The following is a 72,089-nucleotide window of genomic DNA, read 5'->3' on the forward strand; positions in this document are numbered from 1 at the left end:
ATAGGCAAGTTCTGAGATTTAATACTGAATATAAGCAGACACTTATGCATTTCTGGTCTTACCCAAATTCTATTTTCCTCAAATAATTCTATAAAGCCATAGTAAGATTTTAGAGTCACAGAGAGTTAGGGTTCTTGCAGGAATAGAGAGTCAATGGTCACAAGCAGCAGCCGCTCTGAGCAGGGCTTTCTCTTTCTTTCTGGGATGATGTGGGTGACCACGGGAGAGTTAGCCTGGAGTATGTCAGTGTTATCCATGTCATTGTCCTGTCGGCTGCTGTGAGTTCCCGTTGATCACCTCACTAAGTGCAGAGCGCCGACTCTGGAAAGGCTCGAGCTCTGACTGCAGACGTAAGGGTGAAATCCAGCGATGTGAGCACCCACTTTGTGCCTAGTCACCGATGGTTCAGTAGATTCAGCTCATGCTTATTTTTATAATGTGAAAGTGAGCTCTGATGGGGGATTGAAAGGAAGAAAAGATTATGCTGAAGTGTTTTTGACTTTCACAAAATTTGAGTTTTGCAGAACTTTTGCTAACTGAGCATTTGGGTGTCTTAGAGAGCATTTGTCATTTGTGCATCTGGGTGAGATAAACCAAAGGTGAACTCTTTTTTTTTTTTTAATTTATTTATTTTATTTTTGACTCTGTTGGGTCTTTGTTGTTGCGCGCGAGCCTTCTCTAGTTGTGGCGAGCGGGGGGCTACTCTTCGTTGCGGTGTGCGGGCTTCTCACCGCGGTGGCTTTTCTTGTTGCGGAGCACGGGCTCTAGGTGCACGGGCCTCAGTAGTTGTGGCTCACGGGCTCTATAGCGCAGGCTCAGTAGTTGTGGCTCACAGGCTTAGAAGGTGAACTCTTTCTGGAAACGTGTAAGCATTTTGTGCCTGTGCCCTTTGCGAGGTCTCCAAGCTCACACCCCTGGTTCTTCTGGCCTCCAGGCTTTTCCTCAACTTTTCTTATTGCCCAGAGAGAGCTGTTTGTCCTCATGATAAGGGGAGGAGACCTGCTGGGGACAGAGAGTGATGACTGCTTTTCTTTTGTGTTCATCCTAAAGATCGATAATCTGCATATAATTTCCACATTGGACGTAAGGAGCAGTAATTATGAAATAATTAAATGTGCTAAGGGTGGCCAGGACTGTTAAAAGAGCAATTATGTAGCTAACTCCTCTGGGTTGCCTTCACTCCGAGTCAAAATGAAATAATTTGAAACATAACATCAGGTTTCAGAGTGAACATTTCAGAGTCCTCTTCTGTTACACACTGTTTACTTGTGTGTTTATCTGTTCATTTACTTAATGAACAGATACCAGTCTTAGGATGTGAAACCAGGGCAGAGACAAAAGGGAATTCAAGACTGTGCCAAGGTAGGGCCATCCCTACTGCATTTGTTCATGCTGCTAGTAGCAGCCTGCCAGCCTTTCAACATCTAGTTCAAATACCACTTTGTCTTGAAAAACTTCTGTGATTTGAATTATCTTGATTCCCTCCCTGACCATAGTACCTCCACTTCTATAGTAGAACTCTGTAAAATCTGTCTTATTTTATGGCTTTTTGATAATAAACATAATGAAAACCTTTCTAAAGTGCTTTGTAATTTATAAAGCATTTTCACATATCTTATCTCATTTTTATCCTCATAATAACCTGTTAACTATACAGAGTATTGCAAATTTATAGCTGAAGAAACTAAAGCTGACATGACTTAAAACTTTTAAACTCAAATGCCCGTAGGAGCTAAGCAAATACAAACACAAAATAATCTCTTCAGGTATGTATCAGTCAGCATAAGCTAAAATATGGGCAGTAACAAAGTGATCCCCCAATCTTGGTGGCTTTTATCAACAAAGAGTTACTTCTCAATCAGGTTTTATGTTCATCGCAGGTTGACTGTGGTCCTGCTCCATATATCTTCACTCTGGGATCCAGGCTGAGCAGCAGGGACATTGCTGGGAGTGAGACAAGAGGTAATATGGTACAGCCGTGTGATGGCGTCTAAAGATCCTACATGGAAGTGGTACACATCTCTTCTGCTCACTAATTAAAACGTGTCCTTTTCCTCAGGCTTCTCTAGTAGATCTGTATGAACCAGACATTCATCCTGCATTGGGGTTGGCCAACTGATTAATGCTCATGGGCCGGATCTGGCCCACTACTTGTTTTTGTATGGCTTGTGAGAGAAGAATGGTGTTTAGATTTGTAAAAGGTTGAAAAATATCAAAAGAAGAATAATATTTTGTGAGATGTGAAACTTTTACATGAAGTTGAGATTGTAGTGTTTTTGTAAATAAAGTTTTACTTAGACAAAACTACTCATTTGTGTATTGTCTATGGCTGCTGTCATGCTGCAATGGCAGAGATGAGTAGTGGTGGCAGACTGTATGGCTCACAAAGCCTAAACTATTTGCTGTCTGGCCCTTTATAGGAAAAGTTTGTTGCATCCTGTCCTGTATCATTGGTCAGAAATCAACTTGGCCAGGTAGGAGCTCAGACTAAGTCTCAGCTGCTTTTTTTTCTTTACAATCTCTATGGACAATGTGTTTGGAATCCAGGACCACTGCATAGCTGGTGGGTGCTGTTCAAATCACTTCCAACCTAACTAGAGCCCCTGAACTTGTGTGATGTGGTGCCTTGCTCCCATCAGTGGATGTTAGGGTCTATATGTAGAAAGTTTCTTACTTCTTACTTGGAGCACTTTCAAAATGGCATATAAATTATAACTAAGTAAATATCCTAAGTGATATTAAAAAGCAAATGTTAGCCTGTGGGAAATCCTGGCAACAAATATGGTAGACCAAAGATGGTTATTTTTAATGCATAAAGAGCTCTTAAAAATAAATAGGAAAAGATAAATACCATAATATAAGCAATGGATAAAAGTTATAAATATTTAAGCAAATATCCAAACAGCATATGGTAAAATGTTCAAGCTCACTACTAAACAAAGAAATGCCAATTAAAACAGTGTGCTCTCAATTTCACCTATTAAATTGGCAAAAAAGTGGAAATGCCCCCTATTGGCAAAGGTACAAGGAATAGAGCATAGTCTACAAATATGTACAATTTTTGACGGGCAACTTGTTAGTATAAACCAAAATCTTAAAAACATTCATACTCTCTGACTTTGTCTACTTCAAGGGATTTATCATAAGGAACTAATAAGTAGAGATGCACAGAAAGATTTATGCACGAGAACTTTTACTACTGATGTTATTTCTAATAGAGAAAATTAGAAACTACTTAAATATCCATTAAAATTATGTTGTAGAAGAAAAATTAATGTCATGGGAAATTGTTTGAGATATTAAGTAAAATAAACAGAATACACATAGTCTATACAAAATGTTTCCATTTTTGTAAAAAACAAAAAACTAGGTGAGACAAATGTACATACACAGAAAAAACACTGGGATATATTCACTAAAATGTTAATAGCAGTTATCTCTGAGTTAGTGCATAACGATTTAAAGTTTTACCTTTGTGGTTTTCTGTACTTTTCTAATTTTCTACCATAAATATATACTTGGTAATCAGAAAAAAAAATAAGCATGTTTAGACTGAGGAAACTTATAGGATTCTCATGACTATATTGAGGACCATATAATCCTCTTCATTATTTCCTTCAACTTGGAAGAAATCATTTTGGAACCACTTTTTAGGTGAATCATGAGCTTTGTCTTCCTTGATACTAGAAAATTTGTGAGTCCTGATCACACTGGAAAAGGAACATCCTGATTCAGTCTCTCTTACCTGGGTATTAAGATGTATTAAAGAGGAAATGTTTTGTTTGGATGCTCTGAGGTATTTAGAGAATTGCTTCAGCTCAACAGACTACTTTATTAAAACAGCTATGGCTTAAGACAGTTGGAAGCCAGGGTGCTTTCTGAGATGCAGTGATCCAGCTTTCAACAGAAATGCTCTTCTAAATTGGGGTAGGACCTTGAAGCCTGTGGTTTTCATTGAGAGTCAGCATGCTTCCCCACCTCCCGAGATGAGTGGGCGCCTGCTTGCCCAGCCCAGGCACGCCTGAGCATCAGGGGGAGCAGCCTGATGGGGCCTCCCTTTGGAAAGGTTGCTGACTATTACTCAAGAAAATTGCTTTTGTTCTCCAGCTCTTGTTACTGCTAGTCTGGCCCTGGGTGTCTGCGGTAAATGAAATTCTACGTAAAGTTTGAAGAAAGTTGAATACTTTTCTTGGGTCTGAGGCTAGAAATCTAGAAAGTTCTGGGCAAAAGCCTGTTCATTTTTATTTTGGAAGTCAGCTTTTGCTCGACCTTTGCACATGGTGCCATCGCAGCGTCGATTACCTGCCATCTCTGGTGTCCTGATGTTTCCTGTCCTTTTTTGGGGATTCACACTGCCCTGGTTCAGGGGCTCACAGGCAGATGGGGCAGATTGAGGGACACTGGGAAGAGCCCAGGAATGAGTCTTGGTCTGCTTGCAGCAGCCGAGGGAGGCTTGGTTTGGCCAGAGCAGGAGAGATTCCAAGGAGCAGGGAAATAGCCTGGCAGAGTCAGCCATGCAGCCAGCAATGGGAATCCAAGACAGGGTAGCTGGGGGCCCCAGCAGAGAGGCAAATCCCAGCAGAAGGAGTTAGTCAGTGATCTGAATACCCAGTAAGCAGCCAGTCAGTGGGTAGCAGGGCACCAGACACCAGGTGAGGGTTCAGAGACGCTGGACACTTAGCACAAGAGAGTGATATGGTCCAGCATTGGCCATGTGGTACGGCTGAAGGGGCATGGGCTTTGGGGTCAGACAGACCTGGATTTAATCCTGGCTTCACCACTGACTCACCATTGGTAAAGACCTCAGGTGTCTTACCTTTGAGCTAATGCCAACCTAGCTCTGGGGAGTGTTGGGAGAATTAAGTAAGTTGGTATATATTGTATAATGCATTCAGAGCAGACACACAAAGGGACCTTTTTAAGTTCTATTGCCCCAGCTCAGGATTAGAACTGGGAGGGCCCCTGGGCTTGCAAGTGGAGGACCAGTTGTCCCAGGCAGGAGACCTGTTGTGCTGAGGCTGAAAGCCAGCCTGGGTCTCACACTTTTGATGGGAATTTTAGGAAAATATTCCCGCTGGATTTTTCTACTTTCTTTTCTAATGGCTTCTCTTTGGAAAGCCAAGGACTTTGATTTTATTTGATCATCATCTGAGATGATTAGAAGAAATGGGGGTGGTCTGAACAGCAACTGAAGTTGGACTTGTGGAGAGAATTTCAAGATGCAGCGAGAAATTCCTGCAAAAAAATAAAATTATGAATGTCTGTGGAAAGGGACAATGAAAATGTAAAGATTATTGTTTATATGACATATTGCTTTCCAATTTCAGTGAAAGAAAATGAGTATGGACCTATTCTTATGGTTTTAAACTGTTTGCAAATAATCTAAGGAGAGTTATTGAGGTCAATTTTTTTTATTAGTCTGTAAAATTACTACCATTGTCACCCTTTCAGCACTGCATTAAGAAACTCCAGCTTTTCTATAGTCATGACATAAGGCCCACTATGACATTCAGTGAGAATAAAATAAGGATGTTAACTCCTTGAACCTACAGGAATGTGCCACATTCACCTCTGCCTCACTGACTCATTAGCATAGTGCTTCTTGCTTCCTTGCAGGCTCTCAATAAAGGGTTGAAATGAATGAAAAATGACATTTTATTTTATAGCTTTATTGAGGTATAATTGATTTACAAGAAGCTGCATCTATGTAATGTATATAATTTGAAGAGTTTGGACATATGTATATACCTGTGATGCCTTCACCACAATCAAGGTAATACACATACTCCTCACCTTCAGAAGTTACCCAATAAACATCACTTTTAATTGAATGCTCCATTTATGCTCCATTCTAAGAAAACCCAAAGAACATTGAGATTACCAAACAGATATATAAGATGATGGTGGTTTGGATGTGAGGAAGGTTAAAATTCATACTACAAATGGTTTCTTATTTTACACAGTAAAAACAACTTTAAAGAGAAGGTTCCTGTGCTGAGTTAAAAATAAATTCAGCTTTGGGAAATTAATCTTTGCATCCCATTTTGGGGACGTGTTTAGTTTCATGAACCAAGGAACATAGATATTTATTTTTCTATTAAAGTCATTTTTTAAAAAAGCTTGATTTGGACTTCCCTGGTGATCCAGTGGTTAGGACTCCACACTTTCACTGCACAGGGCATGGTTTCGATCCCTGGCTGGGGAACTAAGATCCGGCATGCTGCATGGCCAAAAAAAAAAAAAAAAAAGAAAAGAAAAAGCTTGGGACTTCCCTGGTGGTGCAGTGGTTAAGAATCTGCCTGCCAATGCAGGCCTGGTTTAGGAAGATCCCACATGCCACAGAGCAACTAAGCCCGTGCACCACAGCTACTGAGCCTGTACTCTAGAGCCCATGAGCCGCAACTACTGAGCCTGTGTGCCACAGCTACTGAAGCCCACGCACCTAGAGCCCATGCTCCGCAACAAGAGAAGCCACGACAATGAGAAGCCCATGCACCACAATGGAGAGTAGCCCCCGCTCACCACAACTAGAGAAAGCCCATGCACATCAACAAAGACCCAATGCAGCCAAAAAAAAAAAAAGGTTGATTTCCCTTGAGGTGTCAGAGAATATGTAGTCTCTGACCCTGATGAGAAAAGGAACTTTCCCAATTCTGCTATGGACCTAAAACCTGAATTCCTAAGACTGAGATTCTAAACCCTTCTCTAATTCACCTGCTGAAGCCTCTACACCAACTCTGTGTCCTTACACATGTGGTGGAACAACAGTCCTGGAAACAGAAAGTCCCTGGACAGGAGGTGTCGGTGTGTCAGAGTCTCTTGGCCTCCCAGCACTGGTCATTCTTGGCGTGGGAATTCTCTGTAAAGAGCTGAATGACCCTGTGGGTGCTGGGCTGTGGGGAGAGATTCTAGTTCCAGAGTAGCCAAGTGGCAGAGGCAAGACCTCAGTATAATGGTGATACACTCAGAGAAGACGATTCCCAAACTATAAGGGAGGAAGTGGGTTATTTATGGTTCGGCTGTCAGATTCAGCCTTGTTTACATTGCCCTGAAGTGTTTGTTTACCAATGCTGAGAGCCATGCCCCTGACATACTTTGAAGCATCTCCTGTGTGTCATAAAGATTAACTGTAGTTCACCAGCAAGAGCACTTCATAATCAATATTGGAGGCCACTCAAAGACACAATTTTAGCCACAAAGACAAGGTAGATTCAATCTGAGCCTGCCTCTTGGTCAAGTCAAATAGTTTGCCATTGAGATAGAGTAAGGTTTTTTATGCAGGGATGGAATTTTTTAAATATCTATATTTCTACAATTATTTCAAACTATCCACATTCCATATCGATCCTGCAGCACGTTGATGTCTAATCCAGCTCTCTCATACCTACCCTACTGCATTTCTCCCAGCCCCACTACGTGTTATCCCGAGGTCCAGATTTGCTGAATTATTCACTGTTCCCTTGGTACAGCCTGTGGTTATTTGCCTCTGTGTCTTTGTTGAGGCTGTTCCTTCACCTGAAATATCCCTGCCCTCCGCAAGCCAAATACTGTCTTTCCTTTAAGACCCTGCAATGGCACTGAATATTTGTGTCTCCCCAAAATTTGTATGTTGAAACCTAATGCCCAACGTGACGGCATTAAGAGGTGGGGCCTTTGGGAGGTGATTAGGTCATAGGGGTAGAGCCCTCATGGATGGAATTAGTGCCCTTATAAAAGAGGTCTGACAGAGCTCCCTAGTCATTCCTGTGTGTGGTTGCAGTGAGAAGATGGCTGTTTATGAGCCAGGAAGTGGGTTCTCACCAGATAACAAGTCTGCTGAGAACCAGCCTTGATACTGGACTTGCCAGCCTCCAGATCTGTGAGAAAAAATGTTTGTTGTTTATAAGCCACCCAGTTTATGGTATTTTTGTTACAGCAGCCCAAATGGACTAAGACAGACCCTGCTCAAGTACTGATTCTCCATGAAGACTTCTGGAGCGCAGGCTAGTTGCCCCACCCCGTTCCCTTACCCCATCCAGAGGACCCGCAGATGGGTCCTGTGAACACTGGAACTTCCTCTGGAGAGTATCCTCCGGCCACAGGCTGGGGTTTGAGCTGCCAGGCAAAGACAGTGAATGTCCTAGGAGCTACCTTCAACCCTGAGCGATGAGAGTTGAGGGGAAAACACTCCAGCTTCTTCCTCCCTCACTGTGATTTCTGAGGCGTGTTCAGGGCTCTTCCAGTGGCTCCCCATGGAGGTGAGCCCCAGCTGCTCATAATGGTAACCTACTCATTACAATATCTTGTTTTGGTCTTCCTCATTTTGCTGCCTTCTACTCCCTGTGCTTCCTGAGAGCCTCTCCCCCACCAATAAACTACTTGCACTCAGATCTTTGTCTCAGGGTCTGCTTTTGGGGAAATAAACTCCCAGACAACTTCCCCGATACTCCAAATGCCAGCAATGTCTTTCCATTCCCAGGACACATGCCACTCTACTTCTTCTATCATTGCAACAATTATATTTTACCTTATCTTCGAGAAACTATATCTGTGACTTATTTCCTCTATTAAACTTTTTTTTTTTTTTTTTTTTTTTGCTGTACACGGGCCTCTCACTGTTGCGACCCCTCCCATTGCGGAGCACAGGCCCCGGACGCACAGGCCCAGCGGCCACGGCTCACGGGCCCAGCTGCTCCGCGGCATGTGGGACCTTCCCGGACCGGGGCACGAACCCGTGTCCCCTGCATCGGCAGGCGGACTCTTAACCACTGCGCCCCCAGGGAAGCCCTCCTCTATTAACCTTTTTGAGGGTAGGATCCTCTGGTGAGCTCTCCTTTCATTTTCCACATGGCCTAACACAGTACTTTTCACGGGATAGATATTCAATATCTATCTGTTGAATAAGTGAATAAGTGACTGATGAATGGATGAACGAATGAATGACAAAGCTCCTTGTGCTTTGTCCGTATCGGTGGAGACAGAACACATTCCAGAGGCTCTGCCTCCCCACTCTTTGCACATGGGAAGAACTCAGAAGGTGTTAGTGGCGGGAAAGAAAAGCATATTTAGTGGAAACAAAGCGATCCTCAGGAGCGGCCAGAGTCTTTTACCAGGCCCATGCCCAGCTCGTGGTAACTTGATCCAATGGTATTCGAGAAGCCTGCATGTTCTGCAGACTCTAGAGGTCATTGGCAGCCAAACCCAGTTTGCTGGGGCCTCACAGAAACAGCCAGAACGGTCTGTCTGGGCTCTGTCCCTGTCTCTGTGAATGAGCCTCAGGACTGGCCATTGGCAAGAGGGAAGCTTGCTCCCTGACAGCTGTCAGCTGCCCATGGATGGTAGGAAACCAACTCAAGTGGCAGCCTATAAAATTCAGACTACTCTGAACCACTGAAGGGAAGCCTTAAAACCCCTCACATAGTGCCCTAGGGCTCGATCTCAGCCTGGAGAAGCCCCTGTGGGGCTGGAGCTTGGCCGGACTCCCCTGGGATGCATGGGAGAGGGAGCCCAGAAAATTCTTTGGCTTTTGGGAGTGTTGAGGAGACACTGAGGCCCCAATTCAGACTCTCAGCTGCTGAAGTTTTTCATGCTGGTGGACTGTGTTGATACCCAGGGTCCAGGGTGGTAGAGAGGTGACACCTACTTCCAGTGTGAAGGGAATTGCTTAGTGTGTTAGGACAAGACCTCACCAAGGGCACTGAGTGACCATCCAACGTCACCTCTTGGCAAGGAGCGGACTTTGGGAGTTGAAATCATGGAGGGACGGTAGAAAAAGGCAGACCTCGCTCTGATGCTCGTAAGCCCCGGGCCACGTGCAAGTCTCATAAATACACTCAGCCACAGTTGCCTTCCCTGTTACTGGGAACAGTAATGATGACCTAGGACAATTAGGAGGATTGTGGGGGACAGGTATGTAGAGCCCCTGGTCCACAGTAGCTGCTCAAAGCCTATGTCCTTTCTTTTCAAGCTCTCCTCTCCTCTCCCCTTTCCCCCATCTCTTTCTCATTTCTGTTGCACCTTGAAAGGATAATAAACTAGAAAGTATTCTTGACGTATCTAGTATTTTATCCTTATCACTAACAAACTGTCAGTTGACTTGTGTGTTTTTTGAACACTGCAGAGACTCATGCAGGAACACATACATTCCAGTCACTTGTCAAGAGCAGCCCCAGGCAGGGAGCCCCTTGTTTGAATTCTTCTCCCGGCCAGTCTAGATCCAGGGCTTTGGGTGCCACCCACTCCTCCCACCCCCTGTGCCTTGGCTGGGCCGGTTCTGACCTGAGACCCCAAGCATCTACCTGAGAGATCTCCCGGGAAGCTGATGCTCCCAGGTACATCTGAGTCACCTGAGGCAGGAAGCTTCTGAAAGTGGAAGAATTCAGAAGCACTCTGGTTGATGGAGATGGTCTTGCATATTCCTGCCTCCTGAAAGGAAGCAGAGAGATATACTTAGTTTAAAAAAAAAAATAGAGACAGAATCCCCTGCGAGCATCCCACACAACTTCGAAAAGACCTTAAAGGCGTCACAATTTCCCATGTTAAAAAAACTTATAATTTAAATACCTACTTGATAACAGAGAAACAGAAATGTTACATTGATCATAAACTTTAACACTTTTATCTTTGTTGGGAGATTGGGAACAATGAGGGGAAAGTGAAAGTTTGTAAGCCAAACCTGTTTTGTTATGGAGAGAAAACAAGTTTTGAAAAATCTCATGTTACAGTACTTCCCTGGTGGCGCAGTGGTTAAGAATCCGCCTGCCAATCAGGGCACACGGGTTCGAGCCCTGGTCCGGGAAGATCCCACACGCTGCGGAGCAGCGAAACCCGTGTGCCACAACTACTGAGCCTGCGCTCTAGAGCCTGTGAGCCACAGCTACTGAGCCTGCGTGCCAGAGCTACTGAAGCCCGCAACCTGGAGCCCGTGCTCCACAACAAGAGAAGCCACCACAATGAGAAGCACGTGCGGTACAACGAAGAGTAGCTCCTGCTCGCCACAAATAAAGCCCGCGTGCAGCAACGAAGATCCAACGCAGCCAAAAATAATAAATAAATAAATAAAAATCTCTTATTACAGGTAAGTGAGAACTCTCCTGTGTCACAGCTTTTGCGGTATGCGGGGCTCTCACTGTTGTGGCCTCTCCCGTTGCGGAGCACAGGCTCCAGATGCGCAGGCTCAGCGGCCATGGCTCACGGGCCCAGCCGCTCTGCGGCATGTGGGATCTTCCTAGACCGGGGCACGAACCCGTGTCCCCTGCATCGATAGGGGGACTCTCAACCACTACGCCACCAGGGAAGCCCTGTATCCACCTTTAAATACCACGGTTATGCCTCCTCAATGCCGAGCAATTGGATTAATTAATTTCAGCTTTCCCTGAGTTGGCCCGTTGTGTGCCGTTCACGTGGAGAGAGCCGCAGAGAGCTCCTTTTTGTCTTCAGTGACAGTGTAACCGAGCAGGACCCTATGGGGGCCTTCAGGGACAGACCCCTCCCCCATATCCTCTGTTGTAGCTCCTGTCTGAAGTACCTAGATAATAGTATCTCACGTATCTTGCCTGAGTTTTTCAGATGCTGAAAACCACCACCAAATGGAAGAAATTAACTGCTTGATGATTACGAGCGTGTGGCCCCCAGACCTTCTGGCGCCTAAGGGTTGATTGTGTTAACCTCCCTGTTACCTCACCATCAGCCAATCAGAGATTTGCGCACGAGCTGATCGCATATCCTGTAACCTCCCTCCCTCACCTGGCCTTTACAAAAGCTTTGCTGAAACCTTTTGGGCAGTTGGGGGTTTTGAGGGCAGGAGCCCCCCGTTCTCCTGGCGTGGCCCTGCAGTAAACCTTTCTCTGCTCCGAACTCTGACATTTCGGTATTGTTTGGCCTCACTGCGTGTCGGGCACACAAGCTTGCATTTGGTAACAGAAATGGAGGCCTGAGCCGCTTTCCAGAAGACTTCCCAGCTGAGTTGATTCAACACATCGCATGAGTGTATTTAACCAAGTGCCCTTTCCACGCAGAAGCACCAAACCTGGAGTCACTTACAGCCAAGGCATGGACACGGGCGTCTCTAACGGAGCGCCGAGCTCTCTCAGAGCCAAATCCCACCTCCGGAGACTGACGCCGCTCCGAAGCCACCAGGAGCTGGAGCCCATCTCCACGCACGTCAATCTGCGTTTTGATTCCAGTCATGTTCTCCACCAGCCGAGGAAAGCGTCCAAGGTGAGCAGAAGCTCTGGGGGGCTGAACTTCTCCTTATTTCCTTATGAGAAGACCTAGGGTTTCTCATAAAATAACACCCAGCATTTGTTTTACTGGATGAAGAGGGAGAAAGAAAGCAAAGCCAAGTCAAACAGAATACATTTAAAATAGAATATCTCTGTAGTTGAAAACCTGAGATCAGACTCCTGCCCTGGGTGTCTTTCTCCTCCTTTGTGTGAGAAATAGCAACTCACGGTTGATCAGATGACCACCATAGCCATTATTAGTATGTGTCAGTCACACAGCCCCAGAAACGTGCAAAGTGACTTACTCTCATGCTTTACAATTTTTTTTTTTTTTTTTTGCGGTACGCGGGCTTCTCACTACTGCGGCCTCTCCCGTTGCGGAGCACAGGCTCCGGACGCGCAGGCTCAGCGGCCATGGCTCACGGGCCCAGCCGCTCCGCGGCATGTGGGATCTTCCCAGACTGGGGCACTAACCCGTGTCCCCTGCATCGGCAGGCGGACTCCCAACCACCGCGCCACCAGGGAAGCCCCATGCTTTACAATTTATTAAAGAGAAAAGAATTCTTTGAAGTGAATTGACTTTTCATCTGGGAAGTGTCTACTGATCTCTGGTTCACTTAACTCAAGCAGCCAAAATACATGGCTCATTTTTCACTCCTGAATCTGAGCACCTTTGTACACAACCTCCAAGTTTCAGAATTTAACACTTTGGTGAAAAGTAAAAGCCAGATACAGTTTTTGTGAAAAATTTTTAGCCTTTTATAAATACATCCCTTTGGCAGGACTTGTAATATTGGTAGTTAGAGTGAATTAAAATTAAAAAGAGAGAAAATAGGTTAGAAGGAAAAAGTGAATGAATTGAGTTGGAAGCAAATGTTGTCACCTGCACTACCGCGATCCTAATGCAGCGCTTAGATTACCTTGTGCTGTCTCTACAGCGACGGGCTCATAGAGGTGAGCATGTCTTGCTTGAACTTGTTGATGGCTTTGCATTGCTACCCAGTGTCTGACACACAGCAGACAGAAAGCAAACACAAGTTGAATTTGTTTGTTGAGATTCCCATTTATGATACCCCTAGGCCTTAGTGAAGGAGGAGGGAAAGAGAGATTTTTGACTGATTACTAATAAGGTGGGATGTTTCCCTGTGCTTGTTGAACTTTTGTATATGTGTGTGTGTGTGTGTGTGTGTGTGTGTGTGTGAATTTCCTGTATATTCCCTCATCTACTTTTCTGATGTGGTGCATATACTTTTCTTTCTTGATCTCAGCATGTACTGTTTAAACAGTTTCTGGTAAAAATGTGATAGGCCAGCTCTTAGCTCTCTTGGCCATGAATGTGCACTCACGAGTACATACACACACACATACACACACACACAGCTGTTCTGTGACCTCTGGTTTGCACTATCATTTGGTAAACTGTGCTTAAACTGCTTCACTAAACAAGTCCTAGCCTCATATTCTTTACTTTAAAACCTTGCCTTTTTTCCGTGTCCCAGACCTAAAGCACACATTAGCAGTACTAATATTGTCTAGGTATTTAAGTCTCACCAACGTAGTCTTTTTTATTTTATTTTTAAAATTTATTTTATTGAAGTATAGTTGATTTACAATGTGTTAATTTCTGCTGTACAGCAAAGTGATTCAATTATACATATATATACATTCTCTTTCATGTTATTTTCCATTATGGTTTATCACAGGATATTGAATATAGCTCTCTGTGCTAGACAGTAGGACCTTATTATTTATCCATCCTATATATAACAGTTTGCCTCTGCTAATTTAAACTCCCAATCCATCCCTCTCTCACTCCACCCTCCTCTTGGCAACCACAAGTCTGTTCTCTGATAGAGAACATAGTCTTAAGTATAGCGTTTAAATAAATTCCTTCACTAGGGAGGCCTAAGCTGTGTTCTGGAGTGAGCACTCTCCCCTTTGCTGGGAATCCTTTCCCAGGTCCCCGCTCTGCCCATTGGCCCTATCTGCAGTCTTTTCCTTTTCCCATCAGCCCTGAATGCAGCTGGGAATGAAAGATTAGGAAAGGAATTGATGTTCAATGAATGCACGAAGGAGCACTTCCTGCACTCTCATCATTGGGCAACTGGTGCAGAAAACGCGTTCCCTTCACATGCCCCCACCTCCACCCGTGAACTTGACCAAGTTGGGTGGTTGCGCCATAGAGACAACATACACTTCAGTTGTGAAAAAATATGAGGCCATAAGTGGTTAAGAATTTGAGGAACTGGTTTAGATAATAAGTGCCATAGGAATCAAAGAAAGGTGAGATCCATGGGAACTAAAAGGATGGGGAAATTTTGCTAGAGAAAATGGGACTTGACTTGGAATTTGAAGAGTGGCTAGTTTGGATTGCAAAGATGCTCCAAGTGAGAAGAGAGAGTCTGAAATGGGGTTCTATTGCAGAGAATGGGGAGGTAGGTGAATTCATTGAGTGGGTCTGGTTATCATGTGGCCTGGGGGACAGGTAAAGCCTGAGCTCTGGGCTGAGGACCTGCTGGGGACTTCCAAGCAGGGCCGGTGGGATCAGAGTTTCAGGAGGATGACTGCTGGCGACAGTGGGTTAGCAACGAAGAGGAAAGAGACTGGATGGTGGAAAACCTTCTCCTGGGCCCAGTAGTCCAGCTGTGCTGTTGGAGGAGGGTTTCATCTGAGGAGGGCAGCCAGAGCGGACAGGCTTGACCAGATACGGGGTCTGAGAACTGATTGCACATAGGTCAGAAGTTTAAAATGTGACTGTGTGGTGGGGTCCCTGACAATGGCTTGCAGAATAGGAGGGAACTCTGTGTCTGGTCTTTGGTGAAAGAACCAAAGAGCTGGTTCAATTCTAAAGCTTTGAGGGAGAGTGTGCACTGGTCCTCCGAGGGCCAGGGCCTCTGTCTCTCAGTCACTTCCCTGCTTTCACGATCACCCAGGATTGCTTGGCTGTTTTGGTGCCACCCTGGGCTGGAGGAGATTTCATGAGGCCATCAAAGGGCCTGTGACTTCCATGCCAACCCTGACACTGATTTGTCCTGCTGCTCCCATGCTTTCCTGGGAACTGGATGTGTGTGATGAGGTATGTATCAGCCTAGACACAGCGTGTGGCTCTTTCCTCCTTGGGCATAGGGAACTCTGCATCACTCTGCTGTTTCCCTGAGCTCTGTTCAGGACGAGCCTAGGTTCCCTTTGCTCTCCATTTTTTCCAGCCTATCATCATACTTCATGCTCTTCCCCAGCACACACACACTCACACACACACACGCACACACACACGCACACACACACACACACACACACACACACGATATGAATACGCTCTTTACTTTTCTGCGTCTCCTTCAGCTCTTCCTTGATCCAGGCAAGAAGGTCTTTATCTAACCCTGGGGTAGGGTATGTGGGGGGCTTTGCTCTTCTTCACATTGCATCTTTCCAATTATTTTGCCTAAGCCAGGGCAGAGCATTTGAATCAAGAACTGACTCCTGTGTTTTCCACTTTTTGCTGTGTCATCTCTTCCCTGTGGTAATTAATAACACATCAGGAAGAGTAGGAGCAATAAGAAATATTATGGAAAAATCCTGACTAATAATTGAATATATGAAGCAAATTTGGGGATGGGAGTGTATCCTGCTATTTTACTTAAAATTATATTTTCATTATTTTCCTGTCTTATCAAATATTTTTCTAAGACATATTTTTTTTCATTCATAATTTGTTTTTAATTTGGCTTTTCAGCATTTACCCATACCCCCATGCCATTGTTTTCTTTTTCTTTTTTCTCTATTTTTTTAACATCTTTCTTTTTCTTTATACAGCAGGTTCTTATTAATCATCAATTTTATACACATCAGTGTGTACATGTCAATCCCAATCGCCCAGTTCATCACACCACCACCCCCACCCGCCCGCCGATTTCCCCCCTTGGTGTCCATACATTTGTTCTCTACATCTGTGTCTCAATTTCTGCCCTGCAAACCAGTTCACCTGTACCATTTTTCTATGTTCCACATATATGCGTTAATATGAAATAGTTGTTTTTCTCTTTCTGACTTATTTCACTCTGTTTGACAGTGTCTAGATCCATCCACATCTCAACAAATGACCCAATTTGGTTCCTTTTTATGCCTGAGTAATATTCCATTGTATATATGTAGCACATCTTCTTTATCCATTTGTCTGTCGATGGGCATTTACGTTGACCTGGCTACTGTAAATAGTGCTGCAGTGAACACTGGGGTGCATGTGTCTTTTTGAATTGTGGTTTTCTCTGGGTATATGCCCAGTAGTGGGATTGCTGGGTCATATGCTAATTCTATTTTTAGTTTTTTAAGGAACCTCCATACTGTTCTCCGTAGTGGCTGTATCAGTTTACATTCCCACCACAGTGCAAGAGGGTTCCCTTTTCTCCACACCCTCTCTAGCATTTGTTGTTTGTAGATTTTCTGAAGAAGCCCATTCTAACTGGTGTGAGGTGATACCTCATTGTAGTTTTGATTTTCATTTCTCTAATAATTAGTGATGTTGAGCAGCTTTTCATGTGCTTCTTGGCCATCTGTATGTCTTCTTTGGAGAAATGTCTATTTAGGTCTTCTGCCCATTTTTGGATTGGGTTGTTTGTTCTTTTAATATTGAGCTGCATGAGCTGTTTATATATTTTGGAGATTAATCCTTTGTCCGTTGATTTGTTTGCAAATATTTTCTCCCATTTTGAGGGTTGTCTTTTCATTTTGTTTAGGGTTTCCTTTGCTGTGCAAAAGCTTTTAAGTTTCATTAGGTCCCATTTGTTTATTTTTGTTTTTATTTCCATTACTCTAGGAGGTGGATCAAAAAAGATCTTGCTGTGATTTATGTCAAAGAGTGTTCTTCCTATGTTTTCCTCTAAGAGTTTTATAGTGTCGAGTCTTATATTTAGGTCTCTAATCCATTTTGAGTTTATTTTTGTATATGGTGTTATGGAGTGTTCTAATTTCATTCTTTTACATGTCGCTGTCCAGTTTTCCCAGCACCACTTATTGAAGAGACTGTCTTTTCTCCATTGTATATCCTTGCCTCCTTTGTCATAGATTATTTGACCATAGGTGCGTGGGTTTATCTCTGGGCTTTCTATCTTGTTCCATTGATCTATGTTTCTGTTTTTGTGCCAGTACCATATTGTCTTGATTACTGTAGCTTTGTAGTATAATCTGAAGTCAGGGAGTCTGATTCCTCCAGCTCCGTTTTCTTCCCTCAAGACTGCTTTGGCTATTTGGGGTCTTTTGTGTCTCCATAGAAATTTTAAGATTTTTTGTTCTAGTTCTGTAAAAAATGCCATTGGTAATTTGATAGGGATTGCATTGAATCTGTAGATTGCTTTGGGTAGTATAGTCATTTTCACAATATTGATTCTTCCAATCCAAGAACATGATATATCTCTCCATCTGTTGGTATCATCTTTAATTTCCTTCATCAGTGTCTTATAGTTTTCTGCATACAGGTCTTTTGTCTCCCTAGGTAGGTTTATTCCTAGGTATTTTATTCTTTTTGTTGCAATGGTAAATGGGAGTGTTTCCTTAATTTCTCTTTCAGAGTTTTCATCATTAGTGTATAGGAATGTAAGAGATTTCTGTGCATTAATTTTGTATCCTGCAACTTTACCAAATTCATTGTTTAGCTCTAGTAGTTTTCTGGTGGCATCTTTAGGATTCTCTGTGTATAGTATCATGTCATCTGCAAACAGTGACAGTTTTACTTCTTTTCCAATTTGTATTCCTTTTATTTCTTTTTCTTCTCTGATTGCTGAGGCTAGGACTTCCAACACTATGTTGAATAATAACAGTGAGAGTGGACATCCTTGTCTTTTTCCTGATCTTAGAGAAAATGCTTTCAGTTTTTCACCATTGAGAATGATGATGTTTGCTGGGGGTTTGTCATATATGGCCTTTATTATGTTGAGGTAGGTTCCCTCTATGCCCACTTTCTGGAGAGTTTTTATCATAAATGGGTGTTGAATTTTGTCAAAAACGTTTTCTGCATCTATTGAGATGATCATATGGTTTTTATTCTTCAATTTGTTAATATGCTGTACCACATTGATTGATTTGCATATATTGAAGAATCCTTGCATCCCTGGGACAAATCCCACTTGATCATGGTCTATGATCCTTTTAATGTGTTGTTGGATTCTGTTTTCTAGTATTTTGTTAAGGATTTTTGCATCTATATTCATCAGTGATATTGGTCTGTAATTTTCTTTTTTTGTAGTATCTTTGTCTGGTTTTGGTATCAGGATGATGGTGGCCTCATAGAATGAGTTTGGGAGTGTTCCTTCATCTGCAATTTTTTGGAAGAGTTTCAGAAGGATGGGTGTTAGCTCTTCTCTAAATGTTTGATAGAATTCCCCTGTGAAGCCATCTGGTCCTGGACTTTTGTTTGTTGGAAGATTTTTAATCACAGTTTCAATATCTTTACTTGTGATTGGTCTGTTCATATTTTCTATTTCTTCCTGGTTCAGTCTTGGAAGGTTATACTTTTCTAAGAATTTGTCCATTTCTTCCAGGTTGTCCATTTTATTGGCATAGAGTTGCCTGTAGTAGTCTCTTAGGATGCTTTGTATTTCTTTGGTGTTTGTTGTAACTTCTCCTTTTTCATTTCTAATTTTATTGATTTGAGGCCTCTCCCTCTTTTTCTTGATGAGTCTGGCTAATGGTTTATGAATTTTGTTTATCTTCTCAAAGAACCAGCTTTTAGTTTTATTGATCTTTGCTATTGTTTTCTTTGTTTCTATTTCATTTATTTCTGCTCTGATCTTTATGATTTCTTTCCTTCTGCTAACTTTGGGTTTTATTTGTTCTTCTTTCTCTAGTTCCTTTAGGTGTAAGGTTAGATTGTTTATTTGAGATTTTTCTTGTTTCTTGAGGTAGGCTTGTATAGCTATAAACTTCCCTCTTAGAACTGCTTTTCCTGCATCCCATAGGTTGTGGATTGTTGTGTTTTCATTGTCATTTGTATCTAGGTATTTTTTTATTTCCTCTTTGATTTCTTCAGTGATCTCTTGGTTATTTAGTAACGTATTGTTTCGCCTCCATGTGTTTGTGTTTTTTACTTTTTTCCCTGTAATTGATTTCTAATCTCATAGCATTGTGGTCAGAAAAGATGCTTGATATGATTTCAATTTTCTTAAATTTACTGAGTCTTGATTTGTGACCCAAGATGTGATCTATCCTGGAGAATGTTCCGTGTGCACTTGAGAAGAAAGTGTCATCTGCTGTTTTTGGGTGGAATGTATCAGTTAAACCTATCTGGTCTATTGTGTTATTTAAAGCTTCTGTTTCCTTATTTATTTTCATTTTTGGATGATCTGTCCATTGGTGTAAGTGAGGTGTTAAAGTCCCCCACTATTATTGTGTTACTGTCAATTTCCTCTTTTATAGCTGTTAGCAGTTGCCTTATGTATTGAGGTGCTCCTATGTTGGGTGCATATATATTTATAATTGCTGTATCTTCCTCTTGGATTGATCCCTTAATCATTATGTAGTGTCCTTCCTTGCCTCTTGTAACATTCTTTATTTTAATGTCTATTTTATCTGATCTGAGTATTGTTACTCCAGCTTTGTTTTTATTTCCATTTGCATGGAATATCTTTTGCCATCCCCTCACTTTCAGTCTGAATGTGTCCCTAGGTCTGAAGTGGGTCTCTTGTAGACACCATATATATGGGTCTTGTTTTTGTATCCATTCAGCAAGCCTGTGTCTTTTGGTTGGAGCATTTAATCCATTCACGTTTAAGGTAATTATCGATATGTATGCTCCTATGACCATTTTCTGAATTGTTTTGGGTTTGTTTTTGTAGGTCCTTTTCTTCTCTTGTGTTTCCCACTTAGAGAAAAGTTCCTTTAGCATTTCTTGTAGAGCTGGTTTGGTGGTGCTGAATTCTCTTAGCTTTTGCTTGTCTGTAAAGCTTTTTTGATTTCTCCATCGAATCTGAATGAGATCCTTGCCAGGTAGAGTAATCTTGGTTTTAGGCTCTTCCCTTTCATCACTTTAAGTGTATCATGCCACTCCCTTCTGGCTTGTAGGGTTTCTGCTGAGAAATCAGCTGTTAACCTTATGGGAGTTCCCTAGTATGTTATTTGTCATTTTTCCCTTGCTGCTTTCAATAATTTTTCTCTGTCTTTAATTTTTGCCAATTTAATTACGATGTGTCTCGCCGTGTTTCTCCTTGTGTTTATCATGTATGGGGCCTGCTGTGCTTCCTGGACTTGGGTGGCTATTTCCTTTCCCATGTTAGGGAAGTTTTCGACTATAATCTCTTTAAGTATTTTCTCTGGTCCTTTCTCTCTCTGTTCTTCTCCCTGGACCCCTATAATGTGAATGTTGTTGCATTTCATGTTGTCCCAGAGGTCTCTTAGGCTGTCTTCATTTCTTTTCATTCTTTTTTCTTTATTCTATTCCACAGCAGTGAATTCCACCATTCTCTCTTCCAGTGCACTTATCTGTTCTTCTGCCTCACTTATTCTGCTGTTGATTCCTTCTAGTGTAGTTTTCATTTCAGTTATTGTATTGTTCATCTCTGTTTGTTTGTTCTTTAATTCTTCTAGGTCTTTGTTAAGCATTTCTTGCATCTTCTCAATCTTTGCCTCCATTGTTTTTCCAAGGTCCTGGATCATCTTCACTATCATTATTCTGAATTCTTTTTGTCGAAGGTTGCCTATCTTCACTTCATTTGGTTGTTTTTCTGGGGTTTTATCTTGTTCCTTCATCTGGTACATAGCCCTCTGCCTTTTCATCTTGTCTATCTTTCTGTGAATGTGGTTTTTGTTCCACAGGCTGCAGGATTGTAGTTCTTCTTGATTCTGCTGTCTGCTCTCTGGTGGATGAAGCTATCTAAGAGGCTTGTGCAGTTTTCCTGATGGGAGGAACTGGTGGTGGGTAGAGCTGGGTGTTGCTCTGGTGGGCAGAGCTCAGTAAAACTTTAATCTGCTTGACTGCTGATGCGTGGGGCTGGGTTCCCTCCCTGTTGGTTGTTTGGCCTGAGGCAACTCAACACTGGAGCCTACCTGGGCTCTTTGGTGGGGCTAATGGCAGACTCTGGGAGGGCTCACACCAAGGAGTACTTCCCAGAACTTCTGCTGCCAGTGTCCTTGTACCCATGGTGAGCCACAGCCACCCCTGCCTCTGCAGGAGACCCTCCAACACTAGCAGGTGGGTCTGGTTCATTCTCCCCTGGGTTCACTGCTCCTTCCCTTGGGTCCGATGTGCACACTACTTTGTGTGTGCCCTCCAAGAGTGGAGTCTCTGTTTCCCCCAGTCCTGTCGAAGTCCTGCAGTCAAATCCCACTAGCCTTCAAAGTCTGATTCTCTAGGAATTCCTCCTCCCATTGCTGGACCCCCAGGTTGGGAAGCCTGACGTGGGACTCAGAACCTTCACTCTAGTGGGTGGGCTTCTGTGGTATAAGTGTTCTCCAGTCTGTGAGTCACCCACCCAGCAGTTATGGGATTTGATTTTGTTGTGATTGTGCCCCTCCTACCATCTCAATGTGGCTTCTCCTTTGTCTTTGGATGTGGGGTATCGTTTTGGGTGAGTTTCAGTGTCTTCCTGTCAATTATTGTCCAGCAGCTAATTGTGATTCTGGTGTTCTCACAAGAGGGAGTGAGAGCAAGTCCTTCTACTCCGCCATCTTGGTTCCAATCCTTTTTAAGGTCTTTATTGGAGTATAATTGCTTTACAATGGTGTGTTAGTTTCTGCTTTATAACAAAGTGAATCAGCTACACATATACATATATCCCCATGTCTCCTCCCTCTTGCGTCTCCCTCCCACCCTCCCTATCCCACCCCTCTAGGTGGTCACAAAGCACCACGAGCTGATCTCCCTGTACTATGCGGCTGCTTCCCACTAGCCATCTATTTTACGTTTGGTAGTGTATATATGTCCATGCCACTCTCTCACTTTGTCCCAGCTTCCCCTTCCCCCTCCCCATGTCCTCAAGCCCATTCTCTTCGTCTGTGTCTTTATTCCTGTAAGACAATTTTTAATCGCTGCATTATTTATTTAACTACCTTTCTGTTGTTAGGATTCATTGTGTCTTAGTCTGTTAAGGCTCCTGTAACAAAATACCCCGGAATGGATGCCTTATATAGCAGAAATTTATTGTTCACAGTTCTGGAGGCTGGAGGTCTGAGGTCATGGTGCCAGCATGGTCAAGGAAGAGCCCTTTTCCAGATTGCAAACTTCTCTTTGTATCCTGACCTGGTGGAAGGAGGCTAGGGATCTCTCTGGGGCCTCTTTTATAAGAGCACTAATCCCATTCATGAGGGCTCCACCCTCACGACCTAATCACCTCCCAGAGGCCCCACCTTCTAATACCATCACATTTAGGGGTTAGGATTTCAGTATATGAATTTTAGGGAGACACAAACATTCAGATGATAGTACTTTTGTTTCCAAGTTTTTTTTTTCTTTTTTTCGATTTCAAGTAACTGAGTGATGAAAAACATTGCACATTAAGTCTTTGACTACATTTCTCTTTGTTTTCTTAACATGGATTCCTACAGAGGAATTGCAGAGTCAGAGCACATAAACATTTGAAGGACTCTTGATAATTGTGTCTAAATTGCCTTCCAGCTAAGTGGTTCCAAACCCTCCAAACCAAAGCACCTATTTATTCACACTGTCAGCAGCCTTATTATACTGAGTGTCATCAGTTCTTAGAATCTTCTCTATTTTGAGATTCCATCTTTCTGTGTAGTTTTAAGTGGAATGTCTTTATTTGTAGTCAGGTTGGATATTCAAAAAGTATTGGGAAGCTCTCTGGAGAAGTGTGGGTTTGGGTTTGTAGGGGAAGAGGGCAAGTGCCTTGATAGACTCGGGAATGGATTACCGTGGGTACCCAGGAAGACAGGTGAGGAATGTGGGGTGAGAAATGGGAAAATGAGACCTCAGGCATGGTGGTAGGGTGGGAGGTCTTCCTGGGATGAGGGGATGGAATCAGGACACCCAGGTGCCACCCAAACCTTCAATTACTTGAGAATCTCAGCGTAGTCACACTCACTTTTATTTTGCAGCCACCGTATTAAAAAAAAATGAAACCTCCCTTTTTTTTTCTAAGTAAACTAGAAGACGGGAAAACTGTGGGGCTGACGTACAGCACATTCCAAGTGGGACCCATTTGCTGGGTAAACAGTAGATCAGCACAAATGATGAGCATTTAGACGTGTTAACCTGCTAATTGAGGGTAGGGTGAGCACTAGACGATGCATTCTCCTTGGGTGCCCTTGATCTTCCCCCTCTTGATGCCTGAAACACCAATTAACACTCTCAGTCAATAACAGAAAACATATGGTGAGGATAAACACTACCCCATAAAGAATCTCACCCCTGCTCTTCACAGGACATTAACTGACCCATACTGGCACCCCTAGGGGGCAGGCAACAGCAAATTGTAATGGAAAAGTTACTATCTTCCTATTTAACTTTCTGTATGAGAAAAAGATCCTTTGGATGTCTAAGAACAATAAGAAAGTGGTGTGTGTGTGTGCGTGTGTGTGTGTGTGTGTGTGTGTGTGTGTTGGGTCTTTGTGTTCTATCCCTTTCTCATTCTCATGCACACGTGATGCTCTGACCGTTGTTGCTTTGGTATAAGGGCAGCCTAATTGCAAAGGTGGGGAGAGGAGTGAGTGCATGGTGTATTTTGAGAATCATCCGAATAATTTTCCAAATGAAGTCTGAAATTTCATCATTGGTCCATCATCTCCCTGGGTCAAGTGGTGCCCCTTCCTCAGGGAGTGCCTGTGTCACGGGAAAACTTGGGGAGTCTCTTAGCATGGATTAGTTCTTCACTTCACACTCTTTCCTCAAAGAAGAAGCCACCTTAGAAGCAGGGGTGCTCTGATGACCTGCCGGGGATGGATGGCAGCACTGGCCCTTTGGCCGAGGGCTCTGTGTAGACAGTGTTCTCTAGAGCAGGCCTTCCATTCTCCATCCTGAGCCGGTGGTTCCTTTGCTATCCTGTTCTACCTACCTGTGGTGGGCAGAATGGTGGCTGCGAAGCTGTCCATGTCCTGAGCCCTGGAACCCATGAGTGTGTTAGATTACATGGCAAAGAAAATTAAGGTTGCAGATGGAATGAAGTTTGCTAATTAGCTGACCTTGAGTTGGGAAGAGGACACTCGATGATCCAGGCTCAATATAATCATAAGAGCTCTTACTAGTGGAAGAGGGAGACGGAAGAGAGAGGACCAGAGAGAAGGCTGAGTGAGAAGGGCTTGGCCTGATGTTGTTGGCTTTTTTTTTTTTTTTTTTTTTTGTGCGGTATGTGGGCCTCTCACTGTTGTGGCCTCTCCCGTTGCGAAGCACAGGCTCTGGACGCGCAGGCTCAGCGGCCATGGCTCACGGGCCCAGCCGCTCCGTGGCATGTGGGATCTTCCCGGACCAGGGCACGAACCCGTGTCCCCTGCATCGGCAGGCGAACCCTCAACCACTGTGCCACCAGGGAAGCCTGATGTTGTTGGCTTTGAAGTTGCAGAAGTGGGACCATGAGCCAAGGGATGCAGGTGGCCTCTGGGAACTGGGAAAATCAAGGAAGTGAATTCTCCCTTAGAATCTCCAGAAGGAACATACCCCGTGATGATACCTTGATTTTAGCCTAGTAAGACCCATTTTAAACCTCTGAGATCCAAAACTTTAAGACAATAAACTTGTGATAATTTGTTACAGCAGCAAAAGGAAATGGATACAATGCCCAAGATATCTGTTCTCAGCCTGGGACCCCAGTAGGGACATTGACTGAGTTCCCAATGTCACAGCCCATCTAAGGTTGTCCTTAGTCTCTTGGCTGGTATATGCTGGTTATTTGGTAGAAGCTTATAATTGCCAGGGATGGGGCACCTGGGAAGATGCTGCAGAATATCTCTAAACTGTACGAGCTGGGTTAGTGAGGAGATGGGAAAGATACAGGATGATACTTTGAGACCCGATGCACTTTAAAACTCATAAATAGTATTTTTGTGGTCCCTGTTTAAATCATTCAGATCTACTGTCCACTTGAAATCCTCCTTGTGTTCTATCCAGCCTAGGCAGTTACTCCAGGAGGTCTGTGCTATTCAGAATGTGAAGAATCATGAAAAGAAGGTTTTTGTCTTCAAAGCATTGGGCTGACTGGAAACATGTATTCATTTATTTATTCAATGCAAATTAACTTAAAGTTTTTGATGTTTAAGCTGGCATGAGAATACATATGTCTTGCTCAGGAAAGGCGAACTTGTGGGAAGGTTCAGCTCAAGGACATGGGATCTGCCCTTGAAGTACTTACCCTCTAGTTGAGGAACTGAGACAGATTAAAAAAAAAAACAAAAACCCTGCTGCTGTTATAAGGAAGATTGTGACAACTCCCCAGGAAAGGTATTAGCAGGGGGCAATGTGAGTTCAGACGATCAAAGACAAATGGATATGTTGGGACATTGGAACCAGTCTTTAAAGTGGGACAGATCATTTATTGCAAAGGTTCATCTTTCTTTGAAAGGAATTTAGTATTCGGGGCAAGTTCAGTTTGAGAGACAAAAGTGTCAGTGCAGCCACAGGAGCAAACCAGCATTTACCCTGGGGGCCAGAGAGCTAAACACATTTTTAAAATGGGTTTACTTTTTTCAGGTTTCCTGATAATGATACAAGTGTACAATAGCAACGTACTGTTCTTGAACAAAGGATCCGGGCTCTAAATACAAATGGCCAGAGTGTAACAGTGTCCTAAGGATGTGGATCATAGGAGGGCAATTCCAGAACACTTACAACTGAGTTGCTTTGTTGTCTAAGCTCAAGGAATGAGCCAAGCAAGTATCTGTGAGTCATCCTACTTCTGTTTCCAAAACAGACTCACTGACCTAATTTAAGAGGCATTAAAAGGGACGAAGTTGACATTTGCAAATATATTTAACTTATTTGTCTTGCAGGCAGAGAACATGTTGGGACAACTTTCAACTGCATTATGTGTGGTCCAGGAGCTTTGATCTCTTTATGCTTGCTTTATGTTGAAAAAAAGCTTTGAACTATTCTGCAATAATGAATATAATAGACGCTTGTTGTAATGGGTTGGTATGAAATTGATTTGACTCTACCAAGGGTCAACTCTTGTCTCCTGATGAATCCCTCACGTGCTGTAAAAGCCTTTTGCCTCCCAGTAACCTAAGAGAAGAGTGTTAGTCATTCTTCCTATTTTCAGCTCACGGAGGGATATTTTCCATTTGTTTCTCCTTCAAGTCTTTGATTAGATAGGGTATCTGTGCCAGAATGGCTGTTGCATTGGCCAATACAAGTGGAGGTGATGTGATTCCCATGCATGTACCTCTCCGTGATGTTTTTCAGTTGTAAATGAGCTTTTTGAGCGACGCTGGTGATTTTGACATGATGCTTTTGCTTATGACTGTTCCATTGATCAGGGAAACTAAAGCGAAACCTAAAAATAACAGTCTCTTGGATTTGTAGTATCCATGGATCACAGATAGGTTTAGTTTGATTTTACTTGCCACTTCAGAGCACATAAAAAGTAAACCTTGTGTTTGATCAGCTGAGCATCCCTTTCTGAGCTCTTTGCCCAGGCTTTCCAAATTGGCTCAAAGAATTGGGAGCTCTACAGCCCCTGAGATCCCACCTTTGCTGGGCCTTGGGGCTCAGAGCCAAGAGTTCCTGAAGGGGGGTGGCATGCACCAGGGGTCACTGTGATCCCTTGCCATTCTTCAGGAGACTGAACAAGCCTGGAGAGCATATGTGTGCTTCCACTAAGCAGGGAGAACTTTCCTTTTTCTCCTTCTTCCTTTCCAGCCTCCCTCCTCATCGTGGTCCTTTCATATTCCCAGGCTTCTGGCCGTGTGGCATCACCCTCTCAGAAGTAGAGAGGGGTACTTGGGAACAGAGCGCCTGTGGTTCCAGGTTCCTGTCCCCATCTACACTGAGACGGCCCTGTGTGGCATACAAGACTCTGTCTTGGTTTTGCCAAACACTTGTCTCTCTTTTGAGAAACGCTTATCCCATGGGATGGGTCATGTGCACCCACTGGATTTTACATCTTCTGAGTGAGGCTAACCCTCCTCAGTTGGTGCTGTGTTGAGAAGGAGGTGAGAGCAAAGTGATGCGCCTAGGTAATAAGTGTCTCCCCTGTGCTGGGTGGGAATGTGTTTTTATGATTTAGGGAGTGTGGCTGTAGACATAAATGGTGAAGACTGGAATTCCAACAATGAGACACTGGTCTTCAATAAACTCCAAACAATCTCCTCTCACTGGATTGACTTTCACATCAGGAAGATCTGTTTGGGGCCTGAAATCCATTCACAGTGCTCCTTTAATGAGAAAAATAGTGACCTGGGATGAGGGAGGCCTGTTTCGAGCACAAATAGCTATTATTACAATTTTAGATAACCCAGTCTAACAGAAGGCCATGTGATTGAAAGGAAAGATGATAAAATCTAAATATGAGCAGAGCCTGAGAATGCCCTCTTTCTTCTAGTACTGACTGTCTAGTTGTGCTTGTTATCTAACCCTGTAATTAGGATGGCATTCAGAAAATATGAGGAAAGTTGGTATTCTTTTCATAACCCCCAAATCTTTGCATTGCTGCATGAAACTTTTGGCTTCAGTTTTTCCCTGTTCATTAACCATGCCAAAATTTTTAATCTAACACCACTGTTAAAGAGTGGCAGGCTTCCAGGGAAATATATCAGCCAGGCTTATTAATTTCATGCCAAGTGCTGGAGGCGTGAATGTAGAGAACGCTGTTTGACTTTGGATAATAGGAATCAGGCAGCTTAAAGGCAAGGGATAAAGATCAGGAGCCCTGGTCTCAAGAGGAGGAGCAGGTGCAGGCTTCAAGCAAGGCCTTCAGGCCCAAAGGGGCAGCCCATGCTTAAAACAATCTGCAGTGCTTTTTTTTTTTTTTAATTTGGCGTGTGCCTCTCACAGCTTAACAGACCGCTGCTCCACAAAGAGGGGTAAACAGAGAAAGGGAAATTAAAAAGGGAAGTCCCAAGGTAGACAAAAACAAATTAGGGCAAACAAATTACACAGAGTCAACAAATAAACAAGGGAACATCTGTGAATATATTTCTTGGATTTTCTGATTCTGAATGCAACCTGAGAGATGGTAGCGGGAGGTGAGGATTTTAATCTGGAGCAAAGTCCTTTTTGGAGGGAACGAGCGAGCTGATCACAAAAAGAGGGAGAGGTACTTGATTCTTGGCAGGATGCTGCTGGGGGAGATCAGAGATTCTCCAGGGGTGCCGGGCAACCTAGAGCAGGACCCCAGGTGAGCTGGTCTCCTGTCTCCCTGCCGACCCTCTCTCTCCCTTAGAGGACAGCTGATGCTGTCGTTTCTGCTGAGCTTCACGTAGGAAAGGGCTGTAGAAGTAGAAAGAGGCTGCAGTCTACTCACATCAGCAAGAAAAAGTGAAGCAAGCCTCATTCCAATAGTGGATGTGTGCTCACCTAATCCATTTTCCACCTCTATTCCACAGTTACCTCTACCAACCACTAGACACCTGCCAGGTGTTGGCTGGATAGTGGGACGTATTTGAGCTGCTCCTTCTGGCAGTTTGGTTGCTACCGACACAATTTCCCTTTTACCCCAAGGCTGGTGAGATGGGCTCAAGGTTATAAAGGAAGTTCAGCATATTGCATGCTGTTAACCAAAAGTGGAAACAGCGTTACTGAATTTAGAGACTATGTCTTTATCTAAAAAGTGGAAATTAGTTTACAACATTGACCATGGATCTTCTCACTGTGGAGAGCAGGCAATTATAATACAGGAGTCAAGAAGTGATGAATATTTAATTTATTCATTGCATAAACTCAAATTATACTCGTATAATTTCTAAAACTTCTCCGTTTAGATTTTTTTTTTTTTTTGCGGTACGCGGGCCTCTCACTGTTGTGGCCTCACCCGCTGCGGAGCACAGGCTCCAGACTCACAGGCTCAGTGGCCATGACTCACGGGCCCAGCTGCTCCGCGGCATGTGGGATCTTCCCGGACCGGGGCACGAACCCGCGTCCCCCGCATCGGCAGGTGGACCCCCAACTACTGTGCCACCAGGGAAGCCCCGTTTAGATTTTTTAAGCTTCGTGAAGTTTGAGGGTGCATAGGATCTGAACTACTCTTTTTTAATCTTAAAGTTCTAAAAGCCCTATTTACTTATCCCATCTTTTATCTTCATCATGCAGGTGATAGTAACCTACTAGAAACGTTCAACAAGGTGGAAACTTTTTTTGGTAAATGCAAGAAGGAAATGAGAGCCCAATTCTCTCACTATTCCTCACTTATATAATTTTGCTATATTGCTTTTTCATAAATGGGACAAAATAGGTGTGAGCTGTGCATTAGAAGAATTATACCAGACGTTGTTAATTTGCAGACATAAGAACAGTACCGCTATATTAGAAACAGTCTAGCAGTTAGGATTTTGTCTATGAAGCAAGCAGTGTAGGGAGTAACAGTAAGCAGAAATCAATAACTCATTCGATGGGTAGTGGGGACACCCAGGCACTTGACCTAGCTGAGGTGGGCCTGTGATATGACCTTTGTTGAAATATTTGATTTCTGTGCTGTAGAATGGGCAGAGGCGTATTTGTTTCTTCCTAGTCTTTCAAGAAAAGGTAAGAAGTCCAGCCAGTCTCTATGAGACACTTTCAATTCTGGTCAGAAATTGGCTATAAAAATGCCAGCCTCCATTTATTATTAATTCTCAAGTCACAGGGCTGCAAGGGGCCTTATGAGGGCAACCTATTCTCACCCAGCTTGTGGTGCTTGTTATTTAGAATCTTGGAGAAGCGTGATGATGGATTATTCCAAATTCCTTTGTGTCAAGGAATTAAGATGAGGTACCCAATTACTATCAAAGCCCCACTAAAAACTCATCCTAGGATGTAAGAAATCAATATCATCAAATATTTATTGTGTGTCTATTGGGTGCTTTGTGTTTCATTTGTAACTATTTACTATGATTTAGAGCTCAGGTCTACAAGCTCTTACTAGCTTATTTAGTAACTTTTCTCCCCATGCAGGTTTTGGGTTATTTTTAATCTTTAGATTTTTTCTATAAGCTGAATATGCTTCTCTGGAAGGAATTTGTAAGAAATCCAGGTTTAATGCCAATTCTGGAGAGAAGTCATGCAAAAAACTGCAACTTCATAGGAAAAATTATCACTCAAAGGCTACTGCTACAGTAAACCTGAAAGGATAAACAGAATATGGTTTGTAATATTGTCATGGCATCACTTACATGAGAAACCTGATTCTGAATTAAACTCCAGTATTTGTTGTCCTATAAATCTTATAGAAAATTATTTCTCTGTAATAGACATACCTCGTTTCATTTTGCTTTGCTTTATCGTGCTTCACTGATATTGCGTTTTTTTACAGATTGGAGGTTTGTGGCCACCCTACATTGTCAGAGGGTGGTTAGAATTTTTTAACAGTAAAGTATTTTTTAAGTTAAGTTGTAAAAGACATAATGCTATTGCACATAATAGACTACAGTGTATTGTAAACACAACATTTATATGTACTGGGAAACCAAAAAAAATTGTGTGATTCACTTTATTGTGATATTCCCTTTATTGTGATGGTCTGGAACCATACCAGCAATGTCTCTCAGGTTTGCCTGTAATTATATTTTTAAAAATATAATTTGAGTAGCCTTGATGCAACCTATATTTACTCTGCTTGATGAAGTATCCAAACCAGCACTTAGTACATGCTACATAAATTCCATATCCCTTTAGGTCACTAGAGGTTATGGGGAGTGACATGCTTAATATGAACCATGGTGTACTTGAGGGGAATCTATTTCCTAGGATTCAAAGCACTTCAATGATTTTGCCAATCAGCATGTTAGTACTCTTTTTATCTAATTTCTCTGAATGGCTATGTACCTGGGAACTTGTTATTTTATCCATTATTCCATTTTAAAATTACAAATTAGAGCTGGAGGGAACTAGTAATGGTCCTTTTTTAATGTGTAGAAGTGCTTTGAAATCCTTGGAAGAATGGTGCTGTGGAAATTCAAGATGGTTATTAGTCTAATTAGCCAAATAATTGAATGAATCCAATTAGTTCTTAACTTTGTATTGCTTATAGCCTATTAAAAAGTAATTACCACTCCTGCTTTCCATTAAGATTGAGTAGCTAGTATCAGACTAACCTTCCTGCTAAAAGCAACTATAAAACAGTTGTTTGAAGGCAACAAAGGGAAATCAAGGCAGCCAGGACTTGACAGGTCAAATTTCCAAAGAGAAGGAAAACTCACTGAAGTGAGTCCTACATTCACTATCAATTTTTCCTTATAGAGCAATTGCCAATTGTAGGGCAGGGCACAGAGTCTGGACAGAAACTTTGCAGCAAGTGTGCTCATTAGGCTGGGAGTCAAATATTAGAGTTCAAGATTCCTGGGGCAGCCAGGACTTGAGGATCTTAGAGATCTTAGAGGAAAGAGTGCTATAGGATATTGAGCCCAGTATCCTGCCTGTAATTTCTCCTTGAGTCATTTGTCACATCTTAAGAAGTACACGCTTGGAATGGGATGCTGATAAACTAAGTAGAAAGTAGATGCAAGAGGCTAAAAAGCTAAGCAGAGAGGGTGGTGTCACAGTGCTAAGGAGACTGAAATTGGACTTCAGGATGAGGGGGGCTGGTAATGAGCTGTAGCTTTCAGTTGGGACTCCAGGAGGGCCAAGCCCTGGGACAAGGGGAAATCAGAAATAGGCTCACCTTACCTGGATCAGGATGATCTCCCATCTCTCTGTCTTCCAGGAAAAAAAAATTAAATCCTCTCTGTGGAGTTATACACAGACAGGATTTCTCACACATTAAAATAAGAGATTACCAGGCATAATACGAAACAGGACCAAAGGACCGAAAAAAAACCCCAAAAAACAAAAAAACAAGGAAAAACTATAAAAGAAGCAGACCCACAGGTGATTCAGATATTGGGTCTCTCAGACACAGGCATAGTTTAAAATAACTATGATTAATGTGCTCAACAAAATGGAGGAAACAATGGAAAATTTTACCAGAGAACAAGAACCTATACAAATGAATCAAATAGAAATTCTATAACTACAATTACAATTAACTGAATTTAATAATTCAAAGGTGGGTTTAATAGCAGATTAGAACACATGTAAAAGAGGATTATTGAACTGGAAGATAGGTCAGTAGAAAATATCCAGATTGGTGCACAGAGGGAGAAAAAGGATGAAAAATATGCAATATGAGATATATATGGAAATGATGAAAAACTCTAAATGTATGTAATTGGAGTCCTAGAAAACAAAAAGAGGGAAAATGGGTCTGAAGTAATATTTGAAAATATATTGGCTGACAATTTTCATAAATCCATGGGACATCAAACCACAGATACAGAAGTTCTATGTATTATAATTAGGATAAATGCAAAGAAAACCATACGTAGACACATCACAATAAACTGAAGAAAAGACAAAATCAGAAACAAAAATTTAAAAGGAGTCAGAAAGAAAAGAAACATGCCCACGAGCAAAATATGACTAACACCTGACTTTTATGAGAACTAATGGAAGCTAGATAAAAATAGAATGGCATCTGTTAAGTGGCAAAAGAAAGTAACTGTCAGCCTAGAATTTTCTACCAAGGAAACATTCTTTAAGATGAAGGTAAAATAAAAATGACATTTTGAAATAAACAAAAGCTGATGAAATTCATCTCTAGCATTTGAACATCAAAAGAAATAATAACAGGAGTTCTTCAGGCATAAGAAAAATGATCCCATGTGAATATTAATGAAATTAATATCAGGTAAAGTAGATTTTAAGGCAAGAAGTGTTACTATAGAACGGGGCTACTCAATTCAGCACTACTGGAATTTTGGACTGGATAACGCTTTGTTGGTGATGAGGGGTGGTGGGAGGACTGTCCTGTGCACTGTAGGATACTTATCAGCATCCCTGGTTCCTACTCACTAGACACAACAGCACCTGCCACCCCAAATTGTGACAACAAAAGTTGTCTCCAGACATTACCAAATGTCCCCAGCTGAGAAGCACTGTTACAGATAAAAAGAGACACTTGATAATGGTAAAAGAGTCAACTTACAAGGAAGACAAAACAATCATAAATTTAAGCTGTACTCTTCTTCCAACATAAGCATTAAGGTTATACATTTTTCTTTAAGCACACTTTTACTTAGGTTTTATTGTGAATGTTTCTTTGATTTGTGGATTAATTAGTATTATATTGCTTAATTTCCAAACTTTGGTGATTTTCTAATTATTTTTCTGCTATGGATTTTCAGACAACAAAATTTAGTCAGCACATTAAAAAATGGAAACAGCATGATCCACAAAATTTACCTAATTTCATATAGGGACTATTGTATTGAACGACTGCAGATATACACTTTCTTTTCAAGTAAATGTTTAACATTTACCAAAATAGAGTATATGCAGGGCCATAAAATGTCTTGACAAATTTGAAAAAATAAAAATCATACAGAGTATATTCTCTGACCATAGTGGAATTAAGCAGAAATTTTAACAGAGTGAAGGAGAAAAAAAAAGATCACCTCAATGAATTAAGAAACTACATTTGATAAAATTTAATACCAACTTATGAAAAAGTCCTTAGCAAGCTAGGAATAAAAAGTAACCTTTTTTTTTTTTTTTTTGGCGGTACATGGGCCTCTCACTGTTGTGGCCTTTCCTGTTGTGGAGCACAGGCTCTGGACGCGCAGGCTCAGCGGCCATGGCTCACGGGCCCAGCCACTCCGTGGCATGTGGGATCTTCCCGGACCGGGGCACGAACCCGTGTCCTCTGCATTGGCAGGCGGACTCTCAACCACTGTGCCACCAGGGAAGCCCAAAGTAACCTTCTTAATTATAAAAGGAATCAAACTCCCCTCCCTGCCAAATCAACAACAAACATCACTCTTAATGATTAAAGAGTGAAAATATTTCCCCAGATATCAGGGATGAGGCAAGGATGTCTACTACCACTACTTTTATTCATTATTGTACTGGAATTCCTAACCAATGCAATGAGACAAAACAAAATATGTAAGTATTATATAGGAAGAAATAAAACTTTTTGTTTGCAGATGACAGATTGTGTACACAGAGGTTTCAAAATATCTACAAATGAACTATTAGAATCAATAATAGTTAATTTAGTAAGGCCACTGTATACAGTAAAGTCAACATATAGATATTAATTATATTTACATTTATCAGCCACACCAAATTGGAAAGTAAAGTTTTAAAAAGATGCCATTTATACGAACAACAAAAAATATTAAGTAGTCAGGGAATATGTAATAAATGCAAGACCTCTACACAGAAAACTATAAAATATTATTGACAGAAATGAAAGAACTAAATAAATGGAAGACTATAACATGCTCATGGATCTGAAGTTCAATATGGAAAAAATGTCTGTTCTCCCCAGATTGATCTATAAATCTAATGACATGTTAATAAAAATTCCAGCAGTTTTTAAAAAATGGAAAATGACAAATTGATTCTAAAATTTGTATGTAAATGCAAGAGTTAAGAATAGTGAAGACAATCTTGAAGGACAAAGTTGGAGGCTGTAGACTTTCAGATACCAAGACTTCTTATAAAGACACAGTAATTAACACTATTGGACCAAGGACAGACAAATTGACTAAAGGAATAGAATAGAAAGTCCAAAAACAGACCCCACATATATCCCTGGCCACTGGATTTATGACAAATGTGCCACAGCTGTACAGGGCCAAAGGCTGTTTTCTTTCTTAAATAAATGGTGCTAGATCAATTGCATATAAATATGGGAAAAAAAGGACTTTGGCCCCTATCTCATACTGTACACAAATATCAATTCTTGGTGGATCATAGACCTTAATGTGAAATAAATATTCTAGAAGACAACATTGGAGAATGTACTTAAGACCTGGGAATATGCAAAGATTCCTTAAATAGGACACAAAAAGAACTAAATATAAAGTGAAAGTTTGATAAACAGACTTCATTAAAATCAAAAATCTCTTTTCTTACCATTAAGGAGAGTGAAATGAGAAGCAACAGAAGAAGATATTTACATTAGACAGGAGAGGATATTTACATCACAAATATCAAGGATTAGCACCTAGACTTTATTTTTAAAATTCTACAAATCAATAAGAAAAGAAGAAAATCCAATTAAAAGTGGACAAAAGGCTCGAATCAGCCCTCTTCAAAAGGGAATATCTCACTAGCCAATATGCATACAAAAAGATCCTCATCATCAATAGCCATTAGAGAAATGCAAAATAATACCCTAATGAGTTATTCCCAACCACCATGAGAATGTTTAAAATTTTACAAACTAACAATGCTAAGTGTTGTAGAGAAAGTGGAGGACTGGAACTCATATATATTGTTGGTGGGAGTATGAATTGTTAAAATCAGTTCAGGAAACTGTTTGGCGATATCTTCTAAAGCTGAGCATATGCATACCCTATGTTGCAGCAGTTTTACTCTTAGGTATAAATCCAACAGAAATTCGTAAATGTGTGTACCAAAGGGCATGTACAAGAATTGTCATAGCAGCATTATTCATAATTGCCCAAAGTAGAAACAACCATATGTCCATCAACAGTGGAATGGATAAATAAATTGTGGTATATTCATAAAAGGGAATACTATACAGCAATGAAAAAGAATGACTTAACGATATCCACCACAACATAGATTCACCTCATGGACATAATATCTGAGCAAAAGAAGGCAGACATAAAAGAGCACATGTGGTATGATTGCATTTATATAAAGTTCAAAAAAACAGGCAAAGCTCATCTATGGTGATAGAAGTCAGAACTGCAGTCACACTTGAATGAGTTAATGTCTGGGAGGAGCTACATGGGAGGCTTCTGGGACACTAGTGACATATTTTGCTCTGGGTGCTAGTAACACAGGCTGTTCAGTTTGTAAAACCTCACTAGGTGTACCCTTAAAATTTCTGCATGCTGATGTATATCAATTGAAAATTTACAAAAATAATTACCATCCAATAATCTGGATAGACCATGGGCTGCTTCTCCAGGGTAGTGGAAAAGTACCTTCAGAAGACTGAATCATGTCAGGTTTTTAACTGCAGCCTTCTAAGAGGGAAGATTGTCCTCAAGTCCCTCTGATCCCTTATTTAGTGAAATTTACCTGGTGATTAGATAGTTATGCTAAATACAAGGGAAGATTTTTGTTCTTTTAACCGTTCAGACTGATCAGTTGAGTCTGGTTGTTCAAAGTGTTGCTTACTGCTTTTTGAGACAAAAAACACACTTGGAAATAACAAACTCTTTTTACTACCTTCTCTCCAGAACTGGAGGCTGAGACTGAATTGATAAAGCTTTTCTCATGCTTGGATTTTAAATCAAAGGAAAATTATTTCCAGTCTGGCATCTTTCAGGGCAAACAAAAGGAGACATGTGGGCAAGGCTAAGGGTGGTAAGCGTGGGACTGTGGATTGGGGACTGAGAAGGTCCAGAGAGCAGGATTCAGAGCAGGTAGGAGAGAGAGAAAGGGAATGTTAGAGGCCGAGAGTTAAGAGGCAGCGAAGGAGCCTGGAGTGAATTGGCATTTGTTCATTTGGATATGTAAAGCACCTAAGGGAGAGGAAAACAGGTGCAATATGAATGCATTAATGAAATGAAAAATGAGGCTTGACCTATGAATAAATATTCAGAATAAAAGCATTTAAAAATGTATCTTAGTTTTAGGGCACTTACTCTGTCTGGCAGCTAATTCAAAGTTTTCATGGTCACACACACTCACATACATGGTTTGTTAGCTTCTTGTCTGCCTGAGACAAACTCACTGTGGTTCCCCGTGTCTGTGTGCCTCCTTCTCCCCGCTTTGCTGCTCAGTCTTGTTTCTCTTATGAACAGAGTCTGTCTAAATTGTGTAAAACAAGATTCCTTATTATATAGACTCAGGTGGTCAAATTATGTCACCAAAAATCATGAGCTAGACCTAAAACCCAACAGCAATCCTAATGGCTGGTTGGTTGGTCCATTTTCTCCGGAAGAGCCTTCAATGTCAGCTGCATCAAAATCTCACCAGAAACCAATGAAAGAAAAGGGTATTATAAGTTATTTCCCCCTTAGAAATGTGGCTGGTGGCAGGTTGGGTGGAGACTCCCATAGTTCGTATCTGTGGGGAGTATCTCTGAAACACAAGGAAATAGGCTTTCAAAATGCTTTCCTCATCCTAGAGATGTGCAGGGACACTAGGAAATTGAATTCCACCCACAGCTGTCCCTCTGGCCTGAGACGTGAGCACAGAAATGGGCCTTTCCACAGTTTAAAGGGCTCTACCCCTCAGCCCAAACATTGAAAAGTTTTCTTCTGACTCAGCGGGGACCCTTCTGTTAGGGACCAACTAAAATCCCTTAGGGCAGCTAGGCTTGCATCTTCCCACCTGGAGGCAGTACTCAGCCTTCTCCATCTGCAGGGATGCCCATAGCTGCCTCCCCTGTGCTTTGTCCCATCTTATCCTACCTTCTCTGTGCTGGCCTTGAAGATGCTAGCCAGCCTCAGCCTCTTTAGAAGTTCAATATGCTGAAGATTATAATAATTTTGATTTTTTCCTGCTGTTATTAGGTAATATCTTTTTTTTTTTTTTTTTTTTTTTTTTGTTCTGCACCACATGGCTTGCAGGATCTCAGTTCCCTGACCAGGGATTGAACCTGGGCCACGGCAGTGAAAGCCCGGAATCCTAACCACTAGGCCACCAGGGAACTCACTCTTTTCTTAATAACAGTAATAGTGATAGCCAACACATGTATTAAGTCATTTATACTTACAACAGTTCTATGAAGTAGGAACTGTTATTAGCCCCATCTCATAAAAGAGGAAGCTGAATTACAGAGGTAAGTGACTTGCCCAGGGTCACCAGTTGGAAAGTGATGGAGCTGGCATTTGAACCGTTGCTCTTAACCCCTATACTGCTTCTTTAAGAAGAGTCCTGAGCTTATCTTGATAAACTACAGGCCATGGAATCAGATAGGGCATAGATAATCTAGCCATAGAATTTGGAAAGCTTAACTGTCTCACTCCTATATTGTTTGTTTGGTTGATTAATTAAGTCATTCACTTAAATAATGAGAATCCACTATGTGCCAGACATTGTGTTGGGTGTGGGGAATTCAGAGATGAATGAAACAGGGAACCCATCTTGTAGGAGAAGATGTATGTTTACAATTATTTACTAAATAATAGTACATATATGAATGTGGAGAAAAGTACAGCAGGCTTTTGAATCATCCAGGAAAAGGCAAAGGAAATCAGGGGAAGATTACAGAGTTGACATTTGAGTAATGCGTAGTAAGAAAACAAAACAGAACAAAGACAATTATTCAAGGGATACATTTGCTGTATAAGAATGCAAACTGTACAGAGTGTATAGAATAAGAAGGGAAAAACTACCCCCCTTCCAGAGGAATCTATTAAAAGTTTAATATGACATTTTTCTATATATTTACATAAATGTACACATATGCTAATACAGTTAGGACTAAAACAAAATGGGTGCATATTATACATACTGTCTGTATATTTTCCCCCCACTCCAACTTAGAGATTTTTCCATGTCATATCACATAGGTTCATCTCATTCTTTTAATTGTTGGCTAATAATTGATTAAATGGTTATAGCACAATTTATTTCCCATCATACTGCTAATGGGCATTTAGATTACAGTAGTACCCCCTTATCCGTGGTTTTACTTTCTGCAGTTTCAGTTACCTGCGGGCAACTGTGGTCCAAAAATATTAAATGTGAAATTCCAGAAATATACAGTCATAAGTTCTGAATTGTGTGCTGTTCTAAGTAGCGTGATGAAATCTCATTCCGTCTCATTGGGTCCTGCCTGGGACCCCCAGCCATGGACGTTGTCTGCTCCTAACATCAACCATTGACATCATCGTGACTCAGGGATCCAGGATCACTGGAGCCAGATGATCCTCCTTCTGACATATGGTCAGAAGATCGATAGTAGCTTAATGCTACATCTCGAGGCCTCCATCATTCATCTCACTTCATCTCATCAGGTAGGAATTTTATCACCTCATATTATTACAAGAGGAAGGGTGGGTCTAGTACAACAAGATGTTTAGAGAGAGAGACCACATTCACATCACTTTTATTACAGTATATTGTTACAATTTTTCTACTTTATTCTTAGTTCTTTTTGTTAATCTTTTACCATGCCTAATTTATAAATTAAACTTTATCGTAGGTGTGTATGTATAGAAAAAAACACATAGTATATATAGGGTTCTGTGCTATCTGCGGTTTCAGGCATCCACTGGGGGTCTTGGAATGTATCCCCTGCAGATAAGGGGGGACTACTGTAGTATTCGAGACATCTACCTGCCACACAGATCTCGGCAATAAGCTATCTGTAAGTTAAGTGATGGGTGACATTATGTGTTTTGTCCTCTCCTCTCCTCTCTCCTCCCCTCCTCTCATCTCCTCTTCCATTCCCCTTCCCTCCCCTCTAGTTCTCTTTCTCTCTCTCCCTGTCTTTGTCACTTTCATGTTAGCTAATTTAATGGTAGCTTCAGAAGGGATAGTTAGTCAGACCCCATTTTAACAAATATATTTTGACTGCTTCAACTGTAAGACACCTTAGCTGTTTCCTTTGTGCCTTGGCATTTGGATAAAACAATTTTTTGGTTTATATTTATTTATTTATTTATTTGCTGGTAAAGCCTCATGGCCCCAGATAAGCACTGATCCCAGTGTTACTGGACTCTCAGTGGACTGCTCACTGGACACTCTTGAGCCTCTCAGTTTCTCTTGCCTCCCAGTTTAGATTACCATTGAACTAGGTACTTAGAGTAGCAGCATGAGAAGGGTGGAGTGATGTGGTACTGGGGTCAGTGGTGATGTGGCATTTTAAATAGAGGAAGAAAAAGTGTGCAACGGGGTAAAGACAGGAGGAACACAGTGCATGTGGAGAGTGTTGAATTGATGAGACTATCTTAGTCCTAAGAGTTTGGGTTTTATTATTAGACCAGCTCCATTACTTATGCTATGTGTGAACTTTTACAGGTCACTGAGACACACTTCCTTTTCCTCATCTGTAAAATGGGGACGCTAAGAATAGCTAGTTCATATGATTGTTGTACAGATTAAATGATATAATACATGCATGCTAAGGACTTAGCACGGAGTAAATGTCAATACTGTAACTGTTAGGTTCTGTTACTGCTGTTATTACCATTCATGTTTAATTGTGAACTAAAATGCAGTTGGAGCCATAGGTGTGGTCAGAGGTGTGGTCAGAGGATGACCCATGGTCAGAGCCGTAGGTATGAGAAAGCACCAAAAAGAGCAGGGACAGTGACATGACTGGAGTTGTGTTGAAATGTCTGTCTGCTGTGCTTTGAAGAACAACTTGAGTGCAAGAGACAAGGGACCCGGCTGTGGTGTGTTGGACAGGGTATGTATCAGATGTGAGAGCCAATTGTTAGGTTTTCAGGAATTTTCTGCGTGGGTTATTGAACATGGATGTTATTAAATATTAAATTATATAAAGTCACTATTAAGTTATATTGAAAACAAAGACAATACATGCGCAAAGCGTATCACTTCCTAATTATCTTACCGCATTTTACCATTACCTATGCTCTTGAGGTTATCTATGTGCACTGTATCTGTATGGTGGAAACACTATATAATGGTGTGCTGCTGGGCTTCTCTCCCCAGCACTGTCATTGTGGTGTCACACTGGTAGCTAGAAATGAGCCAGGGTGGGAGTATTTATACTATAGAAATCAGCAAATTCTACAAATCAGGGCCTTTACTAACCTCCCACTGGGCCAGAGAGACCCATTTGAAAGCTATGGAGACAGTTCTGTAGAGAGATGTTGAGTGTTTGAATCTTAGCATTTGAAGTGGAGAGGAGACAGATTTGAGAGACACTTCAGTGTTAGAATGAGTTGGACCTACTGACTGACTTACTGAATGTGTGGGAAGAGAAGATGAAGACTGAAGCCTGAGTGTGTGGCTTGAGCGACTCTTCCTTGAAGTCTGATGAATCGAGCTGCCCTATTGTGATCAGACTTATGGAAAGGCCCACATGGAACTGAAGGAGGCTCCTGGCAGATAAGCCAGCAAGGACTGAGGCTCTCAGTCCAACAGCCTGCAAGGTGCTAAATCTTGCCAACAACCACGTGAGCTTGGAAGTGGATCCTTCCCCAGTTTAGCCTTCAGATAAGCTTTGGCTGACATCTGATTGCAGCCTCTTGAGGTAGAGGACCCAGCTAAGCTGTGCCCAAATTCCTGACACATCAAAACTATGTGATAATAAATGTGCGGTGCTTTGAGCTGCTAAGTTTGTGGTAATTTTGTTCTGTGGTGGTAGATAACAAATTCAAGGTCTTTAACTACTTACCTCCGGGGAGCACCTTTCTGCCCTGGGAGTTGAATTGACTGGAGCCTGGCCTTCAAGTCCACTGAGCAGAGTTCCACAGTGGAACCTGCAGTGGGGTTTGTTCTGGGTGACAGGTGATTTGGCTCAGACCTGGTCATACTGGATTCTGCTTTTCCTGTGTGCACCGAGTGAAGGCTTCAGGCTCTGGAAAGTGGTCAGCGGTACCCTGTTGGGCAAATCTGGGTAAGAGTGATAGCTGACGTGAGTCCTGCACTGGCAGGCAGAGCTGCTCACCGATCCAGCATCAGCCGTGAAGAATTCCTCTCTGGTGATGAAGCCATGATCCTCCCTGTGTGGATGACCTCTGGGCTGGCCAGAATTCATGCTGGAAGATCTGCTCAATTTCCAGAGGTGGGAAGGGCCCTTAAGAGAAACATGGGTAATTTTTAACATTAATTGTTTGACTTGAGAAAGACCACATGCTACCAGAAACTCTTTTTTTTTTTTTGCTCTTCAGCAGAGAGGACTTAAAAAACTTTCATGAAGGGCTTCCCTGACGGCGCAGTGGTCGAAAGTCCGCCTGCTGATGCGTGGGACACGAGCTCGTGCCCTGGTCCAGGAAGATCCCACATGCCGCGGAGCGGCTGGGCCCGTGAGCCATGGCCGCTGAGCCTGCGCGTCCGGAGCCTGTGCTCTGCAACGGGAGAGGCCACAACAGTGAGAGGCCCGCGTACCGCCCCCCGCCAAAAAAAAACTTTCATGAAGATTTTGTTTATTTAAATTGTGCAGCATAGAGGAAAACCAAGGGTATACATTTTGAGATGATGCTAGTCATAAAGGGATCTTTGAATGGGATTTGGAAACTAACTGGCAAAAGTGTGGGTCAGCATCTTGCTCCTGATCCCTGAGGCTGAAGAGAAGTTGTGTTTTGACTTTGTGCCCCAGACATGAGGTTTAAGAAGGACCATGGTCAAAACAGCAGTCTACTAAAGAGACATCTTCCCAGACTCTCATTTCTAAAACAGCAGTCTAATTGCCTGTGGGAATTTAAATAGCAAAAAATGTAATTTATTTTAAAAACTAATTACCATCGTTTCAAAGGCTCCTTCTGTAGGATGTCAAACTGAACCCCTCATTTAAACGGACCTCTTAATAACACACCCATTGAATTTTTTTTTGCCTGAAACAGACTAATTTTAAATAAGTATTTTTTAAAGTAAGATTCATTTATTTATTCACGAAATATTTACTCTACGGCTACTTGGTGCCAGGCACTGTTCTAAGCACTGTCTTTATTTCAGTGAGAAAGAAAAACAATAAGTAGACAACATATTATATAGTATGATAATATAATGATATATTATCAATAAAATGTAAGTAACATATACAATATGATATTAATTTTGAGTAAAATATGTTTATGACATATAGTAAAATTAATCAATATATTGGCAACAACTTTAATGGATTAATTAACAATAAATATAATTATAGTAATTAAATAACATAATGTCAGGTAGTGATAGATACCACTAAATTCGTAAGCACACAAACTCTAAAAAAATGTATTCCTTGGGCTTCCCTGGTGGCGCAGTGGTTGAGAGTCTGCCTGCCGATGCAGGGGATATGGGTTTGTGCCCCGGTCTGGGAGGATCCCACGTGCCGCGGAGCAGCTGGACCTGTGAGCCATGACCGCTGAGCCTGCGTGTCTGGAGCCTGTGCTCCGCAACGGGAGAGGCCACAACAGTGAGAGGCCCGCGTACCACAAAAAAAAAAAAAAAAAAAAAAAAAAAAAAAAATTCCTTTGTGGTATCATGTTGAAATGGAAAAAAAAATAATTTACTCTTCAGGAAAATAAAGACTATTAAATAGAGCCTCTTTCTCTAAGTGGGAAAAGGATGAAGAAAATTTTAAAGGTAGCTCTGGCAAGATATTTGGTGGCCCTGTATGTTAAGTAGGAATGCTTTGGCCTGCATGTGACAGGAAATTTAGTGTATAGTGGCTCACGTAACAAAGGGTCAGGGAAGCAGGCAGCTGCTAGAGTTGGTTCAGCAGCTTGACAATGTCACGGTCAGCTTTCCCTTGTACTTGTTGCCTCCTAGCCACAAAATGGCTGCTCCAACATCAGATATTGCACTTACCTTCAAAGCAGAAAGATGGGGGATTGGGCAAGGCCAGCTGTATTTGCCTCTCTTATCAGGAAACCAAAAGTTTTCCCAGGACCACCCTCACCTCGGCAGACTTCTACTACATCTTACTGGACAGATCTATGTTACATGGTTAACCCTACTTGTAGAAAAGCCTGGAAAAGTGCATACTTACTCATTCCATGTTCTATAGTAGAAAGGACCAAAGGAGCAAGAAATTGGGTATGGATGTTGCATCAGCCAATCAGCAGGGTTTGCCACAGGAATCTCTGAGTTGGGGCCAAAAAATGCATTGACTTGTTCTCAAAGCTTTCCCTGCATCCCATCCTTATCTTTTTTCTTTTTTCTACTAATCTTTTTTTTTTTTTTTAACGTTTTTACCATCCTTACCTTTTGATGTGGAGAAACACAGGAGCAGTTGGGTAGCATCAGCCTCAGGATGAACTATATACTTATAACTATATACTTATTTTGGTGAAGGGGTTTTGGAGAATCATAACAATGGCATAAAATGAGAGGTTTTGGTTTAAAATGATAAACGTAGTGGGGAACTGACAATAATGGCCTGCTAGGGGTGAGAAAGACCGTGAATTAATGGGATTGTAAGAAACAAAACAAACTGCTACTCCTTGTCAGGAAAAGTGGAGGGAGGGATCATCTACTTTTAAGTCCGTATGATATGATACAGCAGAGGTAGTTCAAAGAAAACAACCGGTTGTGGGCGATACAGAAAAATGTGATTTGGATAAGAGAACCCAGTGCGGGGGGGAAACCAGGTTGAAAGAGTTTTAATGTTGGGTTGAAGCTGGGACTATATGGATACTGAGGGCTGGTGGAAGTAAAGCAGGAGAGATGCCACCCTTTTTTAGGTCATGGGCAGAACGCCTGCTTGAGTACCAGGCTAGGAAACAAATACAGAAAGACAAAAAGCAAAAGGCATCAGAGGATGTGTGGGTCACACCCTATATGCCTTTAGAAACAAAGAAAGTGGAACAAATACTATTATTCTTAGTAGAGTTAGATTTATATTGGTTCACTACATGCTCATTGAACTAGTTTGAAACAAACTTGGGTCACTGGCAAGGTCTGGCATGTGGGGATGATTCCCTAGTGTTTGCCTGTAGGATGATCTTTGTTATTCAGAGATAATCTTTACCAATTAGCCGAGAAAGTGTTTGTCATGTTGAAGGAACCCCATCCAAACTCTAGAGAGAGGTCTACTGACTGACATATAAGAGTGGTGACCATCAATCCCTGACTGGTGGGCACAGATACCTTCGTTGGAAAGTAGGCTCTTTCTTTGGAGGGATTATAAGTGTTTCGGCTCAGTTGATGAAGGTTAAATATGATCACCATTAGGAAAGTTAATCTCCTAGGTTCAGAAGTAGAATTTTAGGGCACTTTTGTAGGGTTATTGAAAGAATAAGCATTTTGAAGTATTAGAACAACTAATATGACGGGAACCCATGTGGCTTGCCTCATACTTTAAGAAACAGTCCAGCAACCATAAGAAAAAGTAATTTCAATCTTCACTTGTATCTCTTCAAGGATTAAAGAGAGATTACATTTATAATTTAGAGTACTCCTTATTAAGATCTCCTTGAAATTTTCTAAATCTCTAAGTTTCTAAATCTCTCTTTTTTAAAAAATTTACTTTATTTATTTATTTATTTTTGGCTGTGTTGGGTCTTTGTTGCTGCGTGCAGGCTTTCTCTAGTTGTGTTGAGTGGGGGCTATTCTTCATTGCGGTGTGCGGGCTTCTCATTGCAGTGGCTTCTCTTGTTGGGAGCATGGGCTCTAGGTACGCAGGCTTCAGTAGTTGTGGCGCATGGGCTCTAGAGTGCAGGCTCAGTAGTTGTGGCGCACGGGCTTAGTTGCTCTGCGGCATGTGGGATCTTCCCGGACCAGGGCTCGAACCCATGTCCCCTGCATTGGCAGGTGGATTGTCAACCACTGCGCCACCAGGGAAGCCCTCTCTCTCTCTCTCTCTCTCTCTCTCTCTCTCTCTCTCTCTCTCTCTCTCTCTTTAACGATAAAGACTTTCTCCAACATTCAGGACGCTTTGTTCTTCTGTCTTCCTCATTTCTTGAGTTCTTCAGCATATATCAGGCAGATAAACTTAGGCTTCTTGTTTCATTTTGTTTTCCTACCTCATGGACTATTTCCCTAGCTTTTCTACAACCTAGGAAAGACCAAGAACTGATCTAGCAAGTGAGTTTACATCCTCACCCCTTGAAATTTGGGATATTTGAATTTCTTTCAGCTTATAAGCCATGAGGAAAGTAAGACAGTCAGAAATATTGCCTTGAGGCAGTGCCTTTGGTGATTTTATATGTCAAGAAACTGTACAAGGGCCTTAAAACTAGATATTCTGGCTTTGTCTAAATCTCTTGGCAGAAGAAATAACATCTTATGCTGGTGGGGTAGGGAACCGGAGCAGGGGGAGGGGAGAAGAGTTCGGTAACTTATCAAGTTTAAGACAATAAAAAAGTGCTTTATTTACTTAATTTGAACAGGAAAAGCTTAATATAAAGAATTATTGATTTCAATAGGGGGTTGGAGCAATGAGGGATTAGCTAACAAGTGTAAAGAGAATCTGAAGAAATAGGAGTAGCAGATACCAGGAGCAGCTATCACCCCTCTTCTAGGGCCCAGAGAGAGCATCTCAGGAAGAACCCCGCCCCCCAACTCACCCCTCCGCGGGGGCCCTGAGTTCAAGACTTGTTGGCGAGGGCTCTGCAGATGGGGGGCAGTTGCTGAGATGCTCTGTCGTCAGAGTGTGTTGGAAATCCTTCTTTCGGAATTCAGAAGAAAGCATCCACAGCGAGGTACAGCGTCTCAAAACTCACTGTGAAGCCACCTGAGGGGCTGCTGGGGGACTGGGCAGGAGCTCAGCACTGGAGAAGCCACATGCACTGACCCTCGTTTTATTTTTCTGCCAAGAAAGTACACTAGGTCTGAACTTGATGGTTTGTAAATCTCAACTTCTCCCTTGTTGAATAATCAAGCAGCTGCTTTCTGCCAGGTAACTTTTGAGTCTGTGGAGAAACAGCAAAAGAACTCATTGCAAACTGTTTTCATACGTTCACATTCATAGGGGTTTCCCTTTGGCTTGAGGTTTTAGACTCTGTTAAAATGCAAATACCCTAAAGAAGAAGTGGCATTTTAAAGCTGTCATTTATACCTTAGTGTTCATGAAGGTACTGTCTCCTTTCCAGAGAGCAAGGTTTGATGTGATAGTTGGGGGTGGAAGGGAGGTGAGATGATCCTGGACTTTGGAAAGGGATGCTCCCAACTGGAATGGACCCTGGGGTACCAGCCATGACTGAGTCCACTTCACAGTGTTTGGGGCTTCTGTCCTGAGTTCCATCCACACATCAAATGCAAAATCCACTTCCTTTGTAGAACATTTCCCTTATGTTTCTTCTCTTTTCTTACTTGCTTCGGGGAGGTTTATGGTTTGAAAAATTAAAGTGCGGATCTATTTTCATTACCAAAGGATTTGCAAAACTGAGCTGGGCCTGTCTGAGCTCACATTTGCATTTGCCATCCCGTAAGCTGATTTTCAATGCTGAGCAGCTATTTTAAATGTTTTCAAGAGCCTCCTTTTTAACTCTTTTCCTTACTTATGTTATCTAGTTCTGCAGTTAAAAAAATTCCATTGCATGGGGATATATGTATACATGTAGCTGATTCACTTTGTTATACAGCAGAAACTAACACAACAATGTAAAGCAATTATACTCCAATAAAGATGTTAAAAAAAAATTCCATTGCTGATTCCTGGTGGAAAATCCCCATACGAGATGCCAAGGAAATGACTGGGCAGTTGGAGCAAACATCCCAGGGGTGGCTTAGCCCAAAAGCCCTGCTGGGGGTGTGGCTGGCAGCAGATCTGGAGTCTCAGAGGATTTAGATGACTTCAAAGTTTCTTTATGGCTGGAGCAGTGATTGGCCCAGAGCTGGGACTCAAAAAATATTTGCTGACATGAATGGGATAAAGGAGGAAAAAAAAACTGCTGGGGAAATGAGGAAATTATCCATTGTTCAATAATGCTATGTGAATGGCTTATTGGCTTCCCATTTCCTACAGGATAGACCATGTGAAGTCCTCCATATGTCATGACGCTTCCTAACATTGCTCTTGCTTGCCTATCCAGCCAAATCTTCCCCCTCCCTGCTTCATATTTTGTGCTTTCACCTGAAATGCTGCTGAGGCTTCTTTGTGAGGCCTTCCCTGACTCTTCTAGGGCGTGGTTCTTCTCAGCTTTCACCACACCTTGTACATCCCCCATTAAAATAATGGTCATCCTGCTTTTATATTCCATAATTTAATTATAAATTTTGCTTATCTGTCTCCCCATTAGACTAAAAATTTGTTGCTTCTGGGCATCATGTCTTTGTCTTTGAGCCCTTCACTATGTGTTTGTTGAATGAATACGTGAACTTGCAACCATAAACTACAAGCAGATTAGCAGAGCTGTATCTAAGTAGCCACGATGCCTATGGCTATGGAGTTGGCCCCTGGGGCAGTTGGTGGTGAGCCCTCATGCTTGGTAGTGAAGAGCCAGTCAAGGAGAATTATACAGCAGAAGGCCAACCCAATGCTGATTCCAGGACCAATTGCTAGTCCCAGTCTAACTGTGAGAGAATGATTATGGTTGACTTTTTGTATTTTTTTTGTGTACCATTACTTGTGTTAAGTTCATTTCCTTTTCAAATTTATTTTTCCTTTCTGGGTAGTAGCAGAAAACTTTATTTGTATGAACTTGTACTTGATAACCTAACCCTAAGAGAGAAAAAGGGGAAAGTCTCTGGTCAAAGCAGGGACAGAGCATGTAGAGCCTCCAGAACTGGTCCCCCTTCACTTCTGTGTGTGATAGACCCTCGGACTCCAAAGGGGCACAATTTGAAAATCACTGATTTGGATTAAGGAATAAAGTGAACACATGGGAATAAATCATTTCCTGGTATATTAAGTAGAAACCCTTTGGCAACCAGGTTATATATTTACCAAGCCTTTCATATGTCTCAAAACTCTAACTCCAAATCAGTTTTTACAGCTTAAAAATTGGTATTGAAATTGTTACTTGGGTTTAATTTTAGAAAACTCAGGTCAATCAATATGTATGACTTTTAAGTTTAATCCTTCCTTTGGGGATCACGGAAGCTCCTTCCGGCTCCAGTGCTCTTTGATTTTCTGATTGTGAAGGGCAAGGTGGGAAAGGAATAAACAAGGTGACGAGGTTTCAAGGGCTGGCTTTCTTGGCATGAATGAGTAATTGGAAAGCCAGCATAATCAAAGTAATTTCATCCATCATGTACGGAAAGGGAAATAGAATTCAGGTTATTAAGGTTGCATGAAACTGCTTTTTAAATGTATGTACATATTTCTTCCTAGGGGCTAGGTAACATTTCCCATTTTTATTTCTAAAAGGAGTTATGGAAAAAGACAACTGAAAATAAAACAGGAGCTGCGGTCTCAGAGCAAAACTAGAATCATTCATTAAAGAAAAGAAAAGGGTTTTAAGTTTCTCTTTTGAAAGAACAACCTCGCAAACCAGAATACCTGGTTTTAGTTCCTGAATGTCCCCTAGGCCATGATTCAGCAATGTCATTTGTGACTCCTGCCCAGGGTGGGAACCGGTCTTGAGAGGCTAACAAGAAGCTTAGTTCTTAGTTCCTCAGACCCTTGGTCTGGAGGAAGGAATCACGTAACTGAATTTTGGCTTTCACAATTGCCTAGGTGTATGACCTTTTGGGGTTTGAGGAAAACAAACAAAATGGGGGAATCGGGGAAAAGAAAACCTCTATTGCAGGTAAGAGAGATGGAGAAGGGGCCAAGGAAGGCCAGATCCAGAAAGCAGAAGAGTGATTGCTAACTAGAAAGACAAGGAGGGGTCTTCCTGAAAAAGAACCAGCAGGCAAAGGCTCCAAGATCTAGACTCAGTGTCAGAGAGGTGGTGTAGGATAGACTTAAAAAAAAAATCTAGATTGACTTTCACTAAACCATGGGGAATTGGACCTAAGTTATATTTGAAGCTTTGTTTATCTCATTCTTTTTAAAAATCATAAGATGGAGAATTGTTTCTCCCATTGGCACAAAAGCTCAAAACTGTAAGAAATTTGTTTCTTTTGTTCACAGCTGTGTCTCTACTACTTAAAGCAGTTGTAGTTGCTCAATAAAAAAATTCTTATGTAAACAAATAAATGAACTTTTCCCCTGTATTTCCCCCTCTTTCGATTTTTCTTCCTTTTCTTTCTTTTTTAAAAAAGAGATTGGTATCGGTAGAGAAAGTGCATTCCAGGAGCTATGATGGTTGCCTTCTGGGGCAATTCGGGGTGGGTGGATGAGAAGAGTATGGTTGTATTTTCTCAGTGTTAAATGGGCCCAGATTGTTGAGCCTTCAGGGTTCTGCTTCATCCGTTATTATTCATAGTTGCTACTCTCTGGTATCAGCTGGTCTAATTAGAGCAGCCTCCCCATTTTTCTCCTACTTACTGTTTCAAGTTTGCTGCTTCTCCAAATCTAGGAAGAACTGAAGATTGTCTAAGAACATGTCACTAAAGCTGTTAAATCGTCAACCTCATTTTATATACATTTCTAAGTCATGGCTAAGGGCAAAAGGTCTCCATCTTTTTTTAAAGTAATAAAGAAAAATAAAAAGAGGGAAAAAGAAAACCATAAAGTTTTTTACATACACATAATTCCATGTATGAGTACCAATTCTTTCCCCTGCATATCCACTTGAGACTAGTTCTGGTAGCATCCTTCAAAGCCCAAGTGCGTTAATTCCATGAAGTCTTTCCCAATTAGTCTCATTTTAGTTTGCCTTCTCTGAACAGCTATGACATTAATTTTTTACTTAATCATGAATTATGGCATACAATTCCCTAATTGATGTTTGTGGATTTTTTTTCCCCCAGCTATATTTTAATTTCCTTGAGGACAGAATCCTGTCTTATACAGTGTTAAGATATCTATCTCCCTCGGCTCCCAAAATAATGCTGTGTGTATAGAGGGTACACGTTGGTTTGCCAATTTGTTCAGCACACCAAATGCCCAGGGAGAGCTTCTACAAAAGTTTTACCAAACCAGGAAAGGACAGGCTAGATTCTCTGGCCTGCCAAAACCCAGCATATACACTGGTCACCACAGCTTCCTAGTCTGTTAAGTCTTTTAATTTGTTCCTGATACGAAAGGAGGGTAGGGGAAACTTATCTTCTCCTTGAGAGAGGCAAAAATCATGTGTGGACCATCTGACCCTCTAGCTTAGAAGTTAATGTTTGGTCCTAAGTCAAGTAACTTTCCCTTTACTCAACTTGTTCTTGGAGTTTTCCAAATAATAGTAACTTATCCTTAAAAAAAAACAACCCCCAAAACAAAAACAAACAAAAACCCCACCCAACTCTGGGATCTAACAATACAAGAAGAACTTGTATTATTGTTATTTAACCATTGCTATTAATAGTTATATATTTTGCATCTGTCCCCTGGGGACTGAAATGAACCCTAGACATCTTAATTATATATAATGTCACTCTCTCTAACCTGTTACGTTCCACAGGGTCCCTAAATTCTATGTAATGAGACTATTTCTGGCTTCTACATGTTTCTTCTTTCATCCTCATATTATATCTGGGCTTGCAAAAGCAGGAAATTTAAAGAGGACCAAAGTGAGAGAGAGAGAAAGAGAGACTTGGCATTCTTCCTAAAGACTGACAAGCTTTTTTTGAAATTCTATTTTTCCAGCAAAAGTTTCAGGTTCCCTTTGACTTTATTATTAATACCCTGAGGGTTCATGCATGATGATACAAAGATGATGTAGCCAAAATATAATTGTGTTTGAAATTTTTTAGCTTAGTTCCTCACTTTTCTAACCTGTAAACCTCAAAATTATGAAAAAAATACCATGAATTTTATTTCCCTTGTTGATGTTATTTTCTCTTTAGTTACAAGATTAAAATCTAATATAGAACATCTGGGATTTTCTTTTCATTGAATTTGGACTATAGTATTTATGGGGAAATTGTCTTTTATTTATTTGGTGTAAGATACATTGAAAACAGGAGAATATTAGAGCCATAAGCGGTTCTGGTTGCATGTTAGCATTACCTGCGGAGGTTTTAAAAAATATGGAGATTCTGTCCCAGTAAATCTGTGATGGGGCCCAGAAGTTTGGAATTCTAATATAACTGGTCCACCTATAGTTTGGAAACACTGGTTTAGATTTTACTTTGTGGGATTCTAAAAACTGGTATAAGATACTGATCAGAAAGAACCAGGTTTTTTTCCCCTGGATCTAAGTTACCTGTTGGTTTTAACTTCAACACTTTTGGGGCTTACATTAATGACATAAAACAAATAGCATGCACTCTGAGTGCACAAAAGCACTCCTGCCTGACTATTGTTAAAAATCATTGAAGCTCCTGAAGGTGTTTTTTATATACAACCATAGCGTAGATAGCTGTTGTACTGGGAGAATCATATTCAGATTTTCTTCTTGTTATTTTTCAGCAAAAACAGTCAATTCATTCTGGATAAAATAGACCTGGTTTTGCCAATGAGGGAAGTGTGAATTGTTTAGATTTTTCAAAAACCTTAATATTTTATTTTATTTATTTATTTTTACACCTTGATATTTTAATAAATGTTCTAAGGGCTCTGGACAGGACACCTTTCAGGGAATGATTTTCTCAGAATAGCTGAGCTTCCAGATCACTGAGAGGTACTCAAGACAGCCGCCATCTCATTCTTTCTCCTTTATGTTTCTGTGCCAGGCACATAGCTGCTCCTCAAGAAATACCATTTAAAGAATAAGTGGATCAAGCCATAGTCTCCTCTTATTGTTATTGTATATTATGAATATCTCTGCCTTTTAGACTATAAGCAAATGTAATTTAACTTTTTTTATGATGGCTTATGCCATCGTGCTGAGCTCTAGTTCCCTCGGGGGTCTGTTGTAGTATGCAGAGTGTTTTTATTCTACACTAAATGATCCTAAACTGCTGTGATTTTTACTTCTTTTGTTTGCCTTCTATAGTTATTTTCCCCCATTTCCATCCTCGCTGTTAAGCCATCAGCTGTCACTGGTTACTGTAATCGATTTGTCTCTTCTAGTCCTCTTTTTCTTTTAATTTGCTGCTCTTATTGGGCTGTTTATTTGGAAATCATATCACCAAGCCTATTAGAATTTCCAAAGAGGAAAAGTAGACCTTGAGTAAGAACCCTAAGAAATCCTTTCTGATAAAGCTCACTAATGAGGGTGTGTTCTGTGGTGCAGAGGTGGCTGTTAGAGGTCTCTTTTGTTCAGTTTCTTGGTTCTCAGCTGTTTTCCAGTGAAGCAAGTGCTGAGTAAACAAAGTGACAATGTGTCTTTAAAGAGGAGTGAGGTTCCCTCTACTCAATACTCTGTAATGACCTATATGGGAAAAGAATCTAAAAAAGGGTGGATATATGTATATGTATAGCTGATTCACTTTGCTGTGCACCTGAAGTTAACACGACATTATAAATCAACTAATATTCCAATAAAAGTTTAAAAAAAAAATAAAGAGGAGTGAGGTTCCCTTCTTCTACATTTCAACTTCTTATACTTCTTGGCAATTAGAGATGGTTGGCAAGCATTTTTGTCTCCGAGCCTCTCCTTTCAGAAAGGAATTAGCTTGAACCCAACAAAGCAGTTCAGGGCAGTTTGAGGTTGAGACCCAGTCTTCTTAGGCCCAAGGTGGTGGAAAGGGCTGGCTGCTCTACATTCAAGCCTTTATGAAGCAGAGTGGAGGGGCGGGGGGAGAATTTCTAACCCTGGGAGGAAAGCAGGGCGGGTATTTCACCCTCATTTATTAGTCTCATTTTACAGATGAGGAAAGTAAAGCACTTGCCATAAAGTGGCCACTGGGACTCAACTTTAAACTTCTGCTAACATTAAATTCCACTGGTTATAATTGCTTTACCTCATGGGCATCTCGGCCCTCCCCTTATATGGTGGCTTTCAAGACTGGTGAGCATGTCCACTGGAAACTTCCCCTTTCCTGGGTTTTCCAGGAAAAACTGCCTCTCCTCTTTCTCCTCCTCCCTCTCAGGCCCCTCCTTCTCGGTCTCATGGCAAACTCCCCTTCCCCTTCCTGTCATCTGAACATGGATGCATCCGAGAGCTTCATCCTTAGTCTTCTTTCCTTTCTCCTTACGTTTGCCCTGGTGATCACAACCTAACCATGGCCCTGCCTGATTTGATTTGCTTCTTAAAAACAGTGACAATAACAACACAGAAGAAGACCCCCTGGAGCAGTTACCTAAGCACGCGGAGTCCCTGAGAGACCAGCAGGTGGCTTCCTCAGGCCCCTTTCCCATCTGCCTGCTTCCATCCTCCGTGTTTGTTGGCTACCATGGTTACTCTGTCTCCTTTGGCTCCAGTCTTTGGCTCCCACTTTCTGTCTGGCCCTTCAGATGTGGCCTGTTTACCAGGCTTGACCCTTGGCTTTCCTTTGGCGTTAGGTCCTTATATCCAACAGAATTCTAGACCTGACCACCTGAATGCCCTATAGCAAGTTATAGCAAACTCAACATGTCGAAAATAAAACTGATTATCTACCACCTCAGCCAGTAACTTCTGAGTCATTCTTTCACTCACATCAGCTCAAACTCTACTTCCTGTCAATGCTTTCTTCTGAATATACTACTTATTTGTCTCCTGCTATGTATATCTGTATTTTTTATATTGCTGCATGAAAAACTGCCACAAATTTAGAAGCTTAAGACAACACACATTTATTATCTCACAGTTTATATGGGTCAGGATTTCAGCTTGCTGCCTCCTATCTAGAGGAGCCTAGAGGCTCCTGCAGATACTCGCCATGTGATCCTCTCGTAGGCCTTCTCATAACAGAGTAGCTTGTTTCTTCAAGGCCAGCAGGAGGGTATCCCTGATGGTTCCAGTCTCTGACCTCTATATATTTTTTTTAAGGGCTCATCTGATTAGGTTGGGTCCATCCAGGATAATTTCCCCTTTGAGTAACTCACAGTCGACTGATTAGGAACTTCAATTACCTCTGCAAAATTCCTTCACCTTTGGTGTATCACAGAATGAAACCCATCATATTTTTAGTCCTCCCCCACACTCAAGGGAAGTGGGTTTCACAGGGAATGTGCACCTGTGGGTGGGAATTTTGGGGCCATCTCAGCATTCTGTCTGCCACAGTATCTCATGACCTCCTGCCTGAAAACTGTAGCCCCTTCCGTACAGATCTTCCTGCCTCTTCCTATTCTAGTCTATCTAGCCTCAAATCCACCTTCTACACTATTAGCACAGTGATCTTTCCAATGGGTAAATATGATCAAATAATTATCCAGCTCAACTCTTCAAATGTTTGCTAAAAAAAAAAAACCCCAAATCCACAAAAAACCAAAATAGGATAAAACAGCTTCTTTCAGGTAGCATATAAGACTCTTTATGATCAAACCCTTACTAGTTTCCAGGCTCATCTCTTACTTCTTTCCTCCCAACATCAAATATTGTGCTTCAGCAAGCAAGCACACAAGCAAGCATGTATTTCCCTGAACACACAGTACTTTTTTTCATTCCTTTAAGTCTTTGAATTGGCTGTTCCTCTACTTTCCTGAGATTCCATCCTCCAAGGTGCACAATGATGGTCTGACTCATGAAGTGCAATGCATATTTCAAATCTTATCTCCTTAGTGACGTTTTTCAGACTCAGCTGCTTTTTCTGCGCCCCACTGTACTTCCTCCACAACTGCACTGGTGCTGTCCTCACTGGAGCCCAAGAAGGAGTCACACTTGTCAAGATGTGTCTGTGATCTGGTGGGAGAGACCCCATAGAAATGTATTGCCATTGAGGCTAAGGAACCTCCTGGGAAAAGAAGCCAAGCTCCGTCCTTTTCCAAGATTCAGGCAGGTTTGGTGATGTCGGCACAGCCAGCGGGGTGGCCTGGCTCAAGGCCTTTCCAAGGAGGTCAAGGAGCCTCTTGGAGGCTTGGATTTGTCTCCTGGCCAAACGCACATTGGCCTCATTCCGATGAGTCTGAATCCTACAGGTCTGCAGGTGCAACTTCACTAAATTCTGTAAAATTTCTTTAGAGTCTACAACATGGTGAAACACAAACAGGAGAGGGTTATATCCTCTTAATCTGCCACAGGCTGGTCTTGACTAAGGAGATTTTGGACAAGGGGAGGTGGGCGAGGGTAATAGAGGTGTGCGGGAGCAGCGTGCACTGCCTTGGTCACAGAAGCAGCTCTGGTGGAGTGCCAGGGGAGACTGTCCTACAGGAGGAGAGGCAGCAGCAGCTGTGTCTGATGGGAGAGGAAGTGTTTGGGCCTCAGTGTGGGGAGCCTCAGTGATGAAGCACGCAGACGGTCGAACCGGGGGAAATTTGTTGCATACCGATTCTCATTTTGAGCCGTTAATTGTTAGCATGTTTTGTCTCTTCCCTAGACAGTATTCATTTTTGAGGATAGACACTGAGTTCCCACTGCTTGGTATACCTGAAATTTAACATATGCAGTGGATGAATGAATGAATGACTCTTTTCACCGTATGGAACTGAGCTCTTTGCCCTCTTAGGAGCACTGTATGCATAGAACTTTGAAAACAGATTGGGCCTGCATATTTAGTCTTAGGTGAAAGCCTTTTGGAGGTCTACTGGATTGTCTATTGCAAATGTTAAAAATTGTCATACAATAGTGTGTGTTCATGATAGAAAATAATAATTTTATTGGAAATAATAATAATAATATTTTATTATCTCTTTCAGAGATACTTAACCTCACTGGTCTGGCAGCTTATCCAAGGAGACTTCTTTTTCTCCTGTTCGCTACGGAGTGCATATTAGGCCGCTGGAGGGAGAAGAGTGGACAATGTGGTGAGTAGTTTCAAAGTGGTTCTAGATGATTTGAAAACTACAAACTATGACTTGAAAACTACAAACTATGATTTGAAAACTACAAGCACGAGGGGGCCTTGGATGATCTCCAAGGCCCCCTTTCTGCTTCATGTGTCCCCGGCAGCTGTATCAAATTGATCCTATTTGACCATGAAACATGGAGTACTTGAAATAACCAGACTCTTCTATTCCTACCCAGGGGAAGAAAAAACAAAAAGAAAAAAGATTTCTCTTATTGGACTTAAAGTTTGGCAAGATTACAGATGTGATCAGGAGCTCAGGACTGGATGTACAGAGACATTAGTCAGCAAAATTGTCTATGATTGAATGGCTGGTTCCAATGTAATTCCATTAGCCTCATTCTTTTTTTTTTTTTTGTAGAAACAATTAGAAAATTCAAATGCTGTATTCATAAATTGCATTTGGGATTTAATGGTGGTATTCTCTCCCCAACTGGAATGCCTCTGTGAGTTGTCCTCTAATTCCCATTTATTTTTCCTTTATGCTTGAGCCTAATTCACATGTGGCTCAGAATAAAAGCACTTTGTGCAATCTTTTAACTGTTAAATTTGCCATCCATAGAGGTCTTGGGGTCCTGACAGAATGCCACTCTTTTGACTGCTAATGTTAAAAAAGGAGCTCTCAGGAAATGTGGCAAAAGGGCTAACATTTCAATGTAGCTGTTCTTTTAAAATATATATTTCTATTTCAGTTATAGTCATCTTGCTACTGACTTAAGCTATTTATTTATTGATCTTGAATGGAATCTCCCAGTGGTTATCTTATTATGTGTGTTTGTATTAAAACAGCATTATTTTCTAAATTATGTGAATTACGTACAAAAACACAGGGAAATTTATTTACAAAGCACAAGATGCAGGAGATGCAGTTGGGGATTTGAATGTAGAATCATTTGCTCTTTATCCTCTGTAGAGTCAATAAATAAAATGTTGTTGTTGTTTGGTCAATTTATTGGAACTCTCCATATTTTACTTATTTATTTTTACCATATTTCTTTGTCAGAAGAATTGAGTTGGTTGTGGGTGTTTATTAGATTCTTGTTGACTTCATTTCAGGAATAGGTACTGATAGTTGCTCTCACCTAGAATTGGTCCGTGTGAACTTTGGTTGGCTGAATCCCTTTGGCCCAACCAGGGAAACTTTCCAGAAATTAGGTCGAGCCAGGGTAAACATCATGTGAAATGAGCATGAAGAAGTAGCAGGTAAAGCCTACATGATTGAGCCTAAGTGAACTATGTATCTATAAAGGAATACTCCAGTGAATAAGTATTTGCTGAGAATTCACAACATGTCCAGTACTGAGGGTATACATACGCTCTTCCTTCAGGAATCCAAAATATGCTGAAATTTGCATTCACTTTCACAATGAATGTGATATGGCACATATGTGACATACACACACATCAGTGCAGAGAATATGGCAGCTGGAATTAAATAGGGATTTCAAATTCTGACTTGGCTACTTATTCTGAGTTATCTTTGTTCAGTCATTCAATCAACATGAGGCTCTTTTTCCACTTGAATTATATACTGATGACAATAAATACCTTCCTGGTTGTTGTCAGTATTAGAGATAATGTCTATACAGTACATTGCATAGGACCTGACCTATACGGAAACTTAATGACAGATGATAACATGTAAACATGTTTGAAGTGGGGTTTCACGATTTCACATAGGCTGAGAACACAGATCCACGTTGTTTATGACTGCTGATATTGTCAGAGCCCTTCTTCCAATCATACACCTTGATGAAAATTGTCAGCAACAGCGTTCTTACAAAAGCAATCACACCCTAGCAAGCCAGGGAAGTTCTCCTTAGATGATCCTCCATGTCTCAAAAGACGAGTAGTTGTGGCTCCTTGAGGCACCAAAGATTAATTCATACTTTTTTTTCTGAGAATTTGTGCTTTGTACAACCAGAAATCTCTGCACACTTGCCTTGCAGGGGGAGAAAGCTGGGTGGCCATTCTCTGGGAGGGTAGGCTGGCTGAATCTCACCAAAGGCACGTCTTTCTTGGGAAGGAGCAGAGGGCGTTTCCCCAATCCTTTTTGTCAACACAGTGGGAGTTATCTGAATTTCATTTGGGTATTACGTGCTGTGTGAGTTGGCTTTCTCTCTGTTAGAAGAGCTGCTGTTATTGGATTAAAACCACAGTTGTTGGGAAGCACTTAAGACTCCATGGGAGATTTCTCCAGCAAATAGCAGGGTCAGAGTTTTGTTTTTTTCTCTTTTCTAGTAACCCCACTCACCAGAGATTCCTGTTTTCGAGGTAACTATATCACATAGCTGAAGACCAAGGGGATGCAGAATTTCTTTCTTATTACCAAGGTGCCAGACTAGTCAGCCCAGAAATTATCCAAAGCTTGATTTGGCTCTTGGCTGTGGGATGTCCCCAGCCTATCTGGGGACACAGAATTCAACTGTAGGGGAGAATTGCATAAGCAACAACCTCAAGGTAAAGCCACACATTCTTATGTTGGGTAAAAAGGCCACCTTATGAATATTAACTCACTCCCTGATTCTCCTGTGGTTTACATTCACTGTAGATTTTATCTTTCAAGACAGCCCCTGGCATTTACCAGAGTGATGTTCTCCTTTAGGTAAAAGCTGGAGGCCAATGCCAGAACCACTGGTATGTGCAGGGTGATAGCCGCCTGCCCACTGGGCCAAGAAACCGAAAGCCTGCGTTCTAGCCCCACACCTCGTCTGCCAGCGCTCAGCCAACAAATCTACCCGGTAAGGAGAAGTGCATTCGGATGCCTTGAAAGTTTAGCATCTGCTTCTCTTTTGCTCCTGCTGCTTTAGAAAAACATTCGGAAGTTTCTACTGGATTTGGATGAGACCGAGAAGGTGTATTTTCCCCATCTTCAGAAACCTGCACCCCACTTGGGGAGCTTCATTTACATGCGCATCGGGTGCCGTCTGACTGCCTCGGACTGTACCTTTGAGCAGATCTGATGGGATTTCCACGTGCATGTAAATGAACCTCCCTTAGCCTGAGCTTTGCTCCAAAGAGGCAAAGAGCAGGCTTTTCTTGAAACTTGCTACCGCGACAATCTCAAACCAGACTCCACAATAAGGAATTTTTTTTTTCTTGCTTGTGTGTGTGCCAGGAGGATGCCACGTAACTTGGTTTTCCAGACGGAGGTAATTTATTTAAACATGGATTATTTGAAAAAGGGGAAGGGATACAGGGCTTGATTTTAATCCCTGCTAACACAGAGAAAAGAATGCTCGCGTCACAACTCAGTGAGTGTAAAAATTAAAAAAGGCTGAGACTATTGTTTGAAAACAGGCAAAATAATTAAAATTATTATGGAATAATCACATATCACACAACAACCTCCCACTCTGACGAGCAACAATCCAAAACAGCTCCTCCAAAGCGGGCCCAAGGGCAGAGGTTCTGTATATCATTCAAAGACCATCTGTCGTGCAATTCCTGTAGCGCCTTTGCACTATTCTGGGGGCAGGCTGAAATTTAGTCCTGGCAGTTCTCTTTCCATTTGCTAACAAACAGCAGTGATGGCAGATAAATACGGCAAACAATAGGCGTTTGTAATGAACTGGAAAGGGATGGGGAGTTCTGCACCCAGCACCAGAATCAGAAGTTTGGGGTCCTGTGCTGGGCTCCTGAGACCCCCAGGGCTTGTTCTTGCCTTGTGGCAGCTCAGACAGACATCTGCAGGCTGAGCGAGGTTTCCACGCATTCAGCCAACCTGCTCAGGGCCTGATTTAAATAAAGTTCTTTTTTCTTAAAAAAATTAATAATCACAAAGACTCAAAGTTAGGGCTTTTTTTTTTTGTCCGTCATTGCTGTTGGTCCAGGAAAGTCAAACATGGCACATGGTTCCCAAAGTTGACTTTTTAGTTTGCAGTCTGTACCTTTATTTGGAGGCCACATCGCCTTCCGTAACTCCCCTCACTCATGTCTTCTTGTATCCTGTCTCATTCTGTGGTTTTACAGAGCTGGTTAGAGCATAATCTCCATCATGATGCTCCATGCGGTGTTAATTTTCCTTGTTTCAGAAGTATCAATTTTGAGATTTGATTGTTTGATATTGAATCAAAAAGGCAAGATATTGTTACATCAACCTTCAATAATTGACAGTTTTAAGTCATAAATTAGGAATACCTGAGAAACTCTACATTAACGCTGTGGTTTTGAATGTTCAGAGCAAGCTAGAATTCTGACCCAAACCCTCTTTTAAAATCATTTGTTGGTCACTTTTCTGTGAACCGTATCTATGTACACACAAGCTCATAGGCTCATATACCCAGCTCTCCATACCCTATTTCTACCCCGTTTCCTCCCCTGTCCCAATCTCTCTGTTTGTCTGTCTGTCACACACGCACACACACACACACACTCACACACAATTCATTAGGCAGAATTTTCTGGAACACTTCCCAGCAGGTTCAAGAATGGATCACATAATGACTGGAACAGTGTTATTTGCAATGGGCACAGAACTTTTAATAATTTAAATTCTAGTTGGAGTAATTAAAAGGTTGTTGCAGCTCATCTTATAAAATTAGCACTTCATGCCACAGAGACCCTTGTCTATATTGATAAGGAGCCCATGTGGACCTTGAGTAGCAAGGCTGCCCTAGACCTGTGAAGTGGACACTGGGAGGGGTTGCATTTGTGTAGTCTGCGGTTCAGGCCACAGAGGAGCTGCAGTGGGTGGGTGTGGAGAAGTTCAGAGGCAAATCCAAGTCCTCCATGACTGAAATTACTAAAAGGCAAGGAGCTGACATGGGGAGCTCTTCCCACACTGCCCCTGACTTGCGTTCTCACTGACAATTCTGTCAGAATGGTGTGCTCAGCTCCTGTGCTAAAGCGTTAATGACACTCAGGTTGTAATTCATGCAGGTTTTTATTTCCACCACTACTTTGCAGCAAGCATAAGTTTTAAACTCAAAACAACTGAGTGATTAAAAAAAGAAATTCCACTTGGAAGCCTAGGATTTTAGAGTCGTAAGGGACTTTAGGGGATTATTTACTTTATAGGTGAGGCAAACTGAAACTTAGAAAAGTTAACATGATTTTCCCAAAGTCATTCAGTAGAGGAATAAGGACTATATTTGGGGCTTTCCAATCCTAGGTCAGTGCTTTTTGTCACACCACACTGTCCCTTTAGGTCTTGGTAGCATAGGTCCCTGAATCATACCGTGCCTGGTGATTTAAACTGACATACATGTGGAATTTGTGGAATCACAGGATTTGAAGACCCCGACCTTTAGACCAATCCATGCCAGTATTACGATAGTGTGGCGGACAATTGAGACATCTCTTCAGTCTTTGTGAACTAATTGCCAGAGCCTTCTTTCGTGTGCAGTCCACTGTGTCATTTTAGTTGGTTCTGTATGTAACAGATCTGTTTACTTATCTGGCTGTTGGCAAATAACTATAATTCAGGTTACCTGCCTTCTAGAACAGTTTTTTTTCCCCTTCCCACTCCACCATTTTCTTTCACCCTACAGGGTGCGGAAGATCCCATTAGTTGGATACTTTTGCCACATGTGATTTCTTCCCTGCCCAGTGGTGTGCTGCCGGTGCCACTCTTGAGAGCCAATTTTTGTCAGGAATTTTGCAAGTTAGTTGTTAAATGGCTGACAGCTTTCAAAGGACCGCGGTGGATTATTTACACCACAGAAATTGGCAAACATTACAAGTCAGGGCAACCCCTCCCCAGAGAGCTGGTTGTTCAACATTTACCAGCACACAATGACTCCTGTCCTTACTTTCCTATCTTTCCTAAGACCAGTAGGTGAATTAAAAGAAAAGTTAAAGCTCAGTACTTCTACTGCTGCTGACTGTCCAGTGAGACAAAGGTAAACGACTCTATGTATAGCAAATCTGTACTAACCAAAGAATAATCTGACAGCATTATTGTTTTCATTACTGGTACTTGTAGCAGTGACTTAATTGGAGACACATAGAAATATTTATTTCTAGATCTTTCTAGAACTGTCTCACTGCTCATATAGACAATATTTCACAAGCCATATCCATGTACGCTGCCAGAAAGGAATTTGTTCAGACTACTGAATAAATTCAACACATCTCCATTTAATGTCTGTGGATTCTTACCCTCTCCTTGTTTCAGACGAGGAAATGAAGGCCCTGGGTTATGCTAGCTCTTACTGGGCTTCCAGGGCAAGTGCAAGCTTTGTCTCTGCCAGGACAAGTCAAACTGGAACGTGAGCTGAAGGCAGACGCTGCTAAAAACCATACAGGGAATCGAGCTACTCCAGTACCTCCTGGGTGGTAGAGTCAAAACAGCGAAGAGAGAGTTTCAAGCTCAATGCCAGGTCGACTCCTAAGTCACCAAACCTGGTTAATAAATTAGCCATTTTGTGAAAACCTATGTGTGCATCTCTGGATAGTATTTTTTCTGGTGAGGCTTCCTCTTCTGTCCTCCTGTTTGATCTCGAGTGACTATGGTGGGTTATCTGAGCACCACTTTTCCTTGAAAGGGATCAAGTGTGAAATTTCTTTCCCTGTCCAAAACAGTGAATATCCTAACTGCTGGCAACGTTTTGCACTGGAAAACATAGAATAGAGGAGAACCGAAATTTAGTTCTAGTCTGTTAGCGCTAGACCAGCCCCGTGACACTGGGCAAATGGCCCAATCACTTAGAGCCTCAGTACACTCATCCCTAAATGAGATTAAAACTACTGGATCTGTATGTATACATATGACAGCAGGCTGGTAATTTTCTAATACAACCACTTGGGATCCCCTCTTCCCATCGTCCACATTTTCTTCATATAACTCATCTATTTTTACATCTCCCACACCTCTTTTAATATTCTAAAGGAAGTCCTCTATCTTTATAGCCATGATTCTTCAAGAGTGGTCTCCAGACCAGCAAGGCCAACATCACTTAGGAATTTGTTAGAAATGCAGTTCTCAGGCGTGATCCTGGATCGGCTGAATCAGAAACTCCTTACGTGGGGGCCTAGCAATCTGTGTTTTGACAAGTTTTCCAGGTGATTCTGGTAGACAGTGTCAGGCAGGCAGGTCGAGGGGTGGACATGAGGAGTGGGATGGAGCAGCTATCTCAAAATCCCTCTGGCGGACTTCCCTGGTGGCGCAATGGTTGAGAGTCCGCCTGCCAATGCAGGGTACACAGGTTCGTGCCCTGGTCCGGGAAGATCCCACATGCCGCGGAGCAGCTGGGCCCGTGAGCCATGGCCGCTGAGCCTGCGCGTCCGGAGCCTGTGCTCTGCAACGGGAGAGGCCACAACAGTGAGAGGCTCGCGTACCGCAAAAAAAAAAAAAAAAACCCTCTGGCAATCAAGGCAAAAGTTTTCTCTAAAGCTGGGCACTTTTATCCAGTTTGCAAAAAGCATACTAGGTACCAACTTGCAAAAGTGAAGAGTCTGAGATGATGATCGTTAATCGTAAAAGCAGTAATAATGTGTGTGTAGTGCTTTTTACATTTCAGTATTTTTACCTCATTTTCTCAGTTGGGGCTTGGAGCTGGCAGCTAGAAGAGTGATGGTGAGAGGCTGTGATACTCCGCGTGGAGGCCTAGCATCTTAACAGGCTGATTTCCATTCAAGGAGCAATGTGGTCCCTGCTCCCAGGCCACGTTCCCTGGAGTGTGGTGATGGGCAAAACGCCACCGGTGTCACACACAGATTCTGCTGCTCTCTCGGATTTGGATCAACAATCTTTTCTGGGGAATTGTGGATCCAGCAGACCCATAATCACATATCTCAACCAATGACAGATACCACAAGGGAAATGATTTTCACATTTAAGTCACCCAAGTCCGTGACCAAACAAGTTACAGTGTAGATGGAAAAACTCTTGTTTCTGCAGCACGTGGGTGAGAAGAGCCTGCTGACTGGGAATTATTTACACCGCAAGTCAGAAGGGGCTGCAGAATCGGGTGACATATGGCCCTCGGGCCTCTCACTCCTGTGATTGGCAGGTCACACTCTCTGGTTTTTTGACTAAGGCCTGTCACAGTTGAAAAGGCAGCTAGTGAAATGGTTTTCACTTCACTGAGGGCGATGCCACAGGTCACCCAACGCTGCTACCCCAACAGTGAAATGCCGCAGTGCCTCTCCATTAAGGACCGTGCTCAGAGTAGTTTCACTCTGCTGTGTGTTCCTGCTGGATGAAATGGTTGCCAGATGGACTAATGGGAAGAAGAGGAAACACTGTAACTTGCACATATTTGCCAAAGCCGGCAAGACAATGTATTATTTATTAACAGACTTACAGGGAAGTTAGAATCACAACAGAGCAAATATGAGAAGGAAGTGTGTCCAAAATCGCTTGTTTTGGACAAGAATTAAGAAACAAACAAGAAAACACCACAGCAACATCCTGATGAAGTAGGACATTTATAAGGAAGATCTAGAAACTCAAGAGTATCTTTCAAGGGATAAATTTGATCTGATTTGATAGAATCTGGAGTACAGTTGGTGGCAAACCTCTGCAGAGTTTCCCTGGCTTGCATACATCACACAAAAGCATATATTCATTAATGCAAATACATATTTAATTGTCCTTAAAATGAAGTTATATAGCATTTAGAAATGAATAAATGCACAGCCCTTGGGATTGTTCATGGTGACATCTCTCATTCATTTTGTGTGTGTGTGTGTGTGTGTGAGTGTGTGTGTGTGAGAGCGAGAGAGAGAGCGAGAGAGAGAGAGAGAGAGAGAAGCCTCATTCTCATCAGTGATGGTCTTCTATGGTTTCAGAGAAGGATATGGTTCATTCTGGACATTTGATAGAATTTGAAATGGTAGGGAGCCTGGACCCTGTGTGCCTTTTTCTAAGCAACACCTCCTTTCTCTCTTTCTGTTTTTTCCTTTCTTTAAAAAGTTTTTAAATCTTGAATTGGTGCTCCAACTCATCATGGGACGTGATTAGAAAAACAGAAAATAACGTCAAATCTGATAACACTGGTGAAGCATATCTTTAAAGGGATTAAAACCTCTAAAACCACATGAGTGTATGTATCTAGCTTTCACATCTTTGCTGCACCCTACTTCAGAGAGCACATTGAGTTTTTTTTTTTTTTTTTTTTTTTTTTTTTTTTTTTCTGTACGCGGGCCTCTCACTGCTGTGGCCTCTCCCGTTGCGGAGCACAGGCTCCGGACACACAGGCTCCGCGGCCATGGCTCGCGGGCCCAGCCGCTCCGCGGCACGTGGGATCCTCCGGGATCGGGGCACGAACCCGCGTCCCCTGCATCGGCAGGCGGACTCTCAACCACTGCGCCACCAGGGAAGCCCGCACATTGAGTTTTGAGTGTCGTCTTTGGTGCAGCTGTCGAGATCAGGAGATACTGCGCAGTTTCTTCATCACAGGAAGGGCGGGTTCCCAGAATGGTTAAGGAGAAAATTGCACTGAGAGTAGTATATATTTGGTCAAAATAAAACAATTCTATGGAAATGAAGATTTCTCCTTCTGTCTCGCCTTGTCTGTCTGTGGTTTTTAAAAAAATTTTCAACTCTTATTTTTCTTTCTCACAACTACTGATGGAAAAAAAATTAAACTTTGACTTCGAGGTTTTAAACTTTCTGAGTGAGTTGATTGTACACATCATAATTAAAGACCAAACGTTGGCTAATGTCCACCTGATAAAAATCGATGGCGAATTAATTAAACAGTGCTTTTTATTCTATATAATCAAAGCTAGTTAGTCATTTCTGCTATTATGTGAATAAATGTGAAAACAGTTAATCTGAAATCCATAGGTAGGTTTAAATTTAATTCCTATTGTAGCTGACAATAGGGACCCAGGCTCAATCAGTGTTTTTTTTACAGCGAGACTTTTTTTTCAACTTAAAGTAACAGATGATCATCCTTTATGTTAAAAGTTTGAACTATATCCACAATTCATGCATGATTGTTTCCTGCCATGGATGTTATGATTAGATGTTATTATAGTGGTTTTATATATGCATGTTTGACGATACCTGCTAATTTATAGAGTTTATCACCATCTGAAATCCACCCTCCCCCCCACACACACTTTAGTCAGTTGGTGGTCTTTATTCAGAATGCCTTTGCTTGTTGTATGCCCAGCCTCGTCCACTAGTAGCTGTTTTTTCCTATGTTCCCTTTCTCAGACATTTTGGTTTTGGCTGTTTGCACGTGAGGTCAAATGACAAAGAAATTAAAAATCCTGCTGTCGAGTAAGCAAATGCCCCAGTTGACTTACCGAGTAAATTTGTTTTTGTGTAGTTGTGCACAATACAGCCTGACTGTAAGACCTTGGAGGGAAGATGTGTCTATACTTCTAAGAGATATATTTCACCTTGATCTTGAGTTTGAAGATCATTCAAGTTGTGGCTCGCTTTTTCCTTCAGCAAACCTGTGTGATCCAAAAGTAGGCAGACTGGGGTAGGTGGCGAATTCCATCACCTGCCCCTTTGGCTTTCATTCAATTAGCAACAAGGCCACTTTTGCCCATTTCTGCCATAGAGTTCAGAGGACAGGTTAGATATTCACTTTGAAGGGTCTTAAAGAGTTGTGTACATGACACTCCAGTTTTTTCACCCTCTCAGGATATCTTTCATTCTGAATCTCTAAGCAAATTGGAATAAGTTGAAACAGCTTTTGTCTAGTGAGTAGTGTTAAATAAAAATTATTAGCAATTCCTGACTTGTATTAATTTCAAATATTAAAAGCTCTGTAAGCCTTTGCTTTTTGGTTATATGTAACCACTCTATCTGTTCTGGTGAATAGTGTACTGGTCTTCCAAATTCTGACCTAGTTCCTGAGATAGCTGATGATGTCTTTTTTCTCCGTTGGAAGAACTTTTTGAAGAACAGTACGTGCATCTTAACATATTTTTCTTACTACAGAACTAAAGTTTATTGTAGAAAATATAGATTATCAAAAAGAAGACAATAAACATCACCTTTAATTTTACGTTCTACAGATAAGCACTCCATAGTATGAGGAATTTACTTCTAGACATTTTCCTCTATGCATATAAAAAAACGAATATTATTTCCTTATCAGGGCTTAAGGGGTTAAAAGGGAAAGAGGATTATTTCACTTCTTGCTTACATTTTCAGCTCCCTCAAGGTCCCCTCTTTAACAGACTGTCTCTGGAGTGATTCAGGATGCCGAAGCAGTTGATCACTGAATAAATCTTCCCTGACTCTGAAAATGTTACAGTATAATGCAGCACACACAACGCAGGTTGCAGCTGAGCTGCTCTGTGGCCAGAGATGATCTCTGGGTAAAGAAACTGCTTGGAATTACCCAGGGGAGTTTGCATTTCTGTAGCGAAACAGTGAGCACAGAAAAGGAATTGAGTGACTTGCTCAATATTTTGGCCATATAAGCACTAAGCACTGGCTGGGGGAGCAAAAGATATAAGAAATCTCGGTACATTTTGATTCAGGGAAGAGAAGGATACCTTATAAATGTCACTCATTTGGAGAGCCCCAGAAATGGGCATTTCAAATACATCATCAGACGGCTGGCAGGATGGAACGTCCTGGAAGCCCCATTTCTCTTGGTGCCACCATGGACAAGAGAGCCATGTAGCATGAGGTAACGTCTGCTTCACAGAGCCTCGGAGCTTCAGATGTCGGCCTGTCCTCTGTGTCGACGTTGGGATGTGAGAGGCGGAGTGGGCAATTGCTGGGGAGGAACACTTCAAATAGATTTTCTGAGAGATCGGTTTTCTCAGCCTTCGGACAGTGAGAAATCAGTTCTTGCACTTGGATTGCAAGGAATCTTGTCATGCCATTCTGACCATCAGAATCATTTTGAAACCTATCCCTCCAAACTGTGAGCTACTGGTCTTATTCAATTTTTGTATTTCCTGTGCTGAGGCAGGTGCCTGAAACATACTAGACGCCCAGTAAAAACTTACTGAATGAAGAAATGAGTGAATGTGTGTCGTTAGCAATGACTTAGGATTAGCTACAATGTGTGAAGGCCATGGCCATACACAGCAGAAGATCCTTTTGTGTACCATCTCTGCTTCATGTACCAAGAAAAGTAAACCCTTAAGTACGGCCACTATGGTCTAGTCCACGGAGGTTGCAAACTGTCAGTGTCAATTCAGTACAGAGACCTGTTTTCCAGGGGCGTGAGGTGGGGGGGAGGGTGGCAGAGGTGTCTCAGAGTATTAAAAAATATTCTCAATGTCAATACCTTTGGAAGAAATACTTATTTTCTTAGACACACACTTACTTGTGTTAAAAGACATTGCCCTATACCCCAATTTACTTGCCTTTCTTGTGAAGGCATGTGAACTTGACAGCCTTGGTGTGGTGCAAAGCTTCTCTGTAGACCAAAATGTACTGAATCTGACTCTCCAGGGGGAGGAGGATCAGGAATTTATAATTTCAAAAGCTCTCCAGATAATGTGGATACAGGTGGTCTGCACACAGGCATTTGGGAACCAGTGGTATCGAGGAAGGGCTAATGTGGCTTCTCCATTTTTCTATAATTTATGTGAATCATTTAGTCTTAATGTCCAATTACTATGCAGTGCCATAACAATTACCACGTGTATGTTGTTAAATGTGTGCCTGATTAACTTTATTACAGGTTGTATCTGAAATAGCAGTAACTGTACCTACATGGGGTCTCGGTCTTCAGAGATTTTATGAGCAGAATATTAGAAACATAAAGGAGCACAGTTTAGGGCTAAACTTTGTAAGTTTTTACGTGTATCTCTGTGTGGAAAGTTAAGCTGTAAACACTTTGTCATCATTTTTCAAACATTATTTTTAATCTGTAGAATATTGTTATCTCTTTCATGGTACTTGGACTTTGATTTCCTTTGTGATGAATTTGGGAGAAAGGAAAAAGATGATCTAAAAGTATGCAGAACAAGCAAAATTTTGTTGTGATGGCAGTCTCCCTGTTGATCTAATATCAGACCATCCACCGGTACCCACCCACCCACCTGGTGACTGGGGGACAGGGCCAAGAAAGCTTGAACCAGAAGCCATATTGAATTCAAAGATCCATTCCAAGGAAAGAAAGAACATTTTGCTCAGGACAGACTCTATAAATGACCGATGTGTCCCTCATTCTACCACAGAACTTTACTACACCAGAAATTGCTGGCCACGACTTGTTTATAGCACCCATAACACCAGATATGACCTTTTCTGACAGTGGTCTTGAAGTCAAATTTCAGCCAGTTACCACCATCTTGTCCCCTTCCAGTAAAAAAAAAAAAAGAGGGGAAAAAAAGGCAAATTGAAAGGATTATATGGATGAAATAAGTATACAACAAAGCACATTTTTGGAGATGGGTCATTATTTTACCTAACTATTGAGGGTGGTGGATGGACAAGAAAGGCCCCTTCCTGAGTGCCACAGGGGATAGAACAATGACGTGGTCCTCACCTTCAAGAGTTCACAGTGTGTCAGGCTTCCTCTGGGTCTAACCATCACTGGAATCAGCAGGAATAACACTTCCTGAATCACCCGGCCACTCATTGACACCAACCCCCTTCAGGTTTAGCGAAGAGCCGAGCTCTGACATAAAGGGGCTGCTCTAGCTCCATTTCCACCTTGAGTGACCCCCAGGGAGGCCATGATGATTATTCAAGCCTGGGCTTTGGTGCTCAGGACCACCTGGCTTCACATTCCAGCCTTAATACTAACTTCTGGTGCCATGCAGGGCTGGTTATGGCAGCCCCTTGTTTCTGTAGGTGATAAACAAAGAGGATGATATCCACCTTGCAGTGTTGCTTTGAGGATTAAGTGAGCTTGTGTAGGTACAGTGCCCATCACATGGTCATTACTGAGAGGTGCCATTTTCCTATGCAAGGGGCTGTGGAGCTGGCTTAGGGGGTCCGGACGCCACAGTGGAGGGTTCAGACTCTGTTCCAGTGCGGGGGGACCAATGTGGCTTTCCAGAGGAGGGGATCTTCTGCAAATCAACCCTCTCCCCCAACCCCCAAGGCTAACTGGGCAGTTGTCTGTAACCAGGAGCACTAATTTGGACCTGGGGACCAGGTCTTACCAGAAACATGTTACCAGTCTCACAGTTGCACGCTCCGTTAAAGTGTCATACAGAGGCCTGGCTGGCACCCAAAGGGGCCAAGAGTGAGCTGCTTTCTGCACATGCGAGGGAGAAGGGGCGTCCAAAGGGCCAGAGACCGCTATGGGTCAAGGTTAGGAGGTGCTTTATGATTCTTCTAAGAACCTGCAGTTGTTTACAGCAGTGCATTTGAGGGGTAAAGCAGATTAGTCAGAGATATCTTACTGCAACGGGGCTGTCTTTTGAAGGCCACCTTTCCCCTCCCTTCCTCTTTCCTCCTCTCCTTGTGACCAAGGCTGTTGACCCAGAACCATACCCCTGCCCTTCCCTCTGGGGAAACGTTCAGAAAACCACCACCAGCCAGATCCTCTAGCTGTGCTCACAGCACAGGAATAAGAGAGTCTAACCACAAGAAAGCTGGTGCAAGCTGGTTCAGCTCCAAAAGTGGGACCAACCTTGCCCTGCAGCCCATTACCATCTCGTAATAGTAAGATCTCCGCCTGCTGTGCCATGATGGTTTGACGGGCTCCTGACCAGAGGCCAAAGGACCATACGAGGACAGAAAAGAGGTGGCATCCCAGTTCCCGGAAGAACCCTGCCTATTCCCGGAAAACCAATACTTTTGCCTCCTTTCCATTAGCCTTGCCTTTCAACCTTGTCTCAGTTGCACCCCGGCTGAGAAGTTGATTTTTGAACTAAGTTCCCGCTTCTCTATACTCTGGCCCTCGAATAAAGCTTGCCCTGCTCAATCTCAGCTTTGGTTTCGTTTCCTGGCTGCGTGATTCAGAAGGTTAAAAAGAAACTCCCTGGCCACGACAGGGGGATCTCCACTCAGGCTAGGGCCCCAATGGGGGGGTTCATACCACCCAGTTGGTGGCACCTTCAGGGTTTAACAGAGCCTAATGCAAGCATCCCCTTGGCTGGAGGGCATCTCCTGATGTATCCTATCCACATTTGATCTTGTTCTTTAGTTAATCCTCTGACACTTTGTCCTACCAGTGATTTGGTGTGATGTTTTGCAATGTCTGCTAATTATTTAACAGGTTTACTTCTTATCTCCTTTAAGGAGGAGTACACTTGAAGGACTGTAAGCTTCAGAAGGGTAGAGAAGAATTTTCCATTTCTTTTGTCATTCTTTCAGCTCCTAGTCAGGGCCCCTGTGCATACGGGTAAGTGTGGCAACAAATATCAGTTGCATATACAAGTGCTCATGTTTCTAAAAGGCTGTCGGATGCAGTCAGTGAGTTCTTATCATACGACAGATTGGAATTCATTGGGAAAGGGATATTCCTTTATTAACTCTCCCGGTCACCTTAACTTAATGCAGAATATTCAACATGGTTGAACTTCACTTGCTAATCAAGGAAGGATGTCTGGAGTGATGAGCAGCACAGACCCAAAGTAATCCCTGGTTTTGTTTTCAAGAAGAG

Source organism: Mesoplodon mirus, assembly GCF_964341445.2.
Source record: "Mesoplodon mirus genome assembly, chromosome: 10".
In the NCBI taxonomy this organism is placed as follows: Eukaryota; Metazoa; Chordata; class Mammalia; order Artiodactyla; family Ziphiidae; genus Mesoplodon; species Mesoplodon mirus.